General features: G+C 39.9%; 1 protein-coding gene across 1 annotated transcript; it reads right to left on the reverse strand.

The window, feature by feature from the left end:
• Nucleotides 1–27,028: 27,028 nt before the first annotated feature.
• On the reverse strand, nucleotides 27,029–28,555 carry LOC113346727 (secreted acidic protein 1A-like). The gene is made up of 3 exons (XM_026590228.1): nucleotides 28,419–28,555; nucleotides 27,395–27,795; nucleotides 27,029–27,036 (listed from the first exon to the last, which is right to left on the reverse strand). The coding sequence occupies exons 1-3, from the start codon at nucleotides 28,553–28,555 to the stop codon at nucleotides 27,029–27,031; spliced, it is 546 nt and encodes a 181-aa protein (XP_026446013.1).
• Nucleotides 28,556–72,089: the final 43,534 nt, after the last annotated feature.

Below are 72,089 nucleotides of genomic sequence, written 5' to 3' on the forward strand. Positions count from 1 at the left end.
TAGCTAGAGGTTGAGTGTAGGTTCATTGTCTTGTTGTTGTTCCCAAACTGATCCGACTATTTGCTTAAGTTGGGGATGAGAGAGCCAGAGGTGTTCGAATTTGTAGTTTTTTTGTCCTTGCCAATCCATTGCTTTTTTCTGAAGAAGTATTGGGGCATCATCAGATGCTATTCTTGGAAGGTGAGTAACTGCCGCATGGGGTTTTGCTGTTCGCCATAGTTAGTCTGCTAAAGCCCTATCTAATCTTTCTAGGATATTATCTTGCCCTAATTGGTTGTTTGTCCAAGTGTATGGATCTCCTCGGAATCCTAAATCTATAAAACCCATCTGGTCCATCATAGTGAGAAGCGATTGAGATTGAGCATATGTCACTTTTCTTCCTCCTTTTTTTTCGGATTGGTTTAAAACGTCGTTGAAATCTCCTATCGATAGCCATGGTGTGGATGGATTGATATTGCTGAAGATTGTTGGAAATCTTGCCACAGATTTTTCCTTATATCTGGATGTGGAGGGCCATAGATACCCGTGAAGTACCATGGTTGTTCTGGAAGCGGTGGTGTAACCTTTGTGTGGATGAAATTTTGAGATTATAGTAATATTTGGATGTTTAGGTTATCCTCCCACATTAGGCATAGTCCTCCTCGTCTTCCAATTTTGGGGACGTTGAAGTAGTTATTGAATTGAAGGGATTGTGCTAATCTTCTTATGTGTTGATCGTTAGCTAGAGTTTCAGAGAGAAATAGGATGTTAGGTTTGTGCAGAGTAACCAGTCCTTTCAAATGCTGAATTGCGGGTGGGAGTTTTATGCCTTGAAAATTCCATGAAATAATATTGATAGTGAAAAGGGAAAATTTGTCTAAATGGGCTGTGCAGTTGAGAGGTAGCAGAAGTTTAGGTTCGGTTTTTAGTTATGTCTAGGTGGGCTTTGAGGATATGTTAGATTTTGGTTTAATTGGGCTTAATGTGAAAAGAGGAGATTTGTAGAAATAAGACAAGAGATTGTTAGGCTAGAAAATTATATCATAGAACAGAGATTATTGTGTTTAAAAATGAAGGAGCTGTGCAAATCGAATCGAAAGTATTTTAAATCTGTAAAAAAAACATACAAACCAAAGAATTGAGAATTCTATAATTACAAGATGATGAAACAAAAAAGGTACATAAAATTTGAGGAACTGTTAAATCCAGTAAGGTTCAAATGTGCAACATAGATTGAGTTTAAGAAGAGGAGAATTCAGCAGAGGTCTGCTAATAATAACAACATAGATTAAAGGAAAAGACAGTCTATGATGTGTAAGGAATAAGATGACTTATAAGACTAAGTTTTTAACATTCATACTTGAAAGCATAGAAAGGGACTGCAAAGAGGTCAAGTACAAAGAAGATGCAACCAACTATAAACTAAAAGAGTAATTGTCGAGCTATTCAAGATGACAGAAGAAAATCTAAATTTCTGAAAAATAAGACTTGTAAAATCAGATTTCTGACAAAGATTGCAAGTGATGGGTAGATGTTAATATCAAGTTGCATTTAGTAGCATAACACAGGTCAGATTTAAAATGCAGTGATCAAGGATGCAAGACGAGAACTGAGATGGGTAATTAGAGATCATATTAAATTCAAGAAATTGTTAATGAATTAATCTAGATGCAGAAATAAAACATTCACATTTAGTCTGAAATTGCAGGGAGCATACAAATTTATAACTGAGCCAATTACACTAGGGATGGAAGCAAAATAAGGCGATACTTAAAATCAAACTGCAGGTCAAAAACAAGCATAAGAGGTAGTTAAAGAAGACTAAAAGACTAAGCTATAAGACAGATCTTGATTCAGAGGTTACTAGACTGTAACCTGTGAAGCGAAAAATAGGCGGTAACATATTTCTATTTCACATATAGGTTAAGCGATCAAGAGTGAAAAGCACCAAAATTAGTCTAGATAAAGCCTAAAAGAATAGGAGGAATTGATTTAAACAAAATAACACAGTAAGAAAATCAATTCAAATGACATGCACTAACACAGTCAGGAAAGTAGTAGGACACAGTTTATAAGAGAGCAATTATGCATACAGGAATTTAGACCATTAAGCAAGTCAATTTCAATCAAAATACATAAAGTAGGGTGAGCATACAAAATTAGTAACCAAAAAATAGTGTTAGCACACAGGTACAGTCCAAGTCATCAACTAAGCTAGATGGGATATGAGAATTTATGCATACTAGAAGGTTCGAAGATAGAACTTATCATACTAATTACAAAGTTCATAGATTATTGAAAGTATATAGATATAATAAGCTAGTAAACTAATCTAGAGAATGATCGAGATTCTTGTTTTAACAAAATTATACTACACAGAAGCAGATTTTAACATATGAACATTGATATTTATACCGAGCAACCAAAAAAGGTGGAAACCACCAGCTCTACCTAGAAAACTAAACAGAAACAAGCATACATATTAAACATGCATTTTAAACAAATATTCGATGGATGATTATAGACAAGGTGAACCAAAAATATAGAGATATTTAGAGATATATGGAGATATATCCACCGGCCCTTGGATGAGTCTTTGTTGCATATGGATAGTCTGAAGGGGTGGATGTTGGTGTTATTAATTTATGAGTCTTCTGGTGGTGCAATAGAGGGCGACTTTGTAAAGCATTCTTCAATGGAAGTCGAACTGAAAGTGCCGATGATGAAATTGATAGAGGGTGCATCAGCTTTTTGTTCTAAAGTGTCATGTTTGAACCTTTTTGATGGATGATAAACCTCTATCCATTGTGCAATATCTTCATCAGTGACTGTTCTTGATGATTCTGGAGTTGAAGAGGTGCCAATACCTGCACTTTGGAGGTAAAGTTGTTGCTCAGGGTTCATTCTTTTTAGTGCTGGACTTGGCAGGTCAAAATCTGATACTAATTCAGATTCCTCAATGTCTGAAACTAGAAATATTGATGGACTGAAAGGATGTTGAATTTCAGCAGGTTGAGATGTGGAAATAGTGATAAGCTCAGTGCTTGAGTCCTCAAAGATGTTGTTTTCTTCTACTACACTTGCTTCTGAGGTTGGTTTTGACTGGTCTGAAGAAGTATCAGAGTGAAATCCTGTTATCTGGTAACCTTCCCCGTCGAAAAATGAGACAGTAGACCTGTCCTGATCAGAGGTTGCAGTAGATCTAGAAGGAAAAGATCCCCAATCACTCCAATCTGGATCTGGGTCTTCGAAATCAACATTGTGAAGCATTTCTTGATGGTAATCTTCATCATAATATGGTTCTATAAATGGTCCCAAGGCTCTAAAAACAGGATGATGAGGTATTTCAGGAGGTGGTTGGAGCAACAAATTTTGAAAATTAAGTAAGTAAATCTCAATGCAGTCAATGCATTCGTGCCCTAACCTACGACAGTGGCTGCAAAATAGTCTTGGAAGCTCTTGATAGATAAAATCTATCCAATTGGTGTATCCTCTATCATTAGGTGCATTTGTACCAGAAATAAGTGGTTAAGTAATGTCTATTTTGAGCCTAATTTTCATGGTGCTGTAACCATTGATGTAGTGAATAGGGTCATCAAAAGCAACAAGAGTTCCAAAATTTTGTGTGTTATGAATGACATTAAGGATTCTAGTTTTTCAGGGAAAAGCTTGTGCAGAGAAATTTCAAAGGTTTCAGAAGTGATTTCAAAGTTTTCAGTAAGAACTGAAAAATCACAAGGTTGAAAGAGAAAAGTATCACCATAAACTACTCTAGTTCCTTGCCTAAGGACATAAAACATTTCATTACCAGATTCAAATTTAATCAGATAGTACCCTCTACCAAGCTTGCTAACAGAAATCTCTCTAGAAAGCTTCCATTTATATTTAAGAGCTTTGCCAAGAAAGAAGGAGTTTTTGTTCATTTTTGTTAAAAAACAACCAACCAGTTGATGCTGACATAGACTTTCAGGAAGATGAGCATTCCTATCATTAAGAACATTAAAACCAAATGAAGAAACATCTCTAGTAGAAAGGCTAGACATAGAGAAAGCAACATAAGGGAAACCGAACAGAAGGAGAAAACCAAATCAGGCAAGGAACTAAAGTAGAGGGGATAAAGAGGGATGAAGAAGGATTGGTTTTAGGCAGTATTTATAGGAGAAAACTTAGGGTTTGAATATTAAATTTTGTTTCTTTTTTGAGTAAATTTTTAACAGGTTTTGATTCTGAGAAAAAAAATGATTAAGAGGAAAACATGGAGATGTAAAAGAAGGGATGGAATTGGTTACAACTAGAAAACTAGGTTTAGGCTTACCTGTTCAAAACTCATATTGCCACTTCATAATCTGATCAGAAAGAAAATTTTTTAAAAGGGGCTGAGAGGACAGCCAAACCAGATAGGATGAATAGTGATTCCTTGGTACTTGAAGTGAGGACCCGCTAGAGCTGATGACTCGCCGCCTGAACATAGTAGAAAGTTGATGTTCATGATGATTTTTCGGCTATTGGTATAAACAACATCACTTTTAAGGTTTTATCAAATCCAATTAATTGACCATCAAATCAGTAGATTCAAGTTCTTCAGACAAATAAAAGTTGCCAGAATTAAAGGGGTAGTTCTATTGAAGAGACCACAAAGTCTTGAATTAGAGAAAAAACTGCATCACCATTAAATTAGGGTTTTGATAGAAATACCAACATCAAATCAGACCTATCCCCATCACTTTTAAAGACTACATTGAGAATGGGCCGGTGGATAATTGATTTAGCTGGTAGAAGAAGGTGTAATCATTGAAGAAGATTAGAAATTAGGTTGTTGAATTGGGATTTTGAAGATGAACGGGTTAAAACGTTTTCTCCGAGTCGCAGAGCTCGAAAAATCGATTTTTTCAGTAGTTGTTATTTTTTAAATTATTAACAGGGCTGAATTGGGGGGACCTAGAAAAATAATTGGGGACCCCTAGCTACAGGACAAAAAAGGTCATGAAATAGTAATTGGGAGTTATCCCGTATCCCCAACTTTTTTAAATGGCTAAACTACCCCAAATTATTAGTGGTAATTAGTAATTAAGTTAAGTTAATTAATTTAGTTAGATTGAAATCAGATTTAAGGATTAAAATTGTGTTTTTGTGTTGGAGAGAGGAAGAAAGTGAGTTTTGGGGGAAAATTTAGGGTTACTTGAAATGAGTGATTCTAGTGGAGTAAATGATGTAGGTGAAGATTCAAACAACATACATGATTGTGTTGATGGTAAGATTGTGTCAACTAATGATATGGATTGGATGTTTGATGAAGACATGTTAATAGAAAATGCCTTGAATAATGGTGGAAATGCCTTGAATAATGGAGCACCATTCACTTGCTATACTCTTCAAATTGTGTGAATGGTGCTCCAAGTGGTAGATTCATGGTCAATATGCAACAGCTCAGTGTGAGGGTCGTTAGGTCGAGAGTATAATTAACTAACGACTCTTATGAGTCGTCATTGACTTAGCACACAAATAAACGACTCCAATATGCAGGTTATGAAAAATCGTTAACCAAGTTTGAGTAAATTGACGACTCCAACTTTTAGGTCATCTAGAGTCGTTAATCCAAAATATTTAAAACCCAACGACTCGAAAACTTTTTACTCTCTATAGCTTTTACACTAAGGGTCGTCAGTTTAGCATTACTATATACGACGACCATTTTATATTAAATGAGAGTCGTTGTTCCATACGTCTCTAATATTGACGACTCATATTTTTTTTTAATAATTTCTGATTTCATAGAATCATGGTTTTTAAAAGCGTACGCTTCACGCTTCGAAGCGTACGCTTCGCTTTAAAAATAAGGATTCTGCTCCGAGTCGCTCCACTGAATCGCATATGTTAAGAAGCGTAATTGATTCCTGTAGGATCAGAATCTCGCAACAACGACACGCTTGCGAAATTACTAGCAATACATCACGAAGATATCGCAGAATGATTTCAGAAATGACATAACAGATGACATCAGCTTAAACCTGAGAAAAGTATGATGATCGTGCGAAATTTAGGATTTTTGCGAAATTAACATTTGTAAGCTTGCGAAAATACCGCAAGCCAGATCCGAAAATAGGGGAAATATGAGCTGTCATCCACTATGTAAACACCTATATAAAGAGAAGAGCAGGAGGGAGAAAGGAGGATACACATTTTAGGATAAGAGAAGGAGACACAATTAGAGAGACAGAAAACATAATTTGTATTATTATTATCTCCTTCTTCTTCCTTCTTCAACCAAGAACTCCAAATACTCATTAATGGAATCTCAATTGTAATTCATATGTAATTACAAACAATCATAATGAAGATCCCTAACCCCGTGGATGTAGATCACATTGATCGAACCACGTAAATCTTGTGTCTTATTTTCTATTTTCATTATATTTATCTTTATTTTCATATCAAATAAGTTTAGATCTAGAAATCATAGTCATGATAATACAAGGGGTGTGTTGTAGAATTTCCTGCAACTACATTTTTGGCGCTAGAAACAGGGAGGAGTAAAGGATTTATCCCTCCTGTAGCTTGTTGGTTCAAGAAGTTTCCATGAAAATTAGCTATTTGTTCATATTTTTCTAGATCTACAAAGTTTAAGTTCAAAAATGGAAATTTCATTGAAGAAATTACACTTTCAGGGAAGAAAACCAAGGTTTCAATGGAAGATTTCCATGTTCAGGAGAAAAAGCAAGAGGCAAATTACCAAAGGAAATAAAGGAAACTGAAGATAGGATGAGAAGCAAACACTGTGATTTCTATCACAAACAGAAATTCGCACAGATGGTTTGAGCTGGAGCAAATAAGCAATAGGTCACGGGTTCGAATTCGCACACATACATATTTTTCATTTTCTTCTCCAAGGGAGAATCGAAGAATAAGAGAAAAACGTTGTGCGTTTATTTCGCACAAAGGTGGTTGAACAGTTGGTCAAGAGAACAGTATATACGTTCGTGGTCGCAAGTTCGAACTTGCCTGCGATCATAGTTTTCTTCTTTTTACAGAGAGCGAAGAAATGAATAATTTCTCAATATTGTTTCATTATTTCGCAAACAAGAGGCAGCACAATTGGTCATCTGCGAAGTTAATGAGTTCATGGTCGTGTGATCAAGTCCCAACACCTGCGTATTTTTTCGCACAAATATTTCTTTGATTATTTCGCACAGAAGAGAGTTGATGATAATTTCGCAGAGATATTTCGCAAAAAAGAAGCTTGCACAGTTGGTCAGGAGGTATGAATGCAAGCAGCAGGTCGCGGGATCAATTCTTGCTTCTCGCATGTTTATTGTTGTTACGCGAAATTTATACAGAAGTGCCTCTCACACAGTTGGAATTTGATTACTTCGCAAGAACTTTGATTACTTCGCAAGAGAGGCTTAGCACAATTGGTATGGTGCGAGAAAATCCAAGAAGCAGGTCAAGGGTTCAAGTCTCACTTCTCGCACTTCTTTTTGCTGCACGAAATTCATACATTTCAAGGCATTTATTCACTTCTTTGACAACAACAACGACTCACATGAAAGATAAGTACCACTTCCTTGAACATTTTACTTTATACTATGAACAAATAAAAATATTTTTGATTTGATTTACAAAAAGAGATTCAATCACACGGTTACAAAGATTTCAAGATCTCAAAGATTACTAAGATTTCAAGATTACAAAGACTTCAAAATTACAAAGATTGCGAGATTTCAAAATTACAGAAAACTGAGAAAATTCAATTTATATGTTTATCTAGAATATTTCTTTTGCAGAGAATAAAAAGATTTTTGATTTGATTTACAAAATGCGAAACAATCGCAGAATTACAAAGATTTCACAATTACAAAGATTTCAGAATTATAATGTATTAGAATTTCTCTTGAATATTTACTTTGCTTCAAATGATATGATATTATGAGAATGAAAGAATGAATGAAAGAGTAAAGAAACGCGAAAATTTCGCAAGAGACAATCTAAGATCCATAAAAATCTAAGATTAGAATGGGGCGAACCCCCTAGTTCGCGAATAAAATTTCGCAAGAGGCAAATGTAAGACCTAAAGTACGTCATAGATTGGGGTACCTGTTGCATGACTCAGCGAAAAGGTTACACCGCCCCTGGAACCTGAGTCATGGAGATATGGGGTCAATAAAGCCCATCCAGGAGAGGTACCTTGGATTTTCAACCTAAGCTTTTGCTTTAGGTTGGACGACTAGGGGTCTCTTCTAAGGAGTGTAGAATCTGATCAAGGCGTCGAGGTACACGGTTGAGTCAAGAGTGCCAGGGGCGTCTGGAGCGTACCTTGCCATTATTGACAAGTCTTGGCTTATATTGCACTCGGCCCGAAGAAAACCCCACTTAGGGTGCAGTCTCGTAACCATAAGCCCTATAGGTAAAGGGGACAAGAGGCTTCGAAAACAACTGGTTGTTGTTAAGACCGGATGGGAGGAGATAACCTTGTATGGTAGAAGTACGCCTCCTTGAAGGGGCAACTAGGGGGAGATAAGGGCGGCACCCTCCATTAGGGAGCTGATAAGTGTCTTAAGACGCAAATGTCATGAGGCGTTTTACTCGCAAGGGTATTAAGTCTTGTCATATTTGTGCAACAATCCTGAAGAGGCAATAATACTATAGAAAAAGATAAGACGAGATCAATGTGTCATTACATGAAAGTGTAAAGACGTCCTGCGATTTCGTCGCAAGACGGCAATGTCATGGGGCTTTATTTTCGCAAGAATATTTAGGCATGTCATATTGTCGCAACAATCCTGAAGAGGCAATAATACAAAAGAAAAAGTTAAGGAAAGATCAATGGGTTTTTGCATGAAAGTGCAAAAACGTCCTACGATTTTTTCGCAATGACAAGAGGTGGCAAAATAAGACCTTTAACTAGGAAGGCAAAATAAGACCACATAAGAAAATGAGTAAGTAAGCAAGCAAGCTTGCGAGAATGATTATATGTAAGCAAACAAGCTTGCGAATATGTACATGGAAATGAAACTGAGGCAGTGAAAATGCCGCAGACTTGATATTATGATCATACAGTTATGAGATATTAATAGTGCAGGAAAGAGGGAAGATGAAACACAAGTAAGAACTTGTGAAGAACAATAACTACACGAAGAAGAATGCATACACTAAAGAAAAAGGCAGAGAAATGAAGAATGGAAGCAATTTAAAGCTACATCAATTTTAGACGGAAAAATGAGCTAAGTAACACAAACCTTAACTATACATTGCAATAGATAAGCATTTTCATCATACAAGCATCATACTCGCATCATAAAAGCATTGCATAAGCATTTCATGGCATAAACATCGCATACACATTTCATAACATAATCATCACATAAGCATTATGTTCGCATAAGTACTTTACAAAACTGTACGGAATAATATTGCAGAATTTCGCAATAATATCGCAGAATTTAGCAGAATTATTCAGGATTATTCAGAATTTCACAGGATTATTCAAGAATTTCGCAAGATTATTCAGAACTTCACAGAATGATTCAGAATTTCGCAGAATGATTCAAAATTTCGTAGAATGTGTCAGAATTTCGCAGAATGTGATTCTCCCGAATGATGTGATTATCTCGCTCAATTATTTCGCACAATTATAAGCAACTTGAAGAGATTATACTATCGCATGAGCACAAAACATGAGACAGAGGCAAGATAAGAATGAAGAAACAATTCACACATTCAACATTTTCTCAAGGATTCTACCCTCATAGATAAAGAACAGAGGCAATTATGGATTACCAAGTAAACATTTTATGTTCTTTATCTTCTCGGCAAGAATCACCAAAAATGGAGTAATAATTTCGCATGAATAGAGGCAATACTTATTATTCTCATTCAAGGACGGATACTTCTTATATTTCGAGGATTGAGTACTTCTTATACTTCTTCAAGGATACTTCATACTTCGCATACTTCAAGGGTTGATACTTCTTATTTACTTCGCAACGCTTCGGAACTTCACAAAAGAATAGAGGCAAGTACGTACTTTTTAAGTCCAATATTCTTTCACTCGTTCCTTCATCAACAAAGATCAAATACTACTCCAACAACACGTATCTCGCTCTAACAATTACAACAACGGATTTTTTCCTGAAGATCGCTCTTCAAGAAATATTCAAGAAAAAAGAGGCAAGATGTAGGATCAGAATCTCGCAACAACGACACGCTTGCGAAATTACTAGCAATACATCACGAAGACATCGCAGAATGATTTCAGAAATGACATAACAGATGACATCAGCTTAAACATGAGAAAAGTATGATGATCGTGCGAAATTTAGGATGTTTGCAAAATTAACATTTGTAACCTTGCGAAAATACCGCAAGCCAGATCCGAAAATAGGGGAAATATGAGTTGTCATCCACTATGTAAACACCTATATAAAGAGAAGAGCAGGAGGGAGAAAGGAGGATACACATTTTAGGATGAGAGAGGGAGACACAATTAGAGAGAGAAAACAGAATTTGTATTATTATTATTATCTCCTTCTTCTTCCTTCTTCAACCAAGAGATCCAAATACTCATTAATGGAGTCTCAACTGTAATTCATATGTAATTATAAACAATCATAGTGAAGATCCCTAACCCCGTGGACGTAGATCACATTGATCGAATCGCGTAAATCTTGTGTCTTATTTTCTATTTTCATTATCTTTATCTTTATTTTCATATCAAATAAGTTTAGATCTAGAAATCATAGTCATGATAATACAAGGGGTGTGTTGTAGGATTTCCTGCAACTAAAATTCCATTAGTAGAAGCGCTTCACTTTTCCCGCCAAAATGTTTAAATTTTTTTTAAGGAAAAAAGGGTTTTCTGAGGGATTCAAACCCCAGACGTCTAAAATTCCACAAGCGCACAATAAACCACCATACCAAACTTCTGATTTTGATAACATTTGGACAGATATTTAATTTATATAAATTTTATCTTCCTAAATTTTATAATTATCATCAATATTCAATGTTATCTATAATAAAGCATCTGCTTCAAACACTAACCATGAAGCGACGCTTCACGCTTCAATATACATATCGCTTCTTAAAATTGAAAAACGCTTCACGCTTCGCTTCGCGCTTTAAAAAACTTGCATAGAAACATTTCATTGAATCATAAAGGTCATACATATTTCATAGGGTTAATACAATACATGATAACGATGCACTTCTACACTCAATCATAAAGCATGTAACTATACATGGTTCCATTGAAGATAAAGTAGCAAACGTGTAACTCAAACGTTTTCCTACGAAGCACCTCGTAGTATCCATACACCTTCTTCATCTGAAAACACAAACGCAAACATACTTAGTTAGTACCGATCAAAGCTTTGGATAAGTTTTACCTCTTGTTTAAATACTTACTCTTAAAGTACTCATCATATCCGGAAAGGCTTCCCTTACGGCCGTAAATTTTCTTTTCAAAACATCACACTCGAATTTTGTCTCCTTGAAGCGTTCCTTGACTTTTTTCACAGACCTTGAGTTGCGATTTCCATCCAACGCCACAAAAACGATGAATACGCGGTTCCACCAAGCATCCGATGTTTCATCAATGTCTTTGTCTAGACTTTGAAAGTGGTTTGCGACTGTCAACCAAGCTCTCGTAATGGCACAATTCTCTTCGGAAGTATAGGGAGTCATGGTGTTTCTCTTTTTTTCCCCTTGGATGATGAATAAATGAGAAGGAGAAGAGAAGGTTGATAATTATGGTGTTGGTAAGGAAGAGGTAAGATATGGGTCTGTATTTATAGAATTGAACGAGCCAACTTCCTCAACCACATTTGGTAGAGTTCAATTCCCCAATAAATGCTAGTAGTATCTTGAGTCGTTAATATGTTACATTTACAACTAAACGACTCTTGGAGTCTGTATATTTCGTCGTCAGGTGGGACATATAGAACCGAACGACTTTAGAAGAAAACTTAGCAGAATGGTGTATATATGTTACTCCAGAGTCGTTAGTTTATGTTGAGAGTCGTCAAGTAATCTTAAAGTGTCGGCAATTATCATTTTAGCAGATTGATGACACTTGTGTAATGCTCATAATTCTGTCATAAAAGTCGTTAATCTGCAAAAGATTGGTTGACAATTCTAGATGGTGTCGTCAATCTGCAAAATATTGGTTGACGACTCTTAGGGTCGAAAACCAAATTTGTGAAGAGTCGTCTTTATTTATTTATGTCCATGACGACCCTTGTTTGAAATATTTACTGAAAAGATAGTTGAACTAGTATTATTGAATTGAAAAAAAACATACATGTACTATGAAATAAAATATAAGGAAAAGACATAAAATAGTTCAATACATTGCGCTAAAAAATTTATACGAGATTAATTATATTGGGCGAATTTCCATTCAACTTCCTCCAAGAGAGTGTAGCAGTCCTCGTGCAAAAACCCATGGTCGTACCTTAATTCGAATTGGGTCCGACCTAAAGACCACTGGAAAAACAAGGGTTTTAATAAGTTAGTGTTGTTGAATAATCATAACCAAATAAATAATTTTTGATGAACGGCCTATTGATTCACAAACTTACTCTACTCATGCGGTCTTCACTTGGCATAGCGTCCTTATGAGCTTTCAATTCATTTCTCAGCAATATGCATTCATTGTATAAATAAGCGTACCTTTCCCTTATCTGCGGGAGCGTCCTCCTATAACGATTTCCATTTAGTGCTTTAAAAACCTTAAACACACGTTTCCACCAAGCATTGGTGGTTTGATCATACCCAAGATAAGGCTCTCTTATTGGGTCTTCGTTACTGGTCACCCATTGCGCTTCCTCAACGGAGTGCTTTGTGAGAGTGGTGTGCGCTCTAACAATAACAACGTCTTCTAGAGTATTGAATGGAGTTGAAGCCATTTTTAGTGTTTGAAAGTGATGGGTGACTGATTTAGGATGATTGAAAGTGATGGGTGAACAAATTTGGAAGAGATAGGTCTCTATTTATAGCAAAATCTGTGCAATCTGCTCATAGGAATCAAACATATCTTTGATTTTGAAAATTCTGCATTAAATGCATGTAGTGTCGGCATGGGTTATATATATAACATAACGACCCTTTAGTAAGTTTAGTAACTGCTCGTCAAAGTCAAACTTACCATTAATGTGTTAAGAGTCGTCATTTGTATATATAAGATCTGGACGATCCTTTAATGATGGTTTTGTGTTTTTTTTTAGTTGGTAGTACGACAAAGCTCCCAGCCAGAACCCGTATCTACATTGGGTCCGGATACCTCCCAACACTATACGAATGATTTGGTACATTTACGTTAACCGAATCGATATATTTATATATTCAAATAATTTTATTAGTGATCTCATGGTTGTCTAATTTAATTGTTTGCTCAATGTAGACATGGGAAACCAAGGATGACATCAAGGAATGGCTTATCCTTAAGGAAAAAGAGAAGATGTGTGTGGTTGTTCAAAGTAGACACGTCGATCGTAACAAGATGGAAATGGTATGCGAGAGAGCGGGTAAGAAGGGAGAAAGTCACAAAGGCAAGAATTACAAGTATGAGAAGAAGATGACTAGGGTCTACAGAACAAATTTGAAGAAGTGTGAATGCCCGTTCAGGATTGTTTTCAAAAGACGTCATGAAGCCGATCTATTCCGATTGTATAGTATTCCAGACGGTCGTCGCAACTATCCTCCACCCACAAGTTTATATGTACACCCTGCATATTCCCGGTTGAAACCACATCAGATGGATAAAGTTAGGTAGATGAAGGGATTTATACCACTTAAGATCATAAATGCAATAAGGGCGGAAGATAAGGATAACTTGTTCTCCATTTCCACAATCAACGCCGCCAAAGCAATGATTAAGAGAACCGAATGGGATGGTAGGTTCATTATGCAACAATCAGAGTGGTTAGCAGAAACTCTTAACTATGCCGTGCGAAATAAGGTGGGTCCGGATGAGAAAGTGACTCATATTTTTCTTGCACATCCAAGGATGGTGGATTTGGCTCAGTGTTTTTACCAGGTTCTATTCATAGATTGCACCTACAAGACAAACATGTATAACATGCCGATGTTGAACGTGGTAAGCCATACTTAGGATAAAAATTCATTCACCATTGCATGGTGCTTTATGAAAAAAGAAGAAATAGAGGACTATGTTTGGGCGTTGGAACAAGTGAGGTTGATTTACCGTGGAGAAGAGACGCCGCAGGTTATATTTACAGATGGAGATTTTGCAATTATGAGTGCCGTTCGTCAAGTCTTTCCACTAGATCAACAATTTCTTTGTACGTGGCATATCCAAACCAACCTTTTTTCTAATTGCAAGAATCAAATCCAAAATATCCATACTAAGAAGGGTAATCAACGTTCTAAGGAGGAAGATGAGCGTTTAAGTAAACTTTCCAAAACAGAGCGAGCGGAAGAGAAAAAGAAAGAAAAGGAAAAATACGATGAAGAGGGGGATTTATGGAAAGTTTTTTGCAAATATTAGGACTATTTGGCTCATTCGAAAACAGAGGTTAAGTATTATGCTAACTTGCAGAAGTTTATTGATGTTTGGAGCACGGATCATAAGAAGGTTGTTGAGTATTTCCTGGATACATGGTTGAATCCTTGGAAGGAGAAGTTTGTTTATGCATGTACCAATAGATACAAGCACTTCAAAAATGAGTCCACAAGTATTGCAGAGCAGTCTCACAGGCGTTTGAAAGACATTTGGATCAAAATAGGGGTGGGGTAGTTACGGTACAAGAAGCTATTCACAAGCACGCAGAAGATGACCTAAGGAAAATAGTGGAGCAGATGGAGAAAATTAAAGACCGTTTTTTATGTAACACATAAGGGAAAAATCTTTGCTACGGTTGGTAGCACACCAAGTATCATGGTGGGCAATTAACTATATGATGGATGAGGTTATACATTTTAGAGGTAAAGTAGAGGTCGGAGAGGTGATGAAGACGAAGTGTAATTGTACAACCGATATTTGGCTCGGCCTCCCTTGTAAACATAAACTTGGTGGGTACAAAGATTACATTCCTCTTTAAGATATCGATCCATTCTGGCAGCAACTTTCATTCATCCGAAAGCCCACGGGTTTATCCGATGAAGAATTTGGAGACTTGGAGATTGGCAAGTACATCAACGAAAAATACCAAAAAATGAATTGTGCAGGAAGACACATTTTGGTTGCTAACTTGTGGTCGGCCGCCCGTAAGAGCTTGGGGTTTGAAGAAGAGCCAATCAAACAAAAACCACCCGGAAGACCAACAACTAAAATGTCATTTAGAGAAACTGTTAACAATGACAAGGGTTGCGATAGAGACCTATCACGTCATGAGCATATCCAGGCGGAATATGAGGAGTACGAAAAGTCTTTAATTCCTAAGAAACGAGGTCGGTCAAAAAAGCAAGAAAATGAAGATATGGATATTGTTGAGCATGCGGTCGATACCCAGCAAGCCAAACTAGTGGTTTGGTGACGATTAGAGGAATAATGGGTAATCCTAAGACACCTAGGGATTCGCAAGGAAGACCACATCGTGTTGCTTACACTTTGTACAAAGAGTATACCGACCAACTTCCTTACGTCATCTTAGATCACCTTATATCCACCGACGACGACGCTGATGGGGATGGGAATTATGGTTACCATGTTGCAACCGAACAATTAGGGCATTTCGAGCACGCCGATGAACTTAACCTCACCCAAATCGAATATGCAAGAACAAAAATGGCGGCTAAACTTGTCGAGAACAAGCAACTCTATTTAACCATGATCATGCAAGGAGATTCAAAAGAGAAAGAATTGAAGTTCAAGGAGTTGGTATCTAACGTGAAATGACGGAAGGGGTCGAAGAAGGCCGGTTATAAGTTTTGGATGCAAATGCCTTTTGGTGGTCAACTTTTAGCGGACACATTCACTTGTGTTGTGATTGTATTCAGAAAAGGCTTCCCCGGAGGCTCTTGTATGTTCGTACCCTCAAGAACTAGGTGCGACGCGGTGATAAAGAAAAGAAGAGTTGTAATGGCGCATGTCAACAATAACCATTACATAGGTTTGAAGATTTCCGAAGAATGTCCTCTACCACGGGTGGCCTATGGTGATTGGGGAGACTACACCAAGGAGTGGACAAACCAGTACGATTATGGAATGAACATGTGGAATGCTTTGGAAGGAACACCAAGTACAATGCCTGAACACGTTGACATGTGCGACTAAATGTGGAAGGAGTTGTTTTTTTTGTAGCTTACTATTGTGAAGCATACTTTTGGAAGTACAATGCATGAATACTTTGATGTTTGTATTATCACTAATCCTTAACGAATACAATGTGTTTTATCTTGTGTTATCAACTTATCATTATAAGACTTTTTTTTTGAAATAGGGTCGTTTATTGATCGAATTTTAGATAGTGGTAAGAAAGGTTGTCGTTCACTCGGACTTTGTTGGATTGATTTTAAGTTTTAATAAAATAAAAATACTACAAATAAGAAAATATATATAAAATTTTTGCCACAGGATGAAGAGAGACCGGGACTCGGGATTCCACTGCTTTTCATGTTCATAGGGTTCATAAATTAATCCTAGACATTTATAGCTCAAAACAAAAGAAACAATAACTCTATTCTTTGCCAAAGTAGATTTCGTAAAACATCAATTGTAAATTACAAGCATAGTGTATCTAAAGCATCTAAGACTAAGCATACACTATCTAACAAGATAACAATTGATTAACAGATAAATCATTTAAATTTTGTGCAAAAAGTAAATAATGAATTTATTAAATTACCCCAAGGATGAAATACAACTTCCTCCATCGTCCCAGTGATGGGTTCTAGCTCCACATGGTGAAAACACACTCAAATGAATTTTCATTGCTCAAAAAGGTGTTTGCATGGAGAAAAGGTATAAAGCAGTGTGTTTATAACAATTATAATTGTTACAGAACCCACTGTTACAAAGAAACACTAACAGACTGTTGCGAACTGGATTAAGTGTTACAGAAATTGTTACAAAGATAATCAAATTTGAAAGTAAAGGCAACGGTTTCTGCATATGTCTATATGTGCTGTTTTGTGTTCTTTCTCTTCTTATTCGTTGCAACAATGGTGATTGTCTGCAACTCGATTTTAAGCCTCTGTTTTCTCCCCTAACTCTCCATCCCCCTTCTCTGAGTCCCAGGAAACCTTTTTATACTCGACAACGACAAAATATCTCCTCATAACTGTGCCAAATCTTCTCTCTGTCAAGCCATAAACTCGGGAATATTTTCTTCCCTGATTTATCTTCCCATGCACCTGATTGTGGCTAACTCACTCCAAACACGCAGAAAATATTCTTGCACGCTCCAGGAAGTGTCCCAAGTCCTCTAAACTCGAGCAATGCTCATCTCAAACTCACGGCCAGTCATGCTATCCCGTGAATATCTCAACTGCACACGGACTCCCCTGTTTTCTTCCATTCGATTATTCGGCCAAATCTAGTCAATTCCAAGGACCTTACCAGCCCTATTTCATCATCACAGGCCCAAACAAAGCCTTTCCCATGAAAATCTCCAAGTAAATCTCTGCCCAAACTTTCCCAGAAAACCCGAGAAAACTAGCCTCTCCTGTTTTGTTGAGAAACAATATCCAGCCAAATTTGATCGCTCAAATTGCCCGTACTAAGTTTGTTATGCTCTATTGAATCATCTCAAAAAGTTTCAGCCATTGAGTCTCTCTAAAACACCTTCAAATATCGAATCTAAATCTGCCTGTGTGTCTGCAAAGTTTTCCCGCAAAAAATCAGTTTTGAAAGGTAGAAGATGGTTCGCCCTTATCCAACGTCATGGGTGCCGAATAACAAATGGGTGCTGTGGAAAAATGGGCTACACATAGCCGTGGGTGACACATAGAAAAAGTGGGGGTCCGTATAGCAAATGTCCTCCGGAGGTGCTCCGAGCAACTTTTCGAGCCGAATTTTCCAACAATATTTATTTCCAAAAAATACCTACAAACACACAAAACACCATAATAAGGACGAAAACGAGTACTAGCAATACGAAACATTGAGGACAAATTAGACACATAAATGCGTCTATCAAATACCCCCAAACTTATTATTTGTTAGTCCTCGAGCAAATCTAATAAAATATAAAAATAAAACCGAGTTAATCTCGGGAGGGTTTTACCAGAGGTGTACCACAAAACCATGACTTCTAAGTGGTCACAAGTATCCAAAGAGCTATGAGGACATACAAATTCTCAAACTATCTCCAAGTAACTAGAATGCCAGAGAAATTAAAGGTGCCAGCTCTAAAGCTGACTAAACAAAAGGGGAGACACATCCGCAACACTGCTAGATAAAGAGATATCCGCTACACAGCTAGATAAACATTGTAAGATGCGTCCGCTGATTTACAGCTGGATAAGATTAGGAGAGAGATAAATATGAGGGGGACATCTACTACATAGCTGGACTAATTACGTGTGATGAGTTAAACCAGTGCTAGAAAGATCTTGTGCCAGATTGAAAGCGGACTAACAAAGCAACCAAATGTATCTTTCTTCGACTCTCTCATAGTGCGCAGTAGAAACAACGTCTTCTTCGGTCTTCAACTGTTGATGATAAACTATCGAACCTCATAGAACCTTGACAATTAACTATTCTCTTCGATTTCTTGCTTGACTTGAAAATTTCTACTTCCCTATGGCCTTATTTAACAAAAAACTAATTATAGAACAAAAAGAACGTAATGATTTTTTTTCTCCATTTTTTTTCATTCATTCATATTATTTTTTATTTTTATTATTATTTTATTTCAAAAGTTACAAGACTAAAATTTACATGGCCATGAGAGAAGGACTTTAAAACTTGGATCTTTGCAACTTGTGATGTCTTGGTATCATGAATTCCAACAACTTATATCATTTGATCTTATAACTTCTTGTAACTAAGTCTTCAACTTTGATTTTTGAATTATTCTTTTCTATTATTGCTTCTAAACCTTAAACGTCTTCAACTTTCTTCATAGATTTTGATGTCGCTCCGCTTGTTGATGATGATAAGTTTCTACTGAGAGAGAGTCGTAATCCAGTAACTAAGACTACATTGTGAGGTTGCTTTGTCTTTCTGGAATTTCCTTCTGACCTACTTGTCTTTCCATCATGGATGGTTAGGTCCATCACGGTTACCCTCTAAAAGGAACAAGTTCTCTCCTGAATTTCAAAGATCTCAATGTCTTTTTCTCTAATGTCTCAATAGAATGTTATCCCTAGCAATTCCAATTTCTATCTTTTCGCGAGAAACAATATGTAAACTTAGCTAACCGGATACTATGTGACGCTAGAAGTTTCTCCCTTACCCCCAAACTTAAATCTAACATTTTCCTCAATGTTCTAAATATAAAATTAAAAATATGAACAAGGAGAAACTATTACCACTTGAGGGAAAAGAAATAAGGAAGAATATTACCGTGTCGCATGAATATTGGGTTACCTCCCAAGAAGTGCTAAGTTTAAAGTCTTCAGCCAGACTAAGAAAGGATTAGTCACCTTATAGAATCATAAAGTAATAGCCGCAATAACTGCGGATCACCAAAACCAAATAGGGCTATCACAAGTAAAAGGAATCTGCAACATGCCAAGAAAATTAACGGATAAAGCACGCCCTTGTCTAGTTTCTTGTTTAAGACAACTATATCTAGCTGTGGTTCAGGTTCAGGTTCTATAACTGGGTCTAGATAAAATATTTTCATGGACTGCATTTCTTCGTATCTAAGGTCCGATTCAGGTATTAGAGTCTGTAAAAACTCAAGTAAAAACTTGGAAGCACATAATAATAACCTAAATAATTGCGGATCCTTTAAGTCAATCAGTTGACCACGATGAAAGTAGTGGTCTTCCTTAAACAAATGTGTCGACCCTAATCTCTTAAAGTAATTAGATTTAGTCTAAAAACTTAATAATTGACACATTTGAAACTTATACGTTCCCATAATTGGTTGAAAAATGTTTGGTGGGAAAACAAAGTCAATTTGGGTACTATCACCTGGGTAAACCACATCAATCAGAGGATGGGTTTCTAACAATTGAACTTCTTCCTGGACATTATTAGGTTCGGGAGATCTAGTATGAAGGTAATCTGGCACAATGGTTGAGGCACAAATATCAAGTCCCAAGTGAGGGACCTTTCTAAGAGTTAAAGCACATGGAGAATGATAATCACCCCCAAACTTAGAGTTTTCAGTGTCTCTAGAAATACTAGTCACAACTTCCATCATTTCCAGGTCATCAGATTCCTGGAAATGGTCAATTAATTCTTCTAATTCAGGTTCATCCTCACTCATCTCTACGAGTTCACTTCCTTTGTCTAAAACTATTGTTTCTAAATCGCTAGACTCAAAAACATTATTCTCAGGGTAAACTCTTTCCTCTAAATCATTATCGGCTTTGTAAACAGGAAATACTACATCGTCTAAAACGAGGGTATCTCTAGTCAAATCCTCGTCCTTTTGAATAGGTGAATAATTATTAAAATTATTTGGATTTGAACTAGAAATAATATTATCATTGTAAAGCTCACTTGGAGTAACCATTTCCTAATCACTATTCCTACATAAGTATGATTCTCCATCAACACTATCCTCATCATAATAACATGAAAGAGATCGAACCTCATCTAAAATAGTGTCTCCAATTCTATCCTCGTCATCTTGATTAGGTGAATAGTAACTATCCTCATTTTCAAGGGTAAAAGTGGGAACACTATGTTGGAAATTCATATAATTTCGATTAATTCTTTCGTTCGTCTCAGCTATCCGCTTGAGGTGGTCTTCTAAAGAGGTTCACTCATTATTGTAGTTCTTTCGTCTATAATTATACTATTCATCTCAGCTAACTTACGCGTCGACTCAGCTAACTTCCTGAGGGACTCTTCTAAAGGAGGAATAGGAACAGAGGGATCATAAAAAGGACTACTTTTCAAAAGTTTGATTGTATCCTCTAGAGACGAAGAACTAGTACTATAATCTTCTTGCTCGTAAGACTGATGCACGTGTGGATAGTAATTGGGCTCACCAAGGTATGACCAATATCCTTCCAAAGGTTGGCGTTCCCAACCACTATTCACACTGTGATAAGAGTAATGTCCATAATGTTCAGTTGGATAATCATATTCATTGTGATGGCTATTATAATACCAGTTTGATATCCTAACTGCAAGGGAATTCTACACAAGCACAAACAAGGATGACTCGACCACAACAAGCCTATTTTATCTATCAAACAAAAAGCATGATGGCTCCACTTAGATTGTTTCTAGACCAGCTTCTATTCTTTCGAAAAGGAATTCGTTACAATCTGAGCAAACCCCTATGGAATCAATCCGAGTTAAGGTAAGTTGAATAGAGAACCCACTGTTACAAAGAAACACTAACAGACTGTTGCGAACTGGATTAAGTGTTACAGAAATTGTTACAAAGATAATCAAATTTGAAAGTAAAGGCAACGGTTTCTGCATATGTCTATATGTGCTGTTCTGTGTTCTTTCTCTTCTTCTTCGTTGCAACAATGGTGATTGTCTGCAACTCGATTTTAAGCCTCTGTTTTCTCCCCTAACTCTCCATACCCCTTCTCTGAGTCCCAGGAAAACTTTTTATACTCGACAACGACAAAATATCTCCTCATAACTGTGCCAAATCTTCTCTCTGTCAAGCCATAAACTCGGGAATATTTTCTTCCCTGATTTATCTTCCCATGCACCTGATTGTGGCTAACTCACTCCAAACACGCAGAAAATATTCTTGCACGCTCCAAGAAGTGTCCCAAGTCCTCTAAACTCGAGCAATGCTCATCTCAAACTCACGGCCAGTCATGCTATCCCGTGAATATCTCAACTGCACACAAACTCCCCTGTTTTCTTCCATTCGATTATTCGGCCAAATCTAGTCAATTCCAAGGACCTTACCAGCCCTATTTCATCATCACATGCACAAACAAAGCCTTTCCCATGAAAATCTCCAAGTAAATCTCTGCCCAAACTTTCCCAGAAAACCCGAGAAAACTAGCCTCTCCTGTTTTGTTGAGAAACAATATCCAGCCAAATTTGATCGCTCAAATTGCCCGTACTAAGTTTGTTATGCTCTATTGAATCATCTCAAAAAGTTTCAGCCATTGAGTCTCTCTAAAACACCTTCAAATCTCGAATCTAAATCTGCCTGTGTGTCTGCAAAGTTTTCCCGCCAAAAATCAGTTTTGAAAGGTAGAAGATGGTTAGCCCTTATCCAACGTCCTGGGTGCCGAATAACAAATGGGTGTTGTGGACAAATGGGTTACACATAGCCGTGGGTGACACATAGCAAAAGTGGGGGTCCGTATAGCAAATGTCCTCCGGAGGTGCTCTGAGCAAATTTTCGAGCCGAATTTTCCAACAATATTTATTTCCAAAAAATACCTACAAACACACAAAACACCATAATAAGGACGAAAACGAGTATAAACAATACGAAACATTGAGGACAAATTAGACACATAAATGCGTCTATCATTTACATTTAAGAAATTTAAAGTAACGACTCTTGCCTTATCAACTTGAGTCGTTAGGTAAGTATTCATAAATATAAACGACCCTTGTAGTCCAAATGTGATGGTCTCCTGGATGTTTTGGAAATTAAGGGTCGTTATCGAGCCTATTAAAAAACGAACGACTCTTGGCATAGATTGTAGAGGTCGTTAACAGTTTATTAATTAACTAACGACTCTGTCAGACCATAAATGAGGGTGTCCTGGATGTTTTGGAAATTAAGGGTCGTTATCGATCCTATTAGCAAACTAACGACCCTAGTACCTCATATTTGAGGAACTACTAGATGTGTTGGAACATAAAGTCGTTACTATGATATCAATAAACGAACGACTATGAAATACATATATGGGTCGTTATTGTTTTATTTGAAAATGAACGACTCAAAACATTTTGGTATTTCCATAGATTTATTTGAAATAGGGTCGTTAATTTTCTAAAAATCAAACCTAACGACTCCATATATATACCTTCAACGACTCTTTTTGGAGATATTATTTCCCAAAAATAAGTCGTTGGGCTATTTTCTATATAAAGATTCAACCATTAAGAACTTAAAACAATCAAAGTATATCATTTTTCCAATGGCAGGTTCGTCATCAACTACCAATTCAATTGAAAGCATACTTAGAAGATGCAAGCGACCAACCAAATCAATATTGGCAATGGAAGAAGAGATACGCAAAAGAAGCATGCGACCTACTAAAAAACCATACACTTTTACGCCATATCCTACGAAGGAAGAAGAAGAGATGTGCGAGGCTGAAAAACGAGGCAAAGAACAAGCGCATCTCCCGGAAGTATTCAAGCAAGTCGAGGAAGAGACTGAATGGGTTAAAAACTATTACATCGTCAAAGATCTTCCTGAAGAACATCAAGATGAGAGTATATTTTGGACTCAAGTTGGTTGGAGTCCTTTCGCTAATTACAACAAGAAACTACGCTATGGTTATGTACCGTCCCACATTCGTGATAGGACGATTCACGTTATAAGATTGTGCACCAAGTATAACGAGTTTCTCTCGAGGAACAAAGGGGATAGGCGTGCGACCCAAGATGCATATACCAAATGGAGAGGAGACCAGTTTTATCACATCGAAGCCGCAATGGTAGTTGCCTCTCGCACAAGGAAAAGGAATAACATGTAATGTAGATGAACTGTAACTGTAATGTTTTTTCAACACATTCTATGAAGTCGTCATTTATTTAATTAATATCCTAATGACCCCAAGTGTGGATTTCAAAAATTCCGACCGTTGGGATTTTCTTCTATATAATACCACCCTCTTCTCTTGAAAAAATTGCCCAAAACCATCCATTTTCTACCAAAGTACATAAACTTTCAATAGCAATAGCGGAATGGGAACCTTATGAAGATTTTTGTCTTGTTAAATAGTTTTCTAATACGTTCCGTGAACGTCCGAATGAAATTTATTCAATGTTTTGGAAGAGAGTTAAAGAGTTCTTTTACGGGCGTACCGGGAATCCGAAGAACCGCAAATGGCGAGACTTAGCATTTCAATTCAACTACATAAAAAATGCAATGCGAGAGTATGTTAAAGTTATAAATATGGTGTACCAACATCATCCACAAGCTCCTCTTAGAGAAAAAGTGAATAATCCAATAATATTTATACTTATTGCGTTTTTAAAAGTTGAGCATTCTAATATTTAAGAATTCACTGAATTTCAGCTGGAACGTTTCAATGAGCTATGGAGAATTCGTAATGGGGAAACAAAGTTCATTCACCACAAAGAATATACGACGTTGTACCGACGTGCAAGGAGGTTTATCGATGAACACTTGATGTGTCAGATTCTAGATTACCCATACTAACCTTCTATTGTCGTTCAAATTTATTGAAGAACACTTGATGTATGAAATTCCAACTCATCTGCAATGCAACTTTGATGTTAAGTTATTTCCTTGATGATAAATGTCCATTTTCGTGCCAACATATAAGTTTTTAAAAGGGATCGGCAGTATAAGAAAAGCTAAAATTGACGACCCTTAAATTATATTTGACGACCCTTGAAATATATTAACGACTGAGGAGCTAGATAGTTATAGAAAAAAGTCGTTCATTTAATAACTGGGTCATCAAGATGGAGTCGTTAACAATATTCATAAATATTAACGACTCTTTAATAAATTCATACAGAGAGGTGGTTTGGTCTACGGGTGAGTCGTTCGTATGCCAAAAATGTCTTGACGACTCTATCACTCACTATATTTCCACAGGTTTTGAGTCGTCGATCTGCAAAACATTTGTTGTCGACTCTAATATTTATTTTTAGAGTCGTTGATCTGCAAAAATATGTTGCCGACTCAAAAAACAAGTTGACATATTTTCCAGATTTTCACATCAGTTTAACATTCATATAAGCACAACACCTTTTAAACATCATGCTAAATTGTTAGAAAACCCAATTAACACAAGATACCGATAGTACGAACTACAGAAAATAGTTGTATCTAAGAAAGATGTAAGTTAAAGTCGACAATACTAAAAGACATAATTTCTAGATGTTAAATCATTCAATTTAAAACATCTTCTCACCCACTACTACCACCTCGACCTCGACCTCCGCCTCGACCTCTCTGACTTCCCCGACTTGATGATGTACGACTTTTCTTTGAAGGAACCTGTCCAGGACTGCCCCTTGGAGAACCAACTTCTTCTCCACTAGCTTGATCATCACCATCTTCGTTTCCTTCACCCTTTTCTGCACGTTCTTGTCTTAGTTGGCTAGCTGTTCTCCTTGTCCTCTTACATTGATTTGCTAGATCAGCAAACATTTTCTTTGCTTGTGGATTTTCAATGTGTTGGCAGTACTCAGCGTACATACGACTTTGTTCAGGTTCTATCACTTCTCCTTTGTCGGCTTTGCAACAAAATTACTTCATAAAAATCTTCACTCGTTCCCTCTATTTGCATTCAAATACCAATTAAGATTAATATAATTAAAATTGTATGTAAATGATCAACACAATTCGAAAAATAAGTACTTACCACAAGCTTAAGAATGGAAGAGTCATCTCTAGTGTCGGCCGTAGAAGCAGAGGAAGATGCTTTATTGCTCCTCCTACCCGTAGTCTGATCAATCCTTATCACCCGACCGTGGGAGAAGCCTTCATACCATGGCATGTAATCATCGCTTACCTCGTGACCTTCACTAACATGATCCCACCAAGAGATGTGTACCCTACTAGTAGCTAAATGCCTATTATTCCAATGCTCAGTCTTAGGCTCAGGTTCGTAAACAACAACCAACGCCTTTCTGTCCGCCTTTCATTTCTTTAATGTATATTTCAACGGTGGTGCATAATCCTCATCGGGTGAATCTTGAATATACCCAAGTTGACGCATTACTCTATTCGGATTGTACATTGAGTATCCATAAGGGTAAAACAGAGGGCCATGGTAATATGCAATATGTTGGAATCCTCCTACTCTATCTTCCTTATAGGGATCAAATTTTACCTCTTTGCCTGTCATGTTGTCCAATTTTTGGCGCATGGCTAACAACTTCAACTTCTGAGTTTCCTCCTTATCCTGACATCCAGTGTACTTTTATCGGGTTCCTCTTGGTTTAGTGGTCTTCCATGTTGGCTCCAATTGGATGTCTTCATCGTCTTTGATCAATGATGGGAAATGCTCGTAAATCCACACCTGAAACAACATCAAAACAATAAAAAAATTTTAAATCTAAAAATATAGAACAACAAATATTACAAACAACAAACAAATTTGATAACTCAAATTACCTGAAGTAAAGCCAAATTCCCGTTCATTTGAGAAGTTCGTTCCCGGGATGCCTTTGCTAGCTGAGCGTTCAAATGTGCTACTATGGCAGTCCCCCACGAATACTTACTCACCTCCTCCAAGGGATCCAAAAGTTGAAGAAGGTTGACGCTGACTCTGTTTCCTTTGCTATCGGGATATCTAACCGAAGCAAGGACATAGAACAAGTATGCGGTTGCCGCCGCACGAACTTCCTTCTCAAAGAGTAGTTCATTGTCTCCGTCTTTCTCAAGTGGCCCCGCATACATCTTTCTAACTTCCTTAAGTTTAAACTCTTTCTTTGGGTACTTCTTTCCCTTCACAAAAAGGTCATACGTCGTCTTTTCATCCCATCCAAACAACTTCTCCGTCAATTCATATATTTTTTTCCAATCTAGGTTTTTCTTGAACTTGTCACCCGTGGATTTTCCGTCAACCTGCAATCCTAGAATCTGTTCTGCGTCTTCGGGAATCAACGCCATCTCGCCAAAAGGGAATTGGAAAGCATCGATTTCGCCGTAAAACCTCTCAGTAAAACATGATACTGCAGCCTTGTCATATGCAATCACGGAGTATTGAACGACAACATACAAACCTTAGTTTTCAACAATGTCTTGCACTCTTGCACATTCACCTTCTAGGGGCCATTTTTTCATAAGAAGATTGGTGTCTAAAAAGATGCGTGGCATTCTTATGATCCTACGAAAGACAAACAAATAGAATTAAAACATAAGAAATTAAACATCAACAAATCATATGAAAAGCAAAGTTGAGATCGTTACAATTGTCTCATTGATGGTACGGGCCCACGAGCTATCATATCCGAATAGAACTTTGCCTCCATCTTTAGGTTCACCTCTGGCTTTCCCACCGGGTAGACGAGTAAGCTGCAAACGCGTGGGTGAAATGTGTCGCGCACTTGGTGCATTTGGAACTTTCTTCTTCGGCTATGGTTGTGATTGTGGTTGTGGTTGCGCCGCATCCTCCTCATCCTCCTGAATCTCCTCCTCATCATCATCATCATCACCACCACTACTACCATCATTTCTTTCCTTACCATTTTCATCATTACCATCATCCTCATCCCCCTCTTCATCACTGCTAGCACCACCATTTCCATCCTCATCCTCCTCATCATCATCATCATTACCTTCATCCTCCTCCTCCTGAATCTCCTCCTCATCCTCATTTCCACCATTACCACCATTCCCACCATCACCACCATTACCATCATGTTCTGCGACTTCTTCTTCTTCGCTTCCAGTTGCAGATATAATAGGAGAGGGTGAAGAGGACAATTCAGACGAATCATCACATGGGTCTCTGGGTTCGCGGATAAGTAAGGCTACCTCACTCGGTGTTTTTCCTCGTAATATACCGACATTTAGGTATTTTGCGTTGCGGGGAGGTCTGGATGGAGGAGTTACCATGGCAAGCTTATATTTTTTATTCTTGCTACTATAGGCCAAAGACAACAAAATATCAAAGGGTCGTCAGAAAAAATATTAAAAATACACGACCCATATAAATGCTTGACGATTCAAGCGTTATTCCTTAATGACCATTCTAATTTTTTTGATAGAGGAGCTACATATATTTATTACAGGGTCGTTCACTTGCTAATTTAATCGACAAACAAGAGTCGTTAACCATTACACAATACGTGGACGACTCATTCATTATTTGGGACAGAGATGTGTTTAGGCATATCATAGAGTCGTTGATGAATAAAAAGGGTCGTCTAAACAACCTAGCACACAACCAAACTAGAGTCGTTTTCACCTTTTACTAATGGTTAACGATTTTTGATGAACTTAACATGCAGATCAAAAATCGTTAAGAAAAAAAAATGTTAACGATTCTAACCTATAAAAAAAACTTACAGCAAGGATTGTTTTCTCCGCCACCCTAATGGTTGACGAGTTCTCATAATTCCAACATGCAAAAGCAAAATTGTTAAGAAAAAAAACCTAGTGATTAACGACTCAATTTCTGAGAATCCAATTCAAACCCTAATTTTTCAGTAGAACATCAAATTAAACTCAAACCCAAGTTACAGTTGGGGGTTTTAGTGGACATACCTTCTGATTGGAGCCATTTCCTTCACCGGATGATTTGATTTATTGCTCAGTCTTGCATGCGCCTTCGCTGCATTAACAGAATCGACGAGATTAGGTATTTGGTTTGCCTTTCTAGCGGTCTGCTTTGTACTAGCCATATTTGTAGAAGAAGTTAATCATCGATTAAAATTAATCGACGATTACGCGATGAATCGGTTGAAAAAAAAATTCTCCTCCGGTCGTTAATGGAGAAAATGGAGGTGCATAGAGAGGGGAGGAAAAGAAGAAGAGTTTTGTTTGAAAAGAAAATGGGGGCCTCACTCATTTAGTAATAGGATTTTAGGTTTAGTTATTAGAGAAGGGTAAAATAGTTATTTCACCATCATTTTGGAAGCCCCATATATATTTTGGTGTGGGTATAAAATGTGTCCTGGCCCCCAATTAGTTTCCAGGGCCCCCAATTCAACCTTGATTATTGACTTCATTTTTTTTAAGCTAATTATTCGCTTCTTATTATAGATATTCTAGGTCCGTTGACCAATCTTACCTTATGATGATAAGGATTGATAAAAGGGATATGCAAGGACTGAGATGAGAGCTTGCAGGCAGCTGATTTTTGCGAAGCTGCTACACTTCCCCATTCCCTTCCCTCACTTTCTTCCACCATTAGGTGGCATGGATCTTAGTCTTTAATCCCTTGGATTGAGATTAGCAGGAGGCCATTATTATTGGATTAACCAATACCTGCATGACACATAAGCGGGGAAGGGAGTGGGGGAAGGGGTGGGAGTTGCGATTTCTTGGTTTTTGTTTTCGGTTTCCAGTGATTTTAAAAAATGTGTTACTTTTTTGGGATCAGTTTACTGTCGGTAATGTCAGACTTAGGCTGAAAGATTGTCAGATTTTTATGTTGTGTTTGGATGGATTAACTGTACTCAACACTTTTTAAAAAAATATTTTTAACTCCGAATGTGGTGGATTAACTGATCATGGAACCGATTGTATATCGATTGCCTTGGCAAAATAATCATCCACATTATGAGCCAGCATTATTAGTCGTCCAGCATGAGATAGAGAACCACACCGCTCTTGAGAAATTATAGTTAATAATAAGATGAGAGGCAGTTTCTGTTTGGAGAGAGCACATAGGGCATGAGTCATCATCACCAACAATTGCAGGACCAAGAGCTTCTTTAGTGGAGAGAAGATTAGAGATAGCTTTCCACAAAAACTGTCGGATCCTTGGTAAAGTAGGCAGTTTCCATAGTCTTCTATAGATTTTCCTCATCCTGTCATCCACTGGATGAATAAGAGAAGTCTCATTATACATCTTCTGGTAGCAAGACTTAACTGAGAAACTTCCGTTTTTCTCCAATAGCCAAATTAATCTATCTGTCTGAGTAGAATAAATAGAAATACGTACTATAAGATCCACAATCTCAGAATTAAATAAATCCTCGAGCAGAGAGATGTTCCAAACTGTAGAATCTTCCATGAATAACTGGTGGAAATAGGTATAATTTTGTGCAGAAATACACCCTTGTTTTGGCTGAGGAGGATCTTGTAACTCAGGGACCCAACGATGTTTCCATATGAGAATTGTTTCTCATTCCCTAAATTCCAACAGTTGTGTCTCTTAATGAATTGTAATTCTGAGCTGATGTTGCGCCATGACCAGGTTGTATTAGACTTCTATTTTGATTCCCGTCTGGATAATACTTCGCATGCAGAGATTTAGACATGATTGAAGTTTGATCCATACATATCTTCCAGGATGACTTAGTGCATATCACGAAAACCAAGACCACCCTCTGACTTAGGATGGCAAGCCCTTTTCCAAGTAATGATTTTCCCTGTCTTTATTAGTCTTTTTGTTTCTCCAGAATGCTTGCTGAGAAGAGTCCATCTTGTTAATGGTGGCCTCTGCAAGTTTAAAACTCTGCATATAGTGTATTAGGATGGCATTAGAGACGTTTTTGATCATTACAGAGCGAACAACTTCTGACATAATTACTTGCATTCCAATTTGAGAATCGACAATTCATCCTCTCTTGCAGAACAGCAAAATGCACTTTCCTGTTTCTTCCTACGAAAAATGGCAGGCCCAAATATTGTTCTTCTTTTATATTCATCTCACGCACCTGAAGAAGACCACTGAATATTTGGCAGGCAGAAGGTTCCATATTTGAGCTAAAGTAAACTGCAGACTTATTGAAATTTATCAATTGTACTGAGCAAGCACTAAACTCTTCAATAACTTGTAGAATCTTTTTAGTCTGACCTAGAGTTGCCTTACAGAATAGAAGACAATCATCCGCGAAAAGTAGATGATTAATTTTAGGGGCTGATTTTGAGATTTTCATACCTGCGAGTAGTTTTGATCCTTCACAGTGAGCTAGAACCCTAGAGAAAGACTTCATATCCAAGATGAATAAATATGGAGATGATGGAACTCCTTGACGAATGCCTCTAGATGGATTAAAAGCTTTTGTTGGACTACCATTATGGAGAACTTCAATCTGTGTTGTACTAACACATTGATGAATGAGCTGGCAAAACTTCTCTCCAAAGACAAACTTCTTTAAGAAGAAAGCATGAGTGGAAGAACGATTTCACCATATTGCACACATCATCCTTAACAATTGGCCATTGTGCTTGATAAAATCCGGGTGGAAAACCATCCGGACCTGGACTTGTCCACGGCTCCATAGTCATTAGAGCCTTGTAGATTTCTTCCTTAGAAGGAATTGCCTCTAGCTCTTGATTATCAGCATCTGTAATAATAGAAGGAGTATGCTCCAAGAAATAATAACTGCTGTCTAGAGAAGATGAAGACATGATCTTGTGAAAATTATTACTAAGAAGTTCCTCTAGAGAAGCTTTATCTGAGCACCATGTACCATTTGGAGAGAGACGAGCATCAATCCTATTTCACGACCTTCTTTTATTGGCTCTAATATGGAAATACTTAGAATTTTTATCCATATCATTGAAGTAGTGATCTCTGGCCTTTTGTCTATTTGAACTTGCAAGAATATTATTGAGTGAACTGATCTCTTTTTCAAGATTGATGACCTCATTAGTGTTACTTCCATCTTTATCTGAAGTTTGTAGTTGAGTAATATGGGACTACAAATTTAGAATCATGCCTTCAATATCACCAAAAGTAGCTTTACTCCATTTAGAAAAAATGTGTCTAGTGTTAGATAAAACAAATGCATTAGAACCATAATAAAACGCAGACCAAGCACTTTTAATTTCCTCATGACACTGATTATTTTGAAGCCAATGCTCCCAGAATTTCCAATTTCTACATGTTCCTCTATTTGGTTTGTACAAATCTAACAAGATAGGACAATGGTCTGAACCTCTTTGAGCTAAATGAGTGAGTAAAGCATCAGGGAAAGATAGAGTCCATTCATTGTTAATCAAAGTCCTATCAATTCTAGACTTATATTTTCCAGTTCCATGCTTGTTACTAGACCAAGAGTATATAAGGTCATATGTAGCAGTGGTATATACTGACCACTAACTCTAATTATTTACTCTAATAGGAAACAAATAGATGAAAGTGGGAAGGGGAGAATCTTATTACTCCTCAAATTGTTTGTTACATTTGAAAGTGGGAGACTACTCGTCTATTTATAGCCAACAATATTAAGGCGGTAACAAAATCCAAGCATACACGTGTTCATAAGCTAAAGGTTTACTTAGCTAGTAAACTGATGATGTTTATCCAGTATAGGCGGTTAGTTCTTAACCCAAAAGTGAATCCAGTATTTACTGGATTGTTCCCGAAAATGGTGGGCCACCCCAACAATACTTGTTCACATAATACTCCCCCTTGGACCACCATCTCTAAGAACGTTGCTTCATTAAAACCTTGCCGGTAAAACTCAGTGGGACAAAATCCGGACAAAGGAAAAAAGTACAACAAAAATCTTAGAACGGTGTTGGACACGCTTATGCTGCCTCGTTAAAACCTTGATAAGGAAAACCCGGTGGGACAAAACCTTGGCGAAGGAAAAAGAGTACAGCGCGTTATAGTCCAAAATCTCCCCCTGAACAAAACCTCTGTCAGTTTGTCTGCCTATATATGTGGCACATTCCGATTCCGTTAACCAGTTTCCGGAAGAGCTTTGTAGGTAATGACTTGGTGAAGAGATCTGCATAATTTCACAAGATTGTATCTTCTGGATCTCAATCTCGTTGTTATTCTGGAGGTGGTTGATAGGCTTCTAAAAGGTCCTAAAAATTATCCCCGGCCAAAAACTTGGTGGGCCCGGAGATATGTATAAAATTAAGCGCAATAAAAACGGGGGCCTACAGTAATACCGCAAGTGCACGGTCGTCGGTTGTAGCTCGTGCAAGTACGGGTCGATCCACAGAGATCGGGTGTGTTTTGGAGTGTTTCTAACTATTTGGGTTCCTAAATTGCTAATGAGCTATGAAGCCTTTTGGCTTAAATTGGGCTTTGAGTACTAATGGGTTTGATAACAATAAAATGAACTGAGCTTGGGCTCAGTTATCTTTGAAGTGTAAATGGGCTTTGGCCTTAAACTTAGGCTTTTGATTAAGCCCACAGTTGACTGAATTGGGCTTTTGTTTGAGCTGGGCCTGTGGTCTTTCAACAATTTACAATGGGCTTTTGGTCTTAGAAACTGGGCTTGGTTTAACTAGGCCTTTGGGCCTTTGAGGAACTGAACTTGAGCTTTGAACTGGACTGATGGGCTTTTGCTTGGCTGCAGGCTTGGCAGCAACAACAGCAGAGGCAACTTGACAGCAGCAGCAGCTTGACAGCAGCAACAGCAGCAGCAGCAGCTTGGCAGAGGCAACACAGAGAAGGCACCAGCAGCAGCAGTACTGCAGGGCAGAGGCAAGTGCACAGCAGCACTAGCAGTTTGCAAGGCAGGAAAGAAAGAAAGCAGCAGTACTGCAGCAGCAAACTGGAGAAAACAGCAGCAACAGCAGCAGCAGTGCAAAGAAAGCAGATGCACAAACACTGAGTAGCAGGGTAGGGAAGCAACAACAGGGCAAAAGCAATGGAAAAACTAAACAGCAAAAGAAAACTAGACAGCTGCACAAGCAATGGAAAGACTAGACAGCTGCACAAGTGCTGCACAGCAGTTGCAGCAGCTACAGTAGTGTAGCAGAAAGGAAGGCAATGCAATGCAGCAGTGCAATGCAGCAGCAAGAGAAAGGAAGGCAGCAACAGAATGCACAAGCAATAAGAAGCAGAAAACAGTGCAATCAGCAAGCAACAGAAAACAGTGCAAGATGAATGCACAAGCAACAGAATGCAGCAAGCAGCAGAAAACAGTAGCAGCATAAGCAATTAAGACTGCACAGGGCAAAAACAAGGAACAAAGCAAATTGAACCAAGGCCTAAGGCCAAGGGCAAGGATGATAGTGAAACTGAAATGAAGCAGAACTAAGGCACTCTTCTAGAGTGGGAAGAGAACTAGCTTGCTCATTGTCACTAGTGAGCACTAGTTTCTCCCCACTACTCCATCAACACAATGCATCAAAGTTTTAATCTAACATTCCATTATTTCACAGTGAGTTGAGGCAACAGATACATTCACAGAATTATCATTAACAGGGGACTGAACCTAAACAGGATACTAACACTAACAGAGACTCACAAAACAGTGAAAGATTAAATCAAAACATGAAACAGCACACACATTGAAATTAAACATCAAAACAGGAAATTATCATACAAAAATTAAACATTAGTATCAAAACAGAATTAAAAATAAGAACATTAAATTATAAAAACCCTAAAATTGAACAGTAAAAATAAAGATTAGAATTAAACTAAAAATTGAAATTAAACCTAATTGGTAACTTGGCTAGTCCAAGAACCGCTTCTACACCATACCCATCTCTTCTATTTATACAAAAAATGTAAACAGAACCCTAATTTTCGAAACCCTAATTTTCAACAGTGACCTAGGGATCGATTTTGTAACCTGATTTGATGTGATGAGACCATTCCATCTTCGACCCATGCTTCCACTTGTTCTCCTGTATCACCTCCATGCATCAATTGCTTCTCTAGCACACGTTAATCCATCAACCCATAACCTAGGGTTTAGGTTAGGTAATAAGTTGATGGGATAAAGGGCTAGAATGATGGGGGAAGCTTTCAATCACGTGTAGGATGATGACGGAGGTGGTATGGTGGTGTCAGGGTTGGTGGAGCAGGTGGCGGAGCTGGTGGAAGGGGAAGGCTCTGCTGTGGAGAAGTGATGGAGGAGAGGGGAAGGGTGCGTTTGTTTGAGGTCTAGGGTGTTCGGCACTTGGGTGTGAGGCGAGTGCATCGATTTTTGATGTTCAGCGAGACTAAGCCGTGAGATGTGGAGCTGGTAGGTAGATCGGACGGTGATGCGGAGGCAATCGAGGAGCGACCGTCGGATGAATGGATACAACTAAACGAACGGTGCTAGATTAGGTTAGGTGCTGTAGTGTAAGGCGGGGATATCAAACTTTGATGAACAGCAAGGGAGCAACCGTTGGATTCAACTACCATCTAATCTGAAGGCTTGGAATTTCAGCGCTGTGGTGCTTGGCAGAGACTTCAGATTTTGATGCTCTATGAAGGAGCGACCGTCGGATGCTTATGAGAACTAATCTGATGGCTGAGAACGGAGGCGTTTTTGTGTGTAGAAAATGAGGTTGTGCGCACCATTCTTCGCGGCTTCCTTGCGTGATTTCTCCCGGCTTTTCACTACTTTTCTGCTCTTTTTGCTCCGCAAGTCATCCAGACTTTATTTATTACCTAAAAATGCAAAATTAATTAATAAAAATATTTATTCTTGAAAACAATGAAAATACAGAATATGGGATAAAATGTAGAATTAATGCACAAAAGATGAGTTAAATGCCAACAAAAAGGGATAAATATATACAATATTAGGCACTCATCAAATACCCCCAAACCTGAATTTTACTTGTCCTCAAGTAAAACAAAACTAAGGAAATCCTAACTATACCACTGTCGCTGGTCTCTCGAATGCATTTAGCGTATGCACTAAGCCTTTTAAACCACTAAGTGTCCCTAGTGGACGAGTTGAAGTCTCGTGAAGGTTTGCTTAGAACGTACCTACAAAGTTCTAGGTCAAAATATAAGCTCAGATTCCATCAAATGTGACATGTGCAAAACAGTTTAAGCTCACAGCAAAATGGAGATGTCAATCTAGCTATCGAAGGCACAATCCTAACACTGATAACAAAAAAAGACATGTGATAAGAGTGTAAAGTGTATCTACACATGTGTAAAGAAAGATCTGAAGTCATGACTACTAATCACCAAGAGATAGTTTCTCAGGCTAAAAACTGAGGTCGAAATCTAGCTAGCTGTCCGGACTTTACGAGAATTGTGAATGAGTTGGAGGTATTTCACAATTACTCGCGTTGTACATCAATGGCATACACCCTCCTTGCTTATTACAAAAAACAACAAAAGATGACAAATTACATGACTCTTATTTACATTGACAATTCTCTTTTTATTTTTGGAACAAGAGAGGATGGAATTGAACAATACTTGATTTTTTTGGTATTTTTCTGATATATATATATATATATATATTTTTTTCTGAATATATACATCGTTTTTTTTTTTTTTTTTTTTGAACAAGGAAACACTTTTGATATATACAAAGGAAACAAAAGATTACATGACACTTTGCAAGAGGTAGCCCTTTTTGATGCACCCAGTTAAATTCGATGGTTGTCTTTCTTAATGTAACCTCCACCTTCTATCCCAACCAACCAAAGAACAAGCTAGTCAAGTTTCGTTCAGTATTCTAAAGTGATTGGCAATCGTAACTTCCTATCAAACACCTTGAAGATCTAGGCCATACATGTATTGGTAGATCGTGCGCGTGCAAATTTCTTATCACTATGTGAATTGTGCTAGAATCAGGGTGCCTAAATATCTAGACTAAGACTCCTAATAAAAATACATATTTGCACAAGAGTCAACATTTCAAGGTAAATGAGCTCCATTTTTATGATTTTTTCATTTTTTTAATTGTTTTTTGAATTTTGATTTTTTAATTTTTTTGGAATTTTTCAATTTTTTCAAAAAGAAGAAGGAGTTCGTTTTTCAAATTATGGCAAATTATCGTGGTATCTACTCTATACCCCCAAACCTAAACTAAACATTGTCCTCAATGTTTCAAAATATGGAAAGAATTAAAATGCAACATATGGAAAGGGACATGCTGAGTAGAGTAAAAGGAGAGAGAATACCCGATTTCGGCGAAAGCAGAATTAAAACTCCGTTATTCAAGGCAAAAATCCAACATATTTCAGCCGAGATCATATTGGATTAGCAAAATATATACAAAAGGAACAAAAGTTTTTAAAATTTATCTACTTGATTATATACAAAAAATTCACCATACACTAACAATCTAAAGAGTTGAGGATCAACCCAAAAGAAAAAGTGTAGAGACATAGAAAGTTTCAAAACACTAAAATTGGACTTAAATGGGAGGGAGAGTGAAAAACCGAATGAATCATCCCTAAACCAAAATTTTTCAACAGGTTTACTTTTAAGCACAAAATCTTTTAATTTTAAGTGTTCAGGATTCAAAAGGTCTAACTCATAATGGACTGTTTTCGGGATGGGCAAACATGCAATTTCCAACTGTGGCTCTTTAAAAGTGTTATATTTTGAAGCAAAATAGTCCAAAAGGACTTGGGAAGCACACAGTTCCAAACCTAGGTTAGGAATTTTCAGAAAAATTGGTTTTACAATATTGGTACAAACCAAATCTAGGTTGGGTGGAAGGCCATCAGATTGTGACTTAGGTAGAAGAATAGGCATATCATTATCAATCAAATCAAAATCTTCTAACTCATCTACACATGTCACATCATGCTCACAATCATCAATCAAATTGGCAAGATTACAATCAGAATTATCAACATCATCAACAGATTTATTCTCGTGTATCGACACAGCAGGGGAAACATCACATGGACTACTAGAAGAAATATCATGCATTAAGGTCGGGGCAGAGAAGCCTAATGTATTTGAACCCAAAGGTTCCATAACATTTTCAGTATAGACATGTTCTTCTAACATAACATCATAATCATCATCATCATCATGATAGGCATTTTGCAATATAGGATAATTTTCAATCCTAAGGTCGGAGCTATTACAAGAATAAAACTCTAATTCATGGGGATGACTCATATCATGTGGTGTTGTTCCTGTTTCCCTAACGGATTCCCATTGATGGGTTTTCTCTGCAATCTCGGCTAAAAAATTCCATGCATCATCCACAGATTTATCAATAAACTCACCATTACACATAGATTCAACCATGGTTCGAGATTTAAAGTCTAGTCCCTCATAGAGGATGACGACAAGTCTCCACTTCCCAATTCCATGGTGCGGACATTCACTCAACAAATCATTAAAACGTTCAAAATAGTGAAAAACAGTTTCCTCATCCAATTGGACAAAACAATTGATATTTTGACGAATAGCGATGGTCCTATGATGTGGAAAGAATTTTTGGAAAAATTGATTAGTGAGTTGTTCCCAAGTGGTGATTGATTGTGGTCTCGAACCGTAAAACCATGTTTTGGCCCTTTCCTTTAAAGAAAATGTAAACAAACGCAATTTCAGAGAGTCTTCGGACATATGATCAGGTTGCATAGTCCGACAAATTTGTTCAAACTCTCTTACATGAGTATAGGGGTTCTCAGAATCGAACCCTCGAAATATAGGAAGTATTTGTATCATGCTTGCATTTATTTTAAAAGGGTTATTGGTTTGAGGTAATACAATACATGATAATGGAATTTTTATTGACGGATACATGTATTCATGGAGAGCATGAGGTTGGTCCATTTTGAAATGACACAAAGCCCACTATTTGGTTTTTAAATGGGTTTGGATTTTTGGGAAAATTTTGGTTTTGGTGGGATATAAAAGAAATTTAGTTTAAAATTGGGAGCAAAAGTAAATTTTTTATTTATTTATTTATTTTTTTTTTTTTTAAATAATAAAAAAAAGAAAATAAAAATTTGGTTTTTGAAATGGGAGCAAGCCCACTGTTTGTCCTCTAATGGAATGAAAGGAAGGCTGCGGCCCACGAAACACTAAGTTTTAATTTTGGAAGTTTAATTTGGCCCAGTTGGTTAAGGCCCGACGTTTGTTTTAAAACTTTGGTTTCGAGGTTCACTCTTGAGTGGAAGCAAGCCCACAATCGGTTACAAGCTCAGCTGGGTTTAAACCCAGAGTCCAAAATACAAGTCCAATGGAAGAATTTAAACAAGCCCACACAAAATAAATACAAGCCCACAAATTAAACAACAAGCCCAAAAATAAATTATTACAAACCCAAAATAGAAAAATAAAAAGCCCCAAAAATTGGGTTAATTATTACAAGCCCACAATTAAAGAAATTTGGAAGCCCACAGGTTGGGTTCTCTCAATGGAATGGGTTTAGGCTTACCTTTTTAGCACAGCCCAGCTGCTCTGATATTGTTGCAAAAACCCAGTTGGGTTTTGGTTCTTTTCCTTGGTGGCGTCCCAGCGGAGGAAAAACAGGTTCAGAACAGCAGGTCCAACAGCAAATGAAGTGAAGCAGATGCAGATGCAAATGCTATGAAATGAAATACAAAAAAAAACTAAGAAAAACACAGATAAAACACAGCACCAATCCCCGGCAGCGGCGCCAAAAACTTGATAGGCTTCTAAAAGGTCCTAAAAATTATCCCCGGCCAAAAACTTGGTGGGCCCGGAGATATGTATAAAATTAAGCGCAATAAAAACGGGGGCCTACAGTAATACCGCAAGTGCACGGTCGTCGGTTGTAGCTCGTGCAAGTACGGGTCGATCCACAGAGATCGGGTGTGTTTTGGAGTGTTTCTAACTATTTGGGTTCCTAAATTGCTATTGGGCTATGAAGCCTTTTGGCTTAAATTGGGCTTTGAGTACTAATGGGTTTGATAACAATAAAATGAACTGAGCTTGGGCTCAGTTATCTTTGAAGTGTAAATGGGCTTTGGCCTTAAACTTAGGCTTTTGATTAAGCCCACAGTTGACTGAATTGGGCTTTTGTTTGAGCTGGGCCTGTGGTCTTTCAACAATTTACAATGGGCTTTTGGTCTTAGAAACTGGGCTTGGTTTAACTAGGCCTTTGGGCCTTTGAGGAACTGAACTTGAGCTTTGAACTGGACTGATGGGCTTTTGCTTGGCTGCAGGCTTGGCAGCAACAACAGCAGAGGCAACTTGACAGCAGCAGCAGCTTGACAGCAGCAACAGCAGCAGCAGCAGCTTGGCAGAGGCAACACAGAGAAGGCACCAGCAGCAGCAGTACTGCAGGGCAGAGGCAAGTGCACAGCAGCACTAGCAGTTTGCAAGGCAGGAAAGAAAGAAAGCAGCAGTACTGCAGCAGCAAACTGGAGAAAACAGCAGCAACAGCAGCAGCAGTGCAAAGAAAGCAGCTGCACAAACACTGAGTAGCAAGGTAGGGAAGCAACAACAGGGCAAAAGCAATGGAAAAACTAAACAGCAAAAGAAAACTAGACAGCTGCACAAGCAATGGAAAGACTAGACAGCTGCACAAGTGCTGCACAGCAGTTGCAGCAGCTACAGTAGTGTAGCAGAAAGGAAGGCAATGCAATGCAGCAGTGCAATGCAGCAACAAGAGAAAGGAAGGCAGCAACAGAATGCACAAGCAATAAGAAGCAGAAAACAGTGCAATCAGCAAGCAACAGAAAACAGTGCAAGATGAATGCACAAGCAACAGAATGCAGCAAGCAGCAGAAAACAGTAGCAGCATAAGCAATTAAGACTGCACAGGGCAAAAACAAGGAACAAAGCAAATTGAACCAAGGCCTAAGGCCAAGGGCAAGGATGATAGTGAAACTGAAATGAAGCAGAACTAAGGCACTCTTCTAGAGTGGGAAGAGAACTAGCTTGCTCATTGTCACTAGTGAGCACTAGTTTCTCCCCACTACTCCATCAACACAATGCATCAAAGTTTTAATCTAACATTCCATTATTTCACAGTGAGTTGAGGCAACAGATACATTCACAGAATTATCATTAACAGGGGACTGAACCTAAACAGGATACTAACACTAACAGAGACTCACAAAACAGTGAAAGATTAAATCAAAACATGAAACAGCACACACATTGAAATTAAACATCAAAACAGGAAATTATCATACAAAAATTAAACATTAGTATCAAAACAGAATTAAAAATAAGAACATTAAATTATAAAAACCCTAAAATTGAACAGTAAAAATAAAGATTGGAATTAAACTAAAAATTGAAATTAAACCTAATTGGTAACTTGGCTAGTCCAAGAACCGCTTCTACACCATACCCATCTCTTATATTTATACAAAAAATGTAAACAGAACCCTAATTTTCGAAACCCTAATTTTCAACAGTGACCTAGGGATCGATTTTGTAACCTGATTTGATGTGATGAGACCATTCCATCTTCGACCCATGCTTCCACTTGTTCTCCTGTATCACCTCCATGCATCAATTGCTTCTCTAGCACACGTTAATCCATCAACCCATAACCTAGGGTTTAGGTTAGGTAATAAGTTGATGGGATAAAGGGCTAGAATGATGGGGGAAGCTTTCAATCACGTGTAGGATGATGACGGAGGTGGTATGGTGGTGTCAGGGTTGGTGGAGCAGGTGGCGGAGCTGGTGGAAGGGGAAGGCTCTGCTGTGGAGAAGTGATGGAGGAGAGGGGAAGGGTGCGTTTGTTTGAGGTCTAGGGTGTTCGGCACTTGGGTGTGAGGCGAGTGCATCGATTTTTGATGTTCAGCGAGACTAAGCCGTGAGATGTGGAGCTGGTAGGTAGATCGGACGGTGATGCGGAGGCAATCGAGGAGCGACCGTCGGATGAATGGATACAACTAAACGAACGGTGCTAGATTAGGTTAGGTGCTGTAGTGTAAGGCGGGGATATCAAACTTTGATGAACAGCAAGGGAGCAACCGTTGGATTCAACTACCATCTAATCTGAAGGCTTGGAATTTCAGCGCTGTGGTGCTTGGCAGAGACTTCAGATTTTGATGCTCTATGAAGGAGCGACCGTCGGATGCTTATGAGAACTAATCTGATGGCTGAGAACGGAGGCGTTTTTGTGTGTAGAAAATGAGGTTGTGCGCACCATTCTTCGCGGCTTCCTTGCGTGATTTCTCCCGGCTTTTCACTACTTTTCTGCTCTTTTTGCTCCGCAAGTCATCCAGACTTTATTTATTACCTAAAAATGCAAAATTAATTAATAAAAATATTTATTCTTGAAAACAATGAAAATACAGAATATGGGATAAAATGTAGAATTAATGCACAAAAGATGAGTTAAATGCCAACAAAAAGGGATAAATATATACAATATTAGGCACTCATCAGTGGTGAGCGTAAAATAACTTTGGAAAAATATGCTTTATCCTATCACCTTTGATGTAGCCTTCTTTAATTTACGTTATGCAAGCTGAGTTGTCTTCGCAAATTATTGTTGGTGTACTGGTAATGGACGGTAGACCACAAGATATTCTGATATGCTCGACTAATGATCGCATCCACACACATTCTCTACTTGCTCCATGCAGAGCAATTATTTCAGAGTGATTAGAGGAGGTACCTGACATGCTCTGCTTACAAGACAGCCATGAAAATGCCGTGTCGCCGCTTGTAAAGACATACCTGTATGAGAGATTGCTTTGTGGGGGTCTGAAAGATAACCAACATCTGTGTATCCCTTAATCTTCGAGCAGTTCTCTGAATCTTTCAAGTAGAACAATTTCATGTCCGTACAGCCGCGCAGGTAACGTAAAATGTGTTTTACTCCAGCCCAATGTCTCTTTGTTGGCGTAGAACTACGCCTGACTAAGAGATTCACTGCAAAAGAAATGTGTGGTCTAGTATACTGAGCTAAATACAAGAACCCACCAATGGCACTCAAATATGGCACTTCTTGACCAAGGAGTGTTTCGTTTTCCTCTTTATGACGAAATGGATCTCTTTTGGGGATCAAGAGCACAACCATTGGAGTGCTAAGCGGATACGATTTATTCATATTAAAGCGTTTGAGAAGTTTCTCTGTATATGCAGACTGATGGACAAGGATACCGCCCTCATAATGCTCAAGTTGTAGACAAAGACAAAACTTTGTTTTACCGAGATCTTTCATCTCGAACTCCTTCTTTAAGCATTTTTGTGCTTTGGAGAGTGTTGAGGGGTGAATTCAGTTCTGGTCCTACCCGTCCTAGCTACACCAAATGACCTCACTTTTCTAGGAATAGTAAGAGAGAGAGTTTCCTTTCCATTGTACCTTGTCCTTCTTTATATAGACTTTCCCAAAAGTCCCTCATTTTATGTCATCATGACACATGTCCTAAACCTCCTTAATTACTTTTAATGCCATTCCTTAATATAACCTCTTCCTTATTCGTTAATCCCTCATTTGTGTTTTTTTACCTCATGGGTATTTCTTCATTGGAATTGGGCCTAGTTCCCAATGAAAAAACGGGGGTCTAAAAACCTCACCCAATATTTCGATTAGCAATCTGTATGGACTAACTCTAATATACTTTTAAGAGAATCAACTAGACAGTCAGACTCAATCTTAATAAAAACTATATCAAGGAGTTAATATCTCTATCTCTTGATTTAAATCTTACTCAAGCAATCTGCGAGTCTCGACTAAATACAAGAGAGATAAACTTGGATGGTACCAAAGACAAATATCCAAGGATCAATCAATATCCAATCAACAACCAAAGGTTGGATTTCACAATTGATCGATACAAACGCACAACCTGTGATATTTCAATTATATAACAAAATATAATGCGGAATAGAAATAACACAGACAATAGAAATTTTGTTAACGAGGAAACCGAAAATGCATAAAAACCCCGGTACCTAATCCGGATTGAACACCACATTGTATTAAGCCGCTACAGACACTAGCCTACTACAAACTAACTTCGGTCTGGACTGTAGTTGAACCCTAATAAATCTCACACTGATTCAAGGTACAGTTGCGCTCCTTACGTCTCTGATCCCATCAGGATACTACGCACTTGATTCCCTTAGCTGATCTCACCCACAACCAAGAGTTGTTACGATCCAAAGTCGAAGACTTTAATCAACAAATATGTATCACACAGAAAAGTCTACAAGGATAGAAAAATCTGTCTCCCACAATAAACCTAAAAGTTTTGTTCTGTCTTTTGATAAAAATCAAGGTGAACAAGAACCAATTGATAAACCAGACTTATATTCCCGAAGAACAACCTAGTATTATCAATCACCTCACAATAATCTAAAACGTATGGTAGCGAAACTAGATATTGCGGAATCACAAACGATGAGACGAAGATGTTTGTGATTTCTTTTTATCTTTCCCTATCGGAGATATAATCTCAAGTTAATTATTCAATTGAACTCGTACGATAGAAAATGGCAAGATCAGATCGCTCAACTACAAGAAAAGTAGTTTCGTCTGGCTTCACAATCCCAATGAAGTCTTTCAGTCGTTAATCGACAGGGTCTCGAGAAGAAACCTACGATTAAGGAGAATCGACTCTAGCAAACCAAATAGTATCACACAGGAGGTGTGGCGATTGGTTTTGCACAGTTGCTAGACGTCTCCTTATATAGTTTTCAAATCAGGGCTTGCAATCTAAGTTACCTTGGTAACAAAGCATTCAATAATCATCGTTAGATGAAAAACCTGATTTATACAAGATAATATCTTTCAACCGTTAGATCGAAACTTAGCTTGTCACAGACAAATGAAATGTATTTATTTAGGTTTGAGTAACTGTACCTAAACGTGTACATTGGTTGGTTCACAAATGGTTGACCAATTGTTAGCCATATGAGTGCTTTCATATTAACCGTATTCATCTTTCTCATAACTAGTTCAAATGACTTATAAAAACTAGTTCAAGAGTTTTTCAATTGCTTAGGTCTTTATACATAGACATAATTGAAACAAAATCGGTTTGATTCATTTGAATCAATTCATGAACAATATACCCACAGTTTGTAAAGATTTCATTCCTTATAATTTATTGTTTTAATTCCATGAACTACCGATTTGAGAAATAACTAGCTTGGGTACGCGTACGGGTATGCGTACCTTAGCTACCGGATTTTGAGTTGGTTTTAGTTTCAAAACTCAGCAGACTTTTTCGGGTGAAAAAGCTCCGCCAGTACGCGTATGGGTACGCATACCTAAGGTGACTGGTTTTTGAGTTCGTAAACTTCAAACTCAGCAGAATTTCACGGATGTGAATTTCCGCTAGTACGCCTACGCGTACCCAAACTGTCTCCTTCATCAATACCGCATGCACACATATGCACGCACTTGGTTTCCGGCACATGGATTTATACACTAATGTGCGAACACACTATATGCTTATATCCATAGGTGGTTACATATTCTCAACTCTACATTTCAATCATTGAAACATTCTTCTATAATGTCTTAACAATCGTTAGACATAAAGAATCGACTATCGTCATCAAAGCTATTTTCAAGATTGAAACGTCATCATGACTTTCGTCACGGGTAAAGATGAAGATGGTTAAAGCAAAATCTTACCAACATGTATTTCGATAAAAATATAGGCGAGTAAACTCGGCTCGAAATAGCAAATGTGTATGTATGTGTTGATGGTGGATTTTAGTTCAGGGCTAAAATTGTAAAACCAAATTTATGCGCTGACATCCTGCAAAGGATAAAGCCACTGATAAGTAATGAATACTTCTTCACTTTACTAATTCAAGAAGAATGGAGCATGTGGCAACAATCCCAGTATTCTGTGAATTAAATACACAAAAGTCATCCAGGTTGGAGCATGTAGCAACAATCCCATATACCCTGTGAATTTACAACATTATTAATTAATGCATGACTAGCCTTGTATTTCCTGTGTTGTTCCCGCATAACTCTCATTATTAGTGCGGCATGACGACTGAGTGTTGCTCTCAGCAGCGTAACACGAATCTCCAAGTGTTAATAGTGAGGCATGCACGAAATACCCGTACATGCCACATCTCTCGGTGTGTTATACTAGACCGATTGAGCATATTTGAATATGGACTGACAGTCTCAGAAACAATCACGACCACGCAAGTTGGCCGCATGATTTAACCATCCTAGACGATCCTCAGCAGGAGCAGGCTACCATCTTAATGACCACCAGCGGGCCCGTTTATGCCCTGGTCGGTCGAATACATACCACTCCTCCCAAACAACCACCGAACACCATCCTAGAGTAGGATGTTTGGGCTGGTATGGAGTAGCTTGGAAAACATGTACGCACAATACTACCAATGTCGATCTCAAACAGATCGCGGCCGTCCAACTTCACCGGCATGGTTGGACGGCATACATCGTCCCATGGACGGTTGGACAAGCGTTGTCTTGCACACCGGCGGTCCCCCTTCACGCCTGCATATTCGACCACCTCACGACCTAGCTAGGGAGAACCAAACACTCGCCCAAAGTTCGGCCGACGTGATGCTTTAAGGGTCGCAGGAAATTCCACTAAAGGTCTTAAATTGATCACGACCATCCAACCTCACCAGCATGTTTGGATGGCTTAGATTAGACCCATAGCCGTCATGCAGGTATTGACATGTTCACCACCGGCCCAATGTGGGCCCCACATGGTCGGCCTCCCCAAAAGAGGAGCGTAGCTTGCCAATTCGTCCAACCAAAGTAGCGTGGACATGAAACCCTAATTAGGGTTTGCGGCATATCACATGTGTCGCAAACCAGTCGCGACCATCCATCTTCGCAGGCATAGATGGAGGGTGTATATGTAGACTCAAAGGGACCCAAGCATGTCAACACAATCGTCGTGATCCCGTCTACATGCGTGACCGATCGGCCAAGGACGACTATGTCTAGATGCCTCGATTCGTGCGCCCAAACTGGCATGGTCGCGCGGTTCCAATTGCAAACCGATCTCGACCACTCAACTTTGCCGGACAAATCGAGTGGCTTAGATCACATTTCCATGGGACAGTGAGGTACGAACGTGTACACCGGCATGCCGTCTACACGTATGCCCGGTCGGTCTTGCCAAAAACATCTCCCATGCATGGATTCGACCAAGCTGAAAGAAGGTACTTGCGCACCTCCTAAACCCTAATCTGACGGTCGCAGATGTGGGTCGCAAGTTAGCTCGTCCTTCCAACTTCGCCAGCTTGGACGGACAGCCTAAGACAGGAGTTAGGAAACCAGTGAGGCATCACCACGATCACCGTCCACCACTCTTCTTCATGGGGTGATCGGCCAAATCAAGGCTTGCATGTATAGCCTCCAAACGATCACTCGAAGATGGTTGGACGTGATGATATTTTAAGACGCTTAAATTCGTGACTTACTCCGTTAATCCCTAAAACAGCGATGCTTCATACATGCTGAATATATTCGATGCACTACCTGCATAGAATACACACGATATTTCATAAATACCGACTTACTAAATAACTTAGTTATTTAATCTAGCATCACATGCTACTTTCTGTGGGTCCCACATCCACACATTTGAGACATCAAGCATGTCACAAACTGGGGGATACATACTGAGGTATTGGACTGGCGGTTTACAGCGTGCAACGCGCCATCACAAGAACGTGTCAGGAAGACATGGACGGTTAGTGATGATGGGAGAAGTGTCATCACAAGAACGTGTCAGGAAGACATGGACGGTTAGTGATGATGGGAGAAGTGGGCAAGACTGGTCGTGTGACACTAACACACAACTCCACTAATCCATCACTGCACTTCCTCCACTTCCCATGAGAGACGTGGGTTAGGCTCAATGACTTGTATAAATAGGTTCTCCTCCCTATTTCCAAAGAACGAGACGAAACAGAAATCAAGTGTGGATACAATGTATTCCAACACCAGAACTGATAGCTTACATTCTGCAAGCCAGTTCAGCTTTCTGATACAAGTCATACATAGCCAACACCTTCATAATCTCAACACCTTCTTCGCTTCCCTCCCTAAGATCAACCCCATCTCCTTCACTTTGTGACCGAAGCAAGTCTGGAACGGCCATTTCTCGGTTTAAGCCAGAATTGTACAGATTGATTTCTCGAATCAAAAGCACTCCCATGCATTGCATTTGTTTAGGGTTTAGATTCATTTCTCATCCATACACCCCAAATTACCAAAACCGGAAGAAATAGTTTTCACCCATAAACAATTGGCGACCACAGTGGGAGATTAATCTCTCGGTTGCAAAATCAATTTTCAATTTCATTTTAATTTATTCATATTGCAAAATGGTGGATCTTAGGTCTGAATCAGCAACCAATCCCGACGGAGCTAGCGCCGACAACACTCTCGGCGTGGATATCCCGATTGGTGGTGTTACCTGTCAATGCAATCAATGTATCTCGTGGAATTACGTCCTCTACCACCAGCACCAGCGGAGTAGGAGGAGATATTCCATTGGGTGTGACGCCTCTTATCACCAGAGCCAGAGCAGGTGCAAATCCCAGCGTCTCATCGAGTATAACGCCTCCGTCCGTCACCATGGAAACTACCACTCCTGCCTCAGGACGAGGGGCCGGATGAGCCAGAGGAGGACAACCCCCTATTACTATGATTGATTTGATGGAGAGACAAGAAGTCCTTGCTAAGGCACAGACGAACATTGGCTGCAACTCAGAAAGAGGTAGTCACTTTTCTCAAGATATTAACTGATCGGTTGCCACAAGAGCCAAGACAGCCCCTGTAGCCAACAAGGAACGCATTCAACGCACCCGGAGCAGGTACTTCAGCGGCGCGGGCCTACATGGACCTGATCAAAGAAGCGATAAACGACATCTCCTCATCAAGATGACATCAGATATGAGCGGTCCTGTCATGGAGACTCTTACACTGGGGACTGATCCTCACAACGATCCTCCTCGAGTCAATAGTTTCATTACGAACCGGAGGCCAGTGAATCAGGAAGCGACTTCTCTAGTAGAAAGTTTGTGTGAACTTTTACACCTCTCGAGGAATCAGCGGGCGGAGACGTTTGCTGCAATCAACCAGATAGCCCTGGACGTGCACCTAACTCCTCCACGTCCAGAAGTCTCAAACGTACCAGAAACATCTGTGAATAATGTTACATTTACAGAGGACGACATGATGGCGGAAGAAGGTCACAACCGGGCTCTACATGTTACTGCACGCATCAAGGATTCAGAGTTTAAGAGATCCCTCATCGACACAGGAGCGTCTTCGAATGTGATTACCCTCAAGACTCTCAGGACAACCAAGATCCTCCCATGCAAGATCGTACGGCAGCATACCACAATGACAGACTTTGAAGGAAACCAGACTAGCACATACGGGTATGTCAATCCGAATTTATCAGTAGGACCCATTCAGTCAAAAGTGAAATTCTAAGTCATAGAGAAGGAGCCGGACTACCATATGATACTAGGGAGACCATGGCTTCATGACAATAGGATTGTACCTTCAACATATCACCAGTGCCTGAAGACTATGCTGAATGAAGAAGTCGTTCGTATTCCTGCATCATTGTCTCCATATGCACCAATATGCGGAGTGGAACTGTTCGAACCGAGGGAAGCTCCGCAGGAAGAATCAGACAAAGTCCATTGCATCCCACTCCCCACATGGGCGTCAATCCAGAAGGAGGACCGACTCGCATCATTGAGGGCTAAGACCCACGACGCATCTTTGCTGACGAAACATTCTTCTTCATCCGGTGAAGCCGAAACCCATGTTCACACCAAGAGGGAACGAACTTTTTTGGCGAGTCGTGACCAGAAAGGGAAAACAGTATACCGACGCTGCTATTATCAATTAGCAGGGGAGACTGTTTCCAAGTCCCTATACCCAATGGAATGCTACAACAACCACAAGAAGAAGTGCTAGATGCTCCACAACAGATGCAAGATGGCACCAACTCCACAACTGATGAGATTGAAATCGTTGAGGAATCTCCTAGGCCTATCTCCATCAGCTCAACCTTGTGTACAGATGAACGCACGAAGCTCGTGGAACTTCTCAAAGAGTACCAGGACATATTCGCTTGGAGTCGCAGTTCAGACACGAGGAAAATGGACAGATAAGGTGTTGCATGGACTTGAACAGATGCTGCCCCAAAAACGATTCTCCTCTACCTAACATCAACATGTTAGTAGATGCAACCAGCGGACACGGAAAGTTCTCCTCCATGGATGGATGTAGCGGCTACACCAGATAAGGATACACGAGCATGACGCAAGTAAGATAGCTTTTCGAACTCCTTTCGGAAATTTTATTATACTGTACTGCCATTTGGTTTAAAGAATGCCGGTGCAATGTATCAACGTTCTATGACGTCAATCTTCCACTAGAGCCGATACCTCAAGGGAGCAGCCTCAAGAAGATAACGATGCCCACGCGTCATGTCGAGCAAGATCCGGGCGAGTCACTCTATCAGATGATGGTGCATGTCTATCATGCTATGTTGGAGAATCTGCGCTTTTGGTCATCCTATGGAGTTGTTGAACGCTCATCTGCAACAACATATTCCCTGCTACCAGTTTCTCTGAAGCAGTAAGAGGAAAACCACCGAGATACAACATCATGTGCGCCAACTCCAACTCCAGTACCGCAAACACTACTTCTACAATGATGAAACAACGTCCAAGATGACGACAGAAACATTAAGAGACGCTTTCAGAATTTTGTCTCCCGTAGAAGAAGTAGTTGCGTTACCAAAGGAGTGTGATTGGGGACTTCTTAGCGCGTTGACCATCTCAAACATGGATGCAAGCACACTATCATTATGATTCCAAGATGTTCAAATACGAGTATACACTCAAGAGAACAGACTTATTGTCAAAGATCAGTGATATTCCTGGATGTCTATGAAATGCAACGTAGTAAAGACGGCCTCATGAAACCAGCGTGACAACATCTATCAAGTCGAAGGCTCAGTGGATACTCGTGGGCAGGGGACTGTCTCCCTCTTTTTCATTCCAGAGGCAACATCAAGAAGTTATCGGTTCCATCATGCTTCTCGCTCTGATAACGAGACACCGCCAAGTTCGTTCCCGTAGTTGTCACGCCTCTTCCTGTCAGTCTCTTCTGATCACAGACGCAGCTAAGAACCATTGTTCGTTTGTTGATACCAGTGCCCGAGCTTCACCATGGCAACAACCACTACGAACAGAGATAAAACCATGTAAACCACGCTTGGGGACTGAGGCTCAGCATGAAGTTCCTTCACCGCCAGTCTAGAACTTCTTCAACACGAGAGAGATGGTCAATCAAGAAGCATGGAATTCGCAAGGGTAAGTCAAACTGAAGAGGAAGCCACTTTAACGCTCCCTCCAGCAGAAGCTGCTTCAATGGTCTATTCAAGATCCGCCTCAACGCTCTCTCTGGGACCCACGTTCGCTTCAGAATCCTGCTTCAATGCTTTCTCCAGGAGCCACCTCCACATTCGCTTCAGAAGCTGCTTCAACGTTCTCCAGGACTTGCTCGCTCCAGAAGCTTCTTCAACGCTCTCCAAGACTTGCTCGCTCCAGAAGCTGCTTCAACGCTCTCCAGGACCTGTTCGCTCCAGAAGCTGCTTCAACGTTCTCTGCAGGGCCCACATTCACATTTGAGCAACATGGTTCATTTTTGAGCAAAGCAAGCATGCGGTGGGTCTCACGTTCGAGCAGGCAGCAAGATCGGTGTTTGGTCAAGCTAGCTGGGTCGGTGTTTAGTTGAATTAGCAAGGATGACACTCGAGCAAGCACATCAACCGTACGGGAAAAGCAGGCACAGGATAGGACTGATGTTTGAAACATGTACACGGCAGACCCGTGTTTGATTGAAGCATGCACATTTTCCCATGTTCGAAGCAAGCATGCTTACATCGGGTCCCACGTTCGACCAAAGCAAGCACGCAGTGAACCCACGTTTAACCGAAGCAGGCATAACAAGCCTACGTTCGATCAAGTAGGAACATGATGAGTCCCATGATCGAGCGAAGCAGGCGCAGCAGTCCGTCGAGCAGGCACATCAGCCCCACGTTCGAGCAGAGCAATCACGAAGCAGGCTCTCGAGCGAAGCAGGCATAGCAAGGTTGATCGAAGCAGGCAAGACCGACATCATGCTAGGGGAACGCTCGCCTGGACGCCTCTTGAACGTGAAATGCTCCAAGGACAGGACGATCCGTCTCTCCTGGTAACATCTAACTTTGTCTCATAAGTTTTATTTGTATATGTCACCATCTCATGCCTACCCCACAATGACGCAACCATTATGTGCTAGGCAGGGGACTTAATATTGATGGTGGATTTTAGTTCAGGGCTAAAATTGTAAAAACAAATTTATGTAAAGCCACTGATAAGTAATGAATACTTCTTCACTTTACTAATTCACCTAGAATGGAGCATGTGGCAACAATCCCAGTATTCAGTGAATTAAATACACAAAAGTCATCCAGGTTGGAGCATGTAGCAACAATCCCATATACCCTGTAAATTTACAGCATTATTAATTAATACATGACTAGCCTTGTATTTCCTGTGTTGTTCCCGCAGAACTCTCATTATTAGTGCGGCATGACGACTGAGTGTTGCTCTCAGCAGAGTAACACGAATCTCCAAGTGTTAATAGTGAGGCATGCACGAAATACCCGCACATGCCACATCTCTCGGTGTGTTATACTAGCCCGATTGAGAATACATATCTCGGTGTGTTATACTAGCCCGATTGAGCATATTTGAATCTGGACTGACAGTCTCAGAAACGATCACGACCACGCAAGTTGGACGCATGATTTAACCATCCTAGACGATCCTCAGCAGGAGCAGGCTACCATCTTAATGACCACCAGCGGGCCCGTTTATGCCCTGGTCGGTCAAATGCATACCACGCCTCCCAAACAACCACCGAACACCAGCCTAGAGTAAGATGGTTGGGATGGTATGGAGCAGCTTGGAAAACATGTACGCACAAGACTGCCAATGTCGGTCTCAAACAGATCGCGGCCGTCCAACTTCACCGGCATGGTTGGACGGCATAGATCGTCCCATGGCCGGTTGGACAAGCATTGTCCTGCACACTGGCGGGCCCCCTTCACGCCTGCATAATCGACCACCTCACGACCTAGCCAGGGAGAAGCAAACACTTGCCCAAAGTTCGGCCACCGTGATGCTTTAAGGGTCGCAGGAAATTCCACTAAAGGTCTTAAATTGATCACGACCATCCAACCTCACCAGCATGTTTGGATGTCTTAGATCAGACCCATTGCCGTTAGGCAGGTATTGACATATTCACCACCGGCCCAATGTAGGCCCCACATGGTCGGCCTCCCCAAAAGAGGAGCGTAGCTTTCCAAATCGTCCAACCAAAGTAGCATGGACATGAAACCCTAATTAGGGTTTGCGGCATATCACATGTGTTGCAAATCAGTCGCGACCATCCATCTTCGCAGGCATAGATGTAGACTCAAAGGGTCCCAAGCATGTCAACACAATCGTCGTGGGCCCGTCTACATGCGTGACCAATCGTCCAAGGCCGACCATGGCAAGATGCCTCGATTCGTGCACCCAAACTAGGCATGGTCGCGCGGTTCCAATTGCAAACTGATCTCGACCACTCAACTTTGCCGGACAAATCGAGTGGCTTAGATCACATCTCCATGGGACAGTGAGGTACGGACGTGTACACCGGCAAGCCGTCTACACGCATGCCCGGTCGGTCTTGAAAAAAAAATCTCCCATGCATGGATTCGACCAAGCTGAAAGAAGGTACTTGCGCACCTCCTAAACCCTAATCTGACGGTCACAGATGTGGGTCGCAAGTCATCTCGTCCGTCCAACTTCGCCAGCTTGGACGGACAGCCTAAGATAGGAGTTAGGCATCACCACGATCACCATCCACCACTCTTCCACGTTGGGTGATCGGCCAAATCAGGGCTTGCATGTATAGCCTCCAAACGATCACTCGAAAATGGCTGGACGTGATGCTATTTTAAGACGTTTAAATTCGTGACTTACTCCGTTAATCCTTAAAACAGCGGTGCTTCATACATGCTGAATATATTTGATGCATTACCTGCATAGAATACACACGATATTTCATAAATATCAACTTCCTAAATAACTTAGTTATTTAATCTAGCATCACATGCTACTTTCTGTGGGTCCCACATCCACACATTCGAGACATCAAGCATGTCACAAACTGGGGGATACATTTTGGGGTATTGGTCTGGCGGTTTACAGCGTGCAGCGTGCAACGCGCCATCACAAGAATGCGTCAGGAAGACATTGACGGTTAGTGATGATGGGAGAAGTGGGCAAGACTGGTCGTGTGACACTAATACATAACTCCACTACTCCATCACTCCACTTCCTCCACTTCCCATGAGAGACGTGGGTTAGGCTCAATGACTTGTACAAATAGGTTCTCCTCCCTATTTCTAAAGAACGAGACGAAACAGAAATCAAGTGTGGATACAACGTATTCCAACACCAGAACTGATAGCTTACATTCTACAAGCCAGTTCAGTTTTCTGATACAAGTCATACATAGCCAACACCTTCACAATTTCAACACCTTCTTCGCTTCCCTCCCTAATATCAACCCCATCTCCTTCACTTTGTGACCGAAGCAAGTCTGGAACGACCATTTCTTGGTTTAGGCCAGAATTGTACAGATTGATTTCTCGAATCAAAAGCACTCCCGTGCAGTGCATTTGTTTAGGGTTTATATTCATTTCTCATCCACACACCCCAAATTACCAAAACCGGCAGAAATAGTTTTCACCCATAAACAGTATGAAAACTATCATACGTATACGACTTTTGTCTCAAGAGTAGGAGATAGAGTAGATAGACTTTTGTGTGACAAGATGAGTTCAAGTCTCCACATACCTTTTGGTCGGATGAAGTTCCACTGGTTCCTTGAGTAGTTCTTCGTCTTTGCAAGATAATCGCCATGGAGTCTGGATCTCAACTATTCCTAACTATCCTAGACTGAGACTTAGTCATAAGTATACTAGAAATCAAGACATATAGTTTTGATCACTAATATTGACAAACATGCTTGAGATAGCAACGCATGCGAGTTCGACCAAGCAATGCTCTAACACCCAAGTCCCCATATCTCACACTAGATTTGCCTCTCCTTTTAGGGGCACCCATAGACCGTTAAGGGGTTTCATTTTTCATGTATCAACATTAGTCCCCTGACTATTGGGTCAATTGTTAAATGAACCGATAGTCATAAAAAATCTATTTTTAGCGCTCCCTTTGTAAGCAGTTGAGATGAGGATCCCTTCTTATTTATTGATTCTGTGATCATTTCAGTTTTTGTCGGTTGCCATTCCCCCTGCATAACTGCCACGTTCAGTCTATGAGGTTCCTTATATATATGGTTGTTAGTTTGTTCCCCTTCACCTTTCTTCTTATTCTTCCATCCTCTTAAACGTATCCATATACTCGCCATGTCTAGCAGTCCCGCCAGTAGTTCGTCTGAAGAATCTGATGAATCCGAAGGAACCATGAACGGAGGTTCTGAGGAGACCAAGTACTCGGAGAAGGATGAAATCCTTCTACCTCCTCCAGCAGATGGCAAATCATATACAATCGCTGAGTTTACAAGCGTGCCCAATCTGAAACGTGCGCTGAGGCTAAGGGAACTCTGCGGAGGTAAGCGCGTTTTTCCTTTTGATGATGTCTTAGTTCCTCGCCTTCTAAATCCTCATGTATTACCTTATCCTTCTGCCCCTGGATGGCTTATGCAACCCGAGTCGGAGACTATGGATGCTTTTGCGTTTAAAACGGTGCCGCGGATGGCTATTCATTGTGGAAACTATGATCTTCCCCTCATTAATATCCGTTCCAAGTCAAAAACTCATCCGGTGTGGCCGCATTGGGCATACCACATACGCTCAAATCCTATTCACGCGGCTGCTCTTCGTAGATCCCATATTGACGAAACTATAAACTCGTCTCTTAAGCGGGAAGTGAAGAGATGTATACGAAACATAACACGGCTCTTTTGTCGCTGGTCTCCTCCTGTTCATACTCTTTTTCCGGCGTGGGGAGAAGCAACTATCATTCTAGAGGATGTAGTCGCCCTTACAGGGTTACCTATCCATGGTAGTCATTCATATGATGAAGCGGCTGTCTATGGAGCGTTGAACGACGAGGACAAAACATTATGCGCTTATCTGTTGAAATGTAAAGATGATTCGCGTCATGAATTGGTGCGGAAAGACCAGGTGTCCCCGAAGCAAGGCTAGGGCAAGAAGGTTACTGGCTCGGATAAGAAAGGGGTGTCTTCTTATGTCGTGAAGGGGAAGGATAAGTGGGTTGAAGAGAAGAAGGCTCCTTCGACTCGCCTAACGGGCGAACGACTACTATCTAGCTCTATCCGCGCATATGAGGCGATTCATGGCTCGTCGGTTGCTCCAACATAGGATGGTCCTGAAATGGTTACCAAAACCAATCGTCGTGCTTCCTTTCCTCTTTGGCTCAAGTATTGGGCTCCGCGGATAGTTGATGGAAAAGTTCTTCCCCCCAAACGAAAAGAGAAAAATCCCCGCGCGAAGTTGGCCGCTTTTATTTTATTTTGGCTTTGTTATGATGTGTTTGAATACAGTCCCCATGATACTATTAAGGGTGAACTCGTGCCGATGGCAGTGTTGCTGTCTCGCGGCGTCTCTTTCCCGCTTGCGTCGATGTTCCTAGGTTGTTTGTATCGCCATCTGGACTTGTTCTATCAGGACCTCCGGAAAGTGGGTTCGTCTCACAAGATTGAGACTTATATCCCGGCTTCCTTCATGCAAGCGTGGTATTTGGAGCATGTTCCTCCATGCGCGCCTGATCCTAATGAACTAGCGATTCACCGTGAGGAAGATGTTAGGCAAGACGATGGTTCGATCAAGAGGGTTCCCGTTGTTTACGGCTACCCGCGGATGGCTCTTTAGAATCTTAAGGGGAAAATACACAAGGGCGATGTTGGCAAGCACTTGGATGTGGCTAAAGACTTTGCACCATTTTCTTACCAAGACGGTCGATCGGGTCCAACACATTATGGTTTCACTGCGCCCTTTGACACGGAGTTAGACTCGACGAAGCTTTTGACAGAGGCAGACTTTGATTCGGCAATGGCCGTGTTTCCTGGTTATCTCCCTGGTTTCTATGCTGGCAAGTTCATCGCCATGTATTAGAACCCTGATCGTGCAGCTCGGCAAGTTATGTTTGATCAAGGGGTTCCCCGTAGGTTTCCTCCTTTAGAAAGTTATAACATTGGGGATGTCATCGCCAGCTTTGATCGTTTTGTCTTTAAGGGGGCGACGCGTCTGTCTGATCGAGGGATCATCTTTTCATTCAAGCAGCCTATCTCCGCGCGCCCTTTGGCGGTTACTGAAGTAGCCCACGAGTACCATAATTTCTTACAGCGTCGAGCTTTGAATTTTCTTTTGGGCGAATCATCTCCTCCTTGTGACCTATCTGTTCAAGACCTTCGAGCACTTCATGCATCTGGCTGAATTAAACTTGATGATGTCGTAGCTGCTAAGCACCGTCTTGTTCCAGCCACTAAAGGTCATTCCTCTGAGCCCTTAGTGACTTCTTGGGATCCTCTTGAGGGTCATGAGCCTGTGTAGCCAAAGATGTTATGTTGTCGATGTTTTAGGAAGGTTCCAGAATTTTCTAGAATCGTCTAGGTGTTTCCTTATTTTGGTATAGCTAGAGGTATGCGGTGAAGGGAATTTTTTGATATCTTAATGGGAACTAGACGATATCTTAATGGGACATTGGCTAAGTGGGTGTCTTTTTGTTATATGGCTAATCCTGGGAGAGCACATTGGTATGCGGTGAAGGAAATTTTGAGATATCTTAATGGGACATTGGATATTGGTTTAGTGTTTGAGAAGGAGCAGAATTCGAAGGTCTGTGGATTTGTTGATTCTGATTATGCGGGTGATAGGGATAAGTGTCGTTATACTTCGGGGTATTGTTTTACATTGAGTGGAGGACCTATCAGTTGGAGGTCTATGTTACAACCAATTGTAGCTTTGTCTACTACGGAGGCAGAGTATATTGCTGTGACAGAGGTTGTTAAGGAAGCATTATGGCTTCGTGGTTTAATTAAAGACTTGGGGATTATACAACGTAGTGTTGTTGTGAACTGTGATAGTCAAAGTGTTATTTATTTAGCTAAGAACCAAGTTTATCATGCACGCACCAATCATATTGATATTCGTTATCATAAGGTTAGAGAAGTGGTTGATAACGGATTGGTACAACTATTGAAGGTTGATACTGAAGATAATCCAGCAGATATGTTGACGAAAGTCGTTCCGAAGGTCAAGTTTGAGAAGTGTCTCAGCTTGATCAATACTGCTCGTTGTTAAGGCCCTATGGGAATTAGAGGCTACGGTTAACTTGTGAAGATCAAGCTCAGTTTGGTGGAAACATCGACAAGGTGGAGAATTGTTATGTTGTCGATGTTTTAGGAAGGTTCCAGAATTTTCTAGAATCGTCTAGGTGTTTCCTTATTTTGGTATAGCTAGAGGTTTCTTGTTTTAGTTAAACTCAAGGTTTCCTTTCTTAGTTATGTTTAGGTTTCCTAGTATAACTCATATACTTGGAAGACAAGTTTGTAACTGTAGATGGTGGATTTTCGGTAAAGGGTATAATTGTAAACTATACTCCAAATTCGGCAACCGGATGAGTATTGAGACTCATGTCTCTCATTAAAGCATGAAAGCTCATTTCATAAATCTCTGACTAAGAAGGCTGTCTCTCAGAGTACGTGTAGATGTGTAGTCTCTCAGCTGAGGCCACTGCACATTTCATGAATACTGAGCAATTTCAGTAATTACTCCGGATCCGGCAATAGGATGAGTATCGAGACTCATGTCTCTGTGCATGAAAGCTCATGCCACCTCTGATGGAGAAAGTCTCTCAGTGAAGATGAAGATGTGCTGTCTCTCAGCTGAGGCCACGACACATCTCATACTGTATAGAAACGAAAGATTGGGCGGCTCCTAGACAGCATGTCTGCTAGTATAGAGCGACAACGTCTTCGGAATGTAACCAAGTTTTCCCCGACTATGCAAGAGGAATATGACACTCCAACAAGTTCATATTTCTCAACCCTCAGATAATTAATGCTCCTAGACAGGAAGCCCTTCTAGTATAGAGCCAAAAATTAATTATCTTAAATCGTCTGAATATCCAGCAATATTCTACGAGCCATCGCCTGAATATCCAACAATATTCTACGAGCCGTCAATCAATCGCCTGAATATCCAGCAATATTCTACGATTCCTCGTTATATTTCGTTACTTCAATCTGTGGTTCTTCCCAGCAGAATTCCACAGGTTAGTAATAAATATTCAACGAAACAGGCATCCGGGCATCGAATAATCCCTGACAAAAATGGTGCAAGTGTAATTAGCAGATAATGCACAGGCCAACATTTTGAATGCACGAACGAGCATTTCAAAAATACGAACGAACGAGGAACCTATGCAAAATAGGAAGGGAAAATAATTATAATAAAATTTTAAACAAAAGCGCCAGGGGACTAGGCTCACCCGCCGGCCAGTCATGTCGTGACTAGTCCCGCGCCCAATTTTATATTTTACCATATTTTTACTATTTTCACGATCTCATGAAAATCCTCTCGTTCGAGAAAATTTCCTATATTTCAAAGAAATTATCTAAATCCTCTCGTTTGAGCACCAGCCGGACATGTCTTGGCTGTGGCCGGTCCCACACCTCACGTCTCCATTATTTTATTATTTCTCTCAAATTATGAAAATTCCTTGATTTTATGAATTTTCCCTAAAATCATGAAAATTACCTAATTTCATGTATCTTTATCTAAATCACATGATTTTATCGAAAAATAATAAAATTAGGGAAAGGTGTCGCGGGACCTCCGGCCGGCCGGTCATGCCTTGGCTGTGGCCGGTCCCACACCTCACGTCCCATTATTTTATTATTTCTTCTCAAATTATGAAAATTCCTTGATTTTATGAATTTTCCCTAAAATTACCTAATTTCATGTATTTTCTCTAAAATCATGGAAAATATTAAAAAAATTAGGAAAACTTGTGGGACCGGGCTCTAACCGGCCGGCCATGCCCTAGCCGGTCCCACACACCCATTATTTAATTATTATTTGGTGTTTGGTTTCCTGATTTCATGAAAACTCCCTGATATTTTTCAACAAAATATCTTGGTTTTCAACAAATCCCTTTGATTTTATGAAAAATTATCTAAAATCATCAAAATTACATAAAATTGGGAAGAGTGCCTTGGGGTCGCTCCCATTGGTCGTCCGGCCATGCCACGACCATTGCCGGTCCCACACTCACATTCCGTATTTTATATTATGTCTCTCATCTCATGGAAGTTCCCTAATTTCGCCAAACTCTCCAGTTTCATGGAATTTCCCTTAAATCAGAGAAAATACATAAAATCACATAAAACTGGGAAAAGCATGTGGGACCGCATGTCCGCCGGCCGGCCATGCCCTAGACGTGGTCGGTCCCACACCTTGTGATTCCTTGTTTATTTATTATTTTCATCATCTCATGTATTTTTCCCAGTTTCAGCAAAACCATGGATTTTTCATATTTTCTCCAAATGTTGCTCAAACGTGCACCAGAAAATATCAAAATTCTCAAGATTGAAGCACGGACATCATGGTGACACGGGCACATCCCCTTGACCGACCAAGGGTGACCCTAAGGCTTGCAAACAGCTGGTCCCGCATGTTTTAATGATTTTAACCTAATTTGCTCAGTTGCTCATATTAGGTTCGAACTCTTTCCAAACAATTGGAAGTTCGCTCAAACGACCATCTACTGGTCCCACGACCATCAAGAGCCGGTCTCATGACCTCTTGGTCGGTCCCTCATATTTTCTACAGGTTTTATGATTTGTCGCTCACACGAGCATTATTTCAGTAAATGATTAAACCAACATTTAATCATTCTTTCACCAACTGGTCCTCAAGAGACTTTGGTATTTTTGCTCATTCGAGCATCTGGGCGTTATATGGTGAACCCGTCATCCCATGTAGCCGGTCCTATGTTGATTTGCAATAAATCATCATTTCGGTAAAATTAGGGTTTTGAATCCAGAGCTCTGCAGAAACGTGATTGTGCAGATTCGAACACTCTGATAATTTTATGTTGATTCCATGAGATTCGTATTTATTTTGCTCGACCCAGCAGTCAGTAACTTAAATTAATATTTTATTTGGTCCAGCTACCAACAATTCATCAAAAGAACAATATGTTCAAACTAGCAATATTTACTCAATTAGCAATATTCGCTCAACTCATATTTGCTCAAATCAAAGAATATTGGTTCAACTACCAATATTCAACAATTTAGCAACACAGTTTTGCTCGTCTTAGGTTATAATGATACCTCGTCTCAGCAGACACATTAAATTCATGAGTTTCGAAACATTTGCTAATCATGTTCAACTCAGCTACATGGACTCATCGTCCCATAAAGTCAGCAACTGACTCCACGAGATTTCAATCGTGTCACATGGGGGGATATTAACTAGGGTTTTGGTCTGGCGGTCTACGGCACGTGTGTTCACCCACGATGAGAATGTGAGCAAGTCGTGCAATCATTTGGAAGAGTCAGCAAAGTAGTGGGTGGAAAGTTAACCAAGTCCTCCGCACGATGAGTAATTGGTTTAACATGATTTCCCACTTCCCCACTCTCTAATTCCAGCAACTGTCACACTTCATGGGATCATGGTGTTTTCAACTCCGGCATTATAAAATGTCTCTGAATCCTGATTGAAAAGACAGAGAATTTAGAACACTCGAACAACATTCGCCAAAACGAGCAATTTCTCATCAAAGTTCATACAGACAATCTTTCGTCTACACGAACTCACAGAAATTACTCTCAATTGAGCAAAATTCAATCATTCAGGGCATTTTCACGTTGAATTCACAACACACCTACAATCTCATATCACCATTGATCTCACGCATTTCTCAGCTTCCCTCCTACAGATCAACCCATCCTCTCTTGTGACCGAATTGACTCTGGAACGGCTATTGTTCTTGGTTTAGGCCGGGGTCTTACAGATTGATCTCTCGAACTTAAAGCACTCCCTTCTTGCAATGCATCTGTGTGAGGTTCAATATTTCGCTCGGTTCAAGGAGTCTCCACACGGTCGACTCTTTCATTCCGTAAAAACCAGCAAATCGTTTTTCCCCACTCACAGATTGGCGACCAAAGTGGGAGATTAATCTCTCGGTTGCAATCTCACGATTTCACAAGATGGCTGGTCTTAGGTCTGGGTTAGTTATAGGTTCCAACACAAACGACGCTAGTACTAGCAACAACAACAATGACAAACAGATATTCCGGAAACGATTCCGGCCTCCAATACTGACGGTGGTGACATTACTCCTCCTCACGCTGAAGGTCATCCCCTGTTCGGTCGAAACCCTGAAGAAGTCATAGGAAATCCACCACCTATCATTGCTGATCTTATCAAAGTGCAGGAGACTCTCGCAAAGAATCAAACGGACATGGCTGCTACACAGAAGGAGCTGTGTAATTATCTCAAAACTCTTACTGATAAGATGACAGAGAAGACTCAAGAAAAGGGAAAAGAGAAGGAGAAATCCTCAGATGTTGCTGATCCTGAAGTAATCCCAATCCATACAGTGGATGATGATGAAACTGGCAAAGCTGCAGATTCATCAGCAAAGGAACCATCAAATTTTATTACTCGGGAAGACGTGGAGCGCCTTCTAGAGAACCGTGGAAAAGACAAGACATCACATGTCCATCGTCACCAACCTCCTTATCCTGCCGCTACGCAGAGGATTCCCCTTCCAAAAGGTTACATTTCTCCAACTTTCACTTTGTATGATGGAACTGGCAATGCTCGAGAACATGTCTCTCGTTTTCTCGAAGCCTTGGGAGAGCATGAACACAACCATGTTGTTCATCTCAAAGAGTTTTCAAAATCCTTGAAAGGCAGAGCATACACCTGGTACAACAACATTGCAACGGAGACTATCAACAATTGGGGAGAAATGATCAACGCCTTCTACAGGAAGTACTTTTTCGTGTCAGAGCAAGTCACTCTCTCTGATCTTGGAAGAATGTTCCAGAGGGTCAGTAAGAATCCCAATGAATACGTGAAAAGATTCAGAGTCCAGACCCTGGACTGTCATGACCCAAATATCATAGAGCAGCAGCTGGTAGATTTGTGTATCATCGGCATGCTCCTGGTCTACAGATCTCTACTGGAGAATATTTGATTCCATACTTTCTCAGAACTTCACGAATCCGCGAAGAGACCAGCAACCACTGCACCTGCTCTGTTAGAAAGAGCAAATTCCACAAAGACTGAGGAATCACGTGACACTCGAGGAAGCAGACGCCTGATCAACAAGAAGTACAACCTGCAGTCCTCTACAAACGCTGTTGTAGAAGGGAGCAAGCGCAAGGCTCAATCCCCGAACAAGCATGTTGCAGCTCCTCCAAAGACGCAAAAGAAGGACAAACCAGAGACACAGGCTCCTAGCCAACGCACAGATGCTCCTGATGATGCACCTGATTTTCCTATCCCCATTGGAGAAGTGCTCGAACTATTAGATGCCTGGATCCAAGATGGTGCAATCAAATTTCCATATGTCAGGAGAGACCCAACTGAGGAAGACATGGAAAATCCTCGTTATTTCCGATTCCACAGGTTCGTCAATCACCCCACAAGTAGCTGCAAAGTTTTGAAACGCATATTCAGAGAAAAAGTTGAGTCAGGAGAACTTAACCTTGGAGCCGAAGGAGTACACAGAGATCCTCTTCCTGTCAGGACTTTCTCCATTTCTGAAGCATGAGTCAAGGAAGTGGTTCAGTCATTGATAAAGCATGTCTGTGAATTGCTCTATCTGTTAAAAGCACAAAGAGGAGACATGTTCACAGCTTTGAACCACATAGTGACTGGGAAACGCCTATTGATTCCAGAAGTATCTCCTGAACCTTCAGCCACCGACAAAGAAATGTATGACTGGGGACTGCTCACCACCGTGCATATTAAAGGAAATGAGTTCAAAAGAGCATTCGTTGATGTCAGCACCACCGTCAACATCATCCCTTTGAAAAATCTCAGAGCTGCTGGCATTACTCGACAAGAGGCTACTCATGCTCCCATAGCAATCAGGGACCACGAAGGAATCTCTAGAGATGCATACGACTTCATCATTCTCAAAGTCACAGAGAATTTGGTCTGCAATGAGACCAAGTTTTACATAAGTCGAGAAGATCTTTTATATGATATGATCCTTGGAAGAACTTGGATTCATGCTGGAAGGGTAATTTCAAAGCTTTCAACACGCTCTATCGTCGACAAAGACTTCAAGTTGGAATAGGAAACAGAGGACACCCCACCGTTCGAGCATCTGAAGGAAGTAAAAACCTTGATGGGACTTACGCAAGAACCTGGGAAAAATCCACATACCTTTGTCAAAAGGTTTCGAGCTCAGGCAAGTCTTATTCCTTTTCGAATGTTCAAATATGATGCTTTGATTCAAGGACTTCTCCCTACAAACGATTTAGCAATTACCAAAAGTTATGAATGAACAACTTCACCCCGCCAATAATATACCCAATGGTTGGGTTCAGAGCTTCTCCAAGTCGGTCATTCTATCAAGAGGTTTATTATTGAGAACCTGGATAAGCACGAAAGACAGTATGCTGGGTACTTTCCCCTACATGAATGTCCATACGTGCCACAACCATGGAATCAACAAAAGATATTCAAGGCGCGAACTACTAAACCAAACAAATTCAAGGAAGGGGATTTGGTTTTCAAGGCGACTAAACGAGATCTCCACTCTGCAAGGATCTCCACTTGGGAAGGACCATTTATGGTTTCTAAGTCCATAACTGAAGGATACTACAAATTGATCAACACAGATGGTAGAACCCTTCCAGTAATTCACGAGAATTGGCTTAAGGCGTTTATCTGAAATTATTAGGCATTTGAGGTACTGGGCGTTTGAGCACTCATGACGTCTGGATTTGGAATTTAGGATTTTGTTTCATTGTATTTCAATCCCTCCAAAACGTTTGCAATACTTGCAATCAGTATTTGAATTCAGCAATTTATCAGAAATTCAATTCACTTTACTTAAAGAAAATCTCTATCAAATCCAAAATCAAAGAAAATTCTCAGTCACAGACTCGACACCTATCAAAGAATCAAAACCCAAATAAAATCCCACATCTCTCACAGAGTTCAATGTTCTTGATATTATGGAAAGGAAACTAAAGAAATCCATCAAAGAAAGATTTCTGCTCTTCTGCCTCCTCCAAGACTTTCAAGGCTGCCTTTTCCGCCTCCAGCTTCCTGGTTAGTTCGGAAACTTCATTCATCTTCTTCAACACGACATCACTGGTAGGGAAGGGAACATTACCCTTTACTGCTTTCCTGATAACTTCAAGTCTTTGACGGAGCCACTTCAGATTGAAGACAAGATCTTCAGCATTGTTCAAGTTGTACTCCCAAACAAAGAGTACGTCTTGGGTAACATCATTTCTGGTTGTAATCCGGATATCATTTGTAACACGCAAGATGACTTCTACTTGTCTCGTCAAGAAATAACTGCGTCCTGGATCCTGAGTAACAACAATGTGTCCATACATTTCCCACAGTTTCTTGTACATAGCAGCATATCCGATGGGAACGCTAAATCCTCCAACAAGCTGGTGATATGGGTAACTCACCAAATTGAGGATCAAAGGAAATCCCTGAAGTAGGATACTCGTGCACTATCATCTGGTTCTCAGCTACTGGAGCAGCATCGATAATCATAGAGACGATTTCAGAGGAAGTAGCTTCTGTTATTTCGGGTTCGGGTTCCACCGTCTGAGGCACAATTCGCCTGAAGAGGAAAGATAATATTGATGAAGGTAAAATACTCATGCAAGACATTGATTGGCATTCGGGTAAGAACACAACTCTCGCCAATCCAAAGATGATAAATGGTGTGTTTTTCCCTTGATGCTGAAAGGACCTTACATTGGTGGGTCAAATGTTCTTCTTGAGAATCTCGCTACTTATCAACCTTGGGTATTCTCTTGGACTGAGAAATACTCATGCAAGACATTGATCTGTAGAATTTCGCAAGAATCAGCAAACAAAAGAATAAAGATAAATAAAGAAATGTAAAGTGGGCGAAACTGGAAGAAACATACCTCTTTCTCCTTCTCGGGCCAAGAGAATACCCAAGGTTGATAAGTAGCGATATTCTCAGGAAGAACATTTGACCCAGCAATGTAAGGTCCTATCAGCATCAAGGGAAAAACACACCATTTATCATCTTTGGATTGGCAAGGAGTTGTGTTCTTACACGAATTCCAATCAATGTCTTGCATGAGTATTTTACCCTCATCAATATTATCTTTCCTCTTCAGGCGAATACCCCAGCGAGTATTCTCTTTCTTCATGGAGATCAATTCATAATTCTCAAAGAAACTCGCTACTGTGTATTTTTCAGCGATTATCTCCAAATCTGCGAATTTAGGATCCCTAAGTTCTTTAGAGTAAAGAGATCTTTTAACAGAACCACGGTTAGCGAACTCCAGCATCAGACGGATGCAATCCCCACTCATTTGGAAGACAGCTCGCGAAAATCCCGAGTGAGCGAGAATTTCATAGAACATAGGAATATCTGGGTCATAAAGAGGAATGGAGAGACCTGCGAGAATTTGACCCAGCAAAACTATGATTGATTGATCATAACAATGTTGATTAGAGAAAAGTTTGATAGAAAGAATTGATTTGGCACTTTCACCGCGAATGGTAGAAAGTGTGAAACCTTTCTTGGCAAGATCTTTTTGGGTTTTCTTAAAAGTTTTCTCATGATTTTGACCGCTTGGAGGCATATCTGAATATAGAGTATGGGAATGGATAAAAAGTAAGAAAATTAAAGAAGGAAGAATTACAGTAGCAGAACTTACAGAAGAACAATAGAGTTGCAGAGATGAGAGAGTAAAAAGAGAAGAGAAAGCAAAAGAAAATAGAAAGAAGAGTAAGAAGAATATATAAAGAAGATTTTTTACTCGAAGAAATAAATACCATTAATGCGAAAAGACGTGAGCGGTTGAAAAGCAGCGGTTATAGAAGACGTGTCAAGAAATAGATGGAAGAAAGGATACGTGTGATAAATGTAGAATATGAAGAGATGGACAGCTGCGGAATTTATCACATCGTTCTCTACTTCGCATAGAAGATATGAGAAGAGGAAAGATGTAGGATCAGAATCTCGCAGCAATAATTCCTCAGCGAAATTATCAACAACACAACACAACAGCATCGCAGAACAATTTCAGAAATGACATAATAAACGACGTCAGCTAAAATCATGAGAAAAATGTGATGGTCCTGCGAAAATAAGAGAGTTTGCGAGATTAACATTTGTAAGGTTGCGAGAATGTCGAAAGCCGTATCCAAGAATAAAGGACAGATTAGCTGTCATCCACTATGTGATTCCCTATAAATAGTCGGTCAGTGGTCAAGGAAAGGAGGAGATCTTTTCTGAGTGAGAAGCAAGTAAATAGGAGAGAGAAAATCTAGAGCAGTGGTTATTCTTGATTCCTTTATCTTTTCTTGTAAGATTGTTCAAAGATTCATCAATAAAATTAAGATTGTTAATCTAAAATGAGTTGAATGTTAATGAAATCTTATGAGGGGTGTAGTGTAGGATTTCCTGCAACTACACATTCATACACATGCAGGGTATATACTCACTTTGGGGGTCTCCGAAGTACTCAAGGAATTATGATTGTCCGTATTAACGACAAGGGGCTCATTACTTCTATTTGGCTCCGAATCTTTGGAAGTTCCTTCGCCTATATTCTCAGAGGAAGATCGAACATCAGCACTTTCCACCTCCATGACGACATCCTCCTGGACATATTATCAAGTAGTTAGCATTTTCACATGAAACATTTATGTCTGATGGTAAAGGAAAATACTCACGGCGACTTCTTCTTCAACGTTCAAATCAGAAGTCGTATGCCCAGCAGCAGAGAATCGAAGACCATCAATACTAGACGGAGCAAAGTCCTGTGACCAAATAACAAATATTGGTTTTGAGATCCTGATAATGCGGATGGAAGAAGTTACAGCGGAAAAATATCAACAACTCACCAAAAAGGCGACTGGGGACTTTATGGTGTTGGGCAACAACTTGCAATTCTTGCTCCTGCCTTCTCCACCATGGGAAATTGCCTCCGCCTATGAGAAATTCACTTCAATTCGAGGTCTCACAGCACGACCCTCCTTCAAAAAAAAATGATGTGATAATTAAAGACGATTATACGAGCTGTATGAGGAATATGCAAAAGAATACATACCGGTGAACCTCCTAGAGATGTCTTTCACTTGTCACCACCAGAAATATTCCTTAGTCTGGGACGAGAGGCACTCATCTCAGAAGAAGGAGGATCTTTCACTAAAGGTTGGACGTACGTCACATAATCATTAAGACGCTCAAGCTGCTGATCCCAGAATTCCATGTAGCCTGGAGTCACATACGTAGTTCGATCAGCACAAGGGAACCAATAAGTGCTCCCTTCATCATGTGTGTGATCTAAGCAAGTCTTAAGTTGTTCCACTGATGGTCTTCTCCTTCTGAATGTTGGAACACATTGGTCTATTCCCATCTGACGGGCGGCTCTGTCAATGTTATATTCTTCCACCGAAAAATCTCCATACGTTGTTGATATTAGATGACCGGGAGTGCAACTCAGCATGAAAGATATTTTGCCATCGCTCAAATCAGCACCATATTTCAAATACTTACTTTCTCCAGCATTGAAAATTGTCAATTGAGAAACGTGAGGAGGAACCACCACCCAAGGACGGAAGTTGAACTCAGACTCGTCATCTAATACGTCAATGAAGCGTGTCTTGGACTGAATTTGCTTCGTAGACCAGCGCATAATCCTCGCGTTGTCTTTCTCATGGAAGATACGTCGAGCATCAGCAGAGTTCATACTTTGTAAGACACTACGGGGAATAGGTGCATAGTTTCCGAAACGCTCCCACATCAGAGCTTGGAGAAACATCGTGTTGGCGTAGCATTCAATCTTCATGAAGACGTTCGAAACACTGGAGTCTACAACTAAAGAGTCCAGGTTAGAATATAAAGAGCCCAAGAATAAGCTACCTAGCGGAAGTTGTTCACCTTGAGCCAGCTTAATAGAGAAAGGAATTAGAAACGGATTCAACAAGGTACCAACATCTTCAAACACATCCCTAGACAGCCATAAGCACAAGAAAGCAGCAATAGACAACATACCATCGGGTTCATCAAGAGGGACGTCTCGTGGCCACCAATGTGTCAACCAATGAGCGTAACAACCTTTACCAAAAATCTTGTTGATTCTCTCCATCTCAGCTGTTAAAGTTTTGGAAACTGCTTTCTCTTCCGCTGTCCAAAGTTCTTCAGGAAAGTTACCTGTAATTGGAAGATGCAATAAAGAAACTACATCTTCCAAGGTAATAGTGAACTCTCCCCAGCTGCATATAAACGTTTGAGTTGGGATGCACCAGCGAGCAAGAAGAGCTACAATACTCGTGCGTCATGAAAGATATATAAATATCCAGTTGTTTGAACGGCCCTGGTAATTTGTGCTCTATCCATCATAGCTCTAACACGAGGAAATCCTAGCATGTGTCTAGACTATCCCGAGAACTTCTCTAAGGGGCGTTGAGAAAGATTGAATTCAATCATTGAAGCCTGGAATAGTCCTTGTTCAAGAAAGAACCGAATAGCAGCACGAGGAGTCACCAATTTCTTTTGAGTGACCGTCCTGGGATTGATCATAAGGCGATATACCGGGGACTTGAGACGATTTTCGGGCTCCGGAACTTCAAAGAATGTGTCATCCATGTTTGGGACATTCTTGACTCCAGGTGTTTCGTCTTCCTCACCAACGGAAGTCTCATCCGTGCATGTTTCCTCTATGGAGATATCATCATCTGCATACCTTTCATCTCTGGAAGCATCATTGGCTGGAGAATCAGACATCCTCGCAAAGCTGCTGTGAAATCCACACAATGTTTCAGTCATCCGCGAATTCAATAAGATGATGGAATCATGCAAATTAAAACGCCGGTGTCTACAAATGGTAAATCTTGAACTCTTACCTCTTTCAATTTCACTAACAATAGTGATTGCAATACAAGAGTTAACACACGAAATTAGTTCGTTCCTTAAAACCTGCAGTAACGAACAAAACTTTATTAACCTTCAAATTGATTTTCTCATAAAATCATATACATAATTTTCATAACGTGAACATTCACAGAACTGAACTATGAAATTTACAATAAGACATGACTTCATCATAAATAAGTTGTCTAGTTTGAAGGTTACTCAAAACCCATGTCTTGATTTTACAAATCAATAATTAATGCAATTTGTTCATATAAACTTTCGGAATTTATCTAATAAGAACAAATCCATGTGAAAAAAATATGTCATCATGTTTCACATAAAATATGTCACGGCTACATATATATTAAAAAAAATCTATTTTCCTTCGTATTAGCGTTTTGTTAAAAATGAAGGTTTATGCTAGTTTTATGAAAGCTCACACCCATTGTGATAAAATACTAATTCTCATAAAAGCTCATAAATAAAGTTTTATCACTGGACATAAGTTTAGATACATAAAATATATATGTATATTTTCCTCGAATAAACATTATCCTTTAAAACGGAGTTTATTTCGGTTTTGTGAAAGCTCACATCTATTAAAGTAAAATCTTGGTTCACATGAAAGCTCATACACTAAGTTTTATCACTGGACCTAAGTCCACATATATAAAAAAAAAAAATCTCTCATAAATCAGGGATTTTTATTAGTTTTCAAAACTAACGATCAAACGAACATACGTTTGATAAAACAAGGGTTTTCTACAAAACCCACATAAACATATACACATGTATAGGATTTTGATATGGTGAAAGCATGAAACACTCATGGAATCATCTAAAAAAAATGGATGCACCTGGTCGGCGCCGGCCGGAAGTTGGCTGAACGGTGCTAGCTCCGGTCGGACGGACGGTGACGCTCCGGCGAAGATCCTTCCTGCTCCTGTCAAGCTCGGACGTGAAGGTGATGAAGAGGATGGTGGTCGTGGGAATAAGAATAAAAAAAAAGAGAATTAATCCCTTTTATACCTAATTTTATTTCCAAAACTTAATTCCATAGGGATTTCCCTTTTGGTCCCGACCCGTGAATCCTAAACCAACCAAGGTTCCACCATCGAACCAGCGGTTCTACACGGTTTTATGTTCACTAGATGACGCGCTCTATTATGTCACAGAGGTTTCCGCTCAAACCATGGTTTGCTCATTCAGTCGAAATCCGGTAATATCTTATCTTATGACTAAGTTCAATTACTTATTTTTATACCTGGAAAATCACCATTAAATGCTGACTGAGGAACATGACTGTTACTCACTAAGCATGGGACTTAATGTAGATGGTGGATTTTCGACAAAGGGTAGAATTGTAAAATTATACTCCAAATTCGGCAACCGGATGAGTATTGAGACTCATGTCTCTCATTAAAGCATGAAAACTCATGTCATAAATCTCTGACTGAGAAGGTTGTCTCTCAGAGTACGTGTAAATGTGTAGCCTCTCAGCTGAGGCCACGTCACATCTCATGAATACTGAGCAATTTCAGTAATTACTCCGGATCTGGCAATCGGATGAGTATCGAGACTCATGTCTCTGTGCATGAAATCTCATGCCACCTATGATGGATAAAGTCTCTCAGAGAAGATGAAGATGTGCAGTCTCTCAGCTGAGGCCACGACACATCTCATACTGTATAGAATCGAAAGATTGGGCGTCTCCTAGACAGCATGTCTGCTAGTATAGAGCGACAACGTCTTCGGGATGTAACCAAGTTTTCCCCGACTATGCAAGAGGAATATGACACTCCATCAAGTTCATATTGCTCAACCCTCAGATAATTAATGCTTCTAGACAGGAAGCCCTTCTAATATAGAGCCAGCAATTAATTATCTTAAATCGTCTGAATATCCAGCAATATTCTACGAGCCATCGCCTGAATATCCAACAATATTCTACGAGTCGTCAATCAATCGCCTGAATATCCAGCAATATTCTACGATTCCTCGTTATATTTCGTTACTTCAATCTGTGGTTCTTCCCAGCAGAATTCCACAATTTAGTGATAAATATTCAACGAAACAGGCATCTGAGCATCGAATAAGCCCTGACAAAAATGGTGCAAGTGTAATTAGCAGATAATGCACATATCAACATTTTGAATGCACGAACGAGCATTTCAAAAATACGAACGAACGAGGAACCTATGCAAAATAGGAAGGGAAAATAATAATAATAAAATATTAAACAAAGGCGCCAGGGGACTAGGCTCACCAGCCGGCCAGTCATGCCGTGACTAGTCCCGCGCCCAATTTTATATTTTACCATATTTTTACTATTTTCACGATCTCATGAAAATCCTCTCGTTCGAGCAAATTTCCTTTATTTCAAAGAAATTATCTAAATCACATGATTTTATCAAAAAATAATAAAATTAGGGAAAGGTGTCGAAGGACCG

Source organism: Papaver somniferum, chromosome 1, assembly GCF_003573695.1.
Source record: "Papaver somniferum cultivar HN1 chromosome 1, ASM357369v1, whole genome shotgun sequence".
Lineage (NCBI taxonomy): Eukaryota > Viridiplantae > Streptophyta > Magnoliopsida > Ranunculales > Papaveraceae > Papaver > Papaver somniferum.

What these genes read in the sequence shown, in the direction of transcription:
- LOC113346727 (XM_026590228.1), bottom strand. Translation starts at nt 28,555, where the DNA reads ATGGCTAGTACAAAGCAGACCGCTAGAAAGGCAAACCAAATACCTAAT. An exon ending in GAAATGGCTCCAATCAGAAG is followed by an intron (nt 27,796 to 28,418) that starts GTATGTCCACTA and finishes TTTGGCCTATAG; the next exon opens with TAGCAAGAATAAAAAATATA.